Genomic DNA, 72,089 nt, shown 5'->3' on the forward strand with positions numbered 1-72,089 from the left:
AGTGTGTCTAAACACAAAACGTAACATATTAATGTTTATCAGCCTTTATATGTAGCCCTGGTTCTCCCTAGTATGACTTGTCATGCGATTTGACAGTTTCAAACCACATGACAAGTTGCACACTATTCCTGCACTACATTTTGCGATTTTAGTTGCAACTTGCATAAATATCTGTGCATGAAGTTGCACAGTTGTTTTCCAAATTGCACCTGAAGTTGCACTGACATGCGACTTTGAAATCACGTGACTTCAAGTGAAGTCACACGATTTCAAAATCGGACCCGGCGTGGACCCGGATGTAGTAGCTGCATTCATTTTATTTTTGGGGCTTTATTTTCACCTGGTGATCCTACCAGTAACACATTTTCTATTGTAGGATGACAATGCTCACTCAGCTCACTGTATCAGACAACAGAAACAAGAGATGATAGGGATGAACTTAACCTCCCTGGCGGTATGATTATTTCAGATTTTTGGTGCTGAAAGCGGTACCATTATTTTGCATGGAAATATGTAGTTTCTTTTTCCGGATATGATAAAACTTGAAACACGAAATCATAAATTATAATTTAATAAATAATCATAAAAAATAATAATATAATAATAAATTTAATTCAATAATATAATCAAACCAAAAACACTGAAATTTGAAATATAGCGCCAAGTTCGCACTTTGCTGAGCAAAGTCGCAAAATCGTTTTCAGTGTCTGATGACGAATTTCCCCACAAGTCATTATCACTCAATTCTGCAAGTGGTTCTGATTTACTATCGCTGTTCTCTAGCTGGTCTAAAACCGCTTTTGACCTAAAAGGACGCTTTTTGGACGCCAGGGACTTTTCTAAGTTTACAGGCAGAGAGAACAGTCAAAATGCAGGCAGTGCACAGGACAAAGCAGTAGGGACAAAATGTATGTGAAATGCTTTGAAACAGCAATGTTTTGCTATGTAATATTCATTTACAAAAAAATTACAGGTTTTAAAATTTTTAAATTTGCCGCCGGTTCCGTCCCCCGTACGTCCCGACGTCACAGGGACCGGAACACGGAAGCCGGATGCTGGCATCAGCCGGAGGAGACGCTGCAGGAGGGACATCGCGGGAATGAAGGACAAGGTAAGCGCTGCAGGGAATCCCTGAGTATTGCCGCATGGTAAGCCTGAGTGTAGCTCAGGGATACCGCTTTTGGTACTGAAATTTCACCCCAAGCTACACTCGGGAATACCACCAGGGAGGTTAAAGTGATTGTAGAGGTACAAATTTCTTCAATAGTAAACATGCCATACTTACCTGTTCTGTATGATGGTTTTGTACAGAGCAGGCACAGTCCTCTTCTTCTGGAGTCCTGCGCCAGCGCTCTGCACTTTCCTCTCTTCTGAATGCCCCCTTAGCAAGCCACTTGCTATGGGGACACTAGTGTGGACTAGATCCCAAGTTGGGATGTGTGTTTCTATTGACACATTTAGCGTGGCTCAGGCCCACCCCCTGCTCCCTCTTTACAGGATTTAATTGACTGCAGTAGGAATCAAAGGCTTCCCATGTCCAGTGAGGAGAAAGAGAGGGGAGAGAGATGCTGCTTTTAGTCACAGTGCTGGAGTGATATTGGGCTCATGAAGGTATTTGTGGGGGCCTGGGGGGGACCTGACCACAGAAGGTTTTTCACCTTAAAGCTGTAGTAAAGTCTTTTTTACTATATTAAATAATGGGTCCCCTGCAGGTTTAAGTCATAATGTACTATTATGCACTGAATACTACATTTTCACCTGGTTTGGGTTCGGAATCTTCAACCACTTGAAGGGCCGAGCAGCAGTAACATCACTTTCCCGCATGCACATGGGAGTCACATCAATGCAGCATGCAAAGCGGGCCATAAATGTGGTCTGAACTGCACATATGGGACTCAGATCACATTACCTGCTGACAGATTTTGTAGTGCATAAGTTTACCACTACTTTAATGCAGAGAATGCATTAAAATAAAAACCCTTCTGTATTTACAACCACGTCAGCGGGAGCTAAGCCTAATGTGTAATATTGGTATTACTACCGCTATTATACTTTACAACCAGTGATGCTACTGACCACATTAATTTACATGGCTGGGAATCCCCAGACATGTAAGCAAATGGTAGAGATGGTGGTAACCTCACTTACCAAATATAACTATATCCATGGAACAAATGGAAAAGGCTCTTGTCAGTATGGGGGCACCAACATTGAGGGCATGTGGCCTGGTATGATTCAGAAGGGGTGGCAGTGTGCTCAGATTAGGTATGGAATGGATGGGGGGCCCAAGCTGTTATTTTTTTTACTTAGGGTTCCCCCTAAAATCTATACCAGTTCCCAGGATACTGGTATTGATTTAGAGGGCAACCCTGTGCCATTTTTTTACATGTATAGAAAAAGAGCCGGTAATTTATTTTCCCTGAAAACCTTCTTTATTTTGTAAATAACTCAATGGGGGCCTCCAAAATACACACCATAATCCCATCCTCCTTGATGAAGGTTTAGAATATATTTTGGAGTTCCTGAGCACTGTCATGTGGGATCAGATAAAGATGTCTATCTCCCTGTAAGCTTTGATACTGAGCTTACATAGCGCTTCATATTCAGGGCTGCAGCAGGCTAACAGGGTGGAGGGTGCATTGGCCAAAAATAAGTATCAGGAGAAAGGGTAGATTATCAAGGGAATATGTCATTTTGATTAGCCAAAGTGAAATATTTCCTTTAAAACAAGTAAAGTTTTAATTACCAGTATAACATTTCTGAATTAGGCCCTAGGGGGCCATTCATATTGTGCATTTTTACACTTCTAAGAGAACATGGGTATGTTAAAAGGTACAGTGGGGGAATTTTCATCATTATTTCATTTTGATTTGCCACATCTTTTTTCCCCAACTTAGGTAAAAACTCTCAGCAAAGTTAGATGATGTTCACTGAACAAAGATACCCTGTAGCAGACGGCAGAAGGTTTAAACTTAACATGTCTAATCTACTCCTGGAAACGTTGATAGTGCATATGATGTGCTACAGGCAAATATTAGAATAGAAAAGGGCACTAAATCATAAAATAGAGAACAAAACTGCAGATTGGGACTAGTAGACAAAAATAATAAAAAAATAAGTCAAATATCAGGACAGGCAGGAAACAAATCAAAATCTGTTTAAGTCATAACAAGAGGATTCCAAGGATCAATGTAGATGACATGATTGGTCAGGCACCGACGGCTCAGTTTCTAACATGAGTATTGCTGATTGAGGCCAGGTGTGCTGACTATTGTACATTGAATGGCAGGGGGTTAACATCTGTTTTTAGCAGGTTTAAACACTTCAGGAAGACCACAGGAAGTACATAGTATTGGACAGATTGTCACACTAGCTTGCTTAGAGAATAGCACCTAATAAAGGTGTATAGTCCTTCTTCATTCGGTCATTGGCATAGCAAGGGGCAGGGAGATGCAAAGCCACCAGTGACTTTCAAAGTGGAATCCCTATTTGATCACATAGGATGACTAAAGGACGCTGAGGGAGTAGATTCCTTGAAGTTTTTCCTGTTTGTATATCAATGGGTGCTGCTTTGGCATGGTCTTTTTCCAGGACCATATATTTTGTACAGAAAACCTTGAGGGAAAGACCTAATTACATTGGATTGCTACATGGACTGTGTGCTCTGGGGAGTTATGCTGCTTTTCCAATTTACCACAAAACGATTCCGAAGGGGAAACATCAGTGGTTGATACTAAAGAGTAAATGTAAAAGGTCACGTCACAAGTCTAATTATTCAGGTTTAAATTGTTGCACATTCTCACTGATGTAAAAAAAATTATCTTAAGCTCATTCTGTGTCAAAATGATATGCCTTCTGCCACTTAACCTCCAAGCCTCTAGTTATTATACTTGGTCTAGATTAGCTGAGCGGGAGACTGTAGAAGGAAGAGCTCATTAATGAGTATAGTGGGACTGGATTCTGGCTAGGATGGCATTGTAGATCTTCACCAATATGGTTCCAGGAAAATTTGGAAATGTGATAGGAGTTGCCTTGGATACTGCGGGAGACAAAATTGTTTGGAAGATATATTTTCCATATCCAGCAGAGAAATTGAAAAAGGAGACAAGATATGGTTCTAGGACAGACTGACAAAAGTTGTCTTGGATAACGAGGCTACTGTAGGAGACAAAAAGGTCAAGACAGACTTTCTATAGCTAGAAGAGATTGTAGCCGTATTAGTGCATTTGCGACAAAAACAATTGAGTACTGTCCGTAATACTTTTTTTATTTGCACTAACATACAATTTTGAGGACAAGCTTTCGGGGTATGTCCCCTTTTTCAAAGTCCAAACAGTACTATTACAAATCACAAAGTTTAAGCAGATTGTTAGAAGGGATTGAGAAAAAAAAAGGCTACAGATAAGGAACATAAAGAAGTTGACCTCTGCACACCTGTAGGACACCATTTCACACAGCCAGGCCACAATATGGAAGACTTCAATGTTTTGGTTCTGAAAGGAAAATTCAAATCTATCCAGGAAAGAAAAACATTTGAACTAAGAATGATAATTCTATTTGACACAAAAGATAATGGCCTTAACTTTGGCATGGGATTCCTCAACCATTATCCGACAGCTTTATGACTATCTATTAGCTGAAGCTTGACCCCCTCTGTGTGAGTGTAGTATCCCCCCTCCCCCCCCCTCGCTTTTGATGTATCTTATCTGTAGCCTTTTTTTTTTTTCTCAATCCCTTCTAACATTCTGCTTAAACTTTGTGATTTGTAATAGTACTGTTTGGATTTTGAAGAAGGGGACATACCCCAAAAGCTTGTCCTCAAAATTGTATGTTAGTGCAAATAAAAAAAGTATCACGGACAGTACTCAATTGTTTCTATAGCTAGAAGAGAAACTGAAAAAGGAGAGCGAAGTTGAGCTGTAATTAAACATGTGTATGCTTACAAGAATATGAGCTATATCAATTGAGGAAGAGAAATGAGAGGATGAACTTTAACTTTTATTATTATGTTTATTATTACTACATATAACCTACTACTTATACCTGAACATACTGTATACTTTAACAGTGTTTGTCAGATAATTAACAGGAAGGTGAAAGACTGACTTATGAATAAATGAATGCTTGTGCCAGCCATCTTTACAGACATGGTAAAAAGAAAGAGAGCTGAGTGAGAAAACACCTTAGTGTATATGTTTCCTATTTTCCTTGCATATGATTGGGTATTTTCATCTCATTAACTTAGCTAATTTGGTAAAGTGAACAGCCTATTTGATTTTAGTAAATCAACCCCTATGTGTGCAAGGTCAGTTCTCAAAGTTCCAGTTGCTTGAATGGAAACATTTAAAATAGCATTTACCTTCAGCAAAAGTTATCTTGTATGAAAATTATGTGTGAAGTCCCTCATTTTTTTAAATGTCCTGTTTTGTTGTATGAATTTCTGGGGGGAAAAAATTTAGCAATATCAAGACTAGGCCAGGGTCAGTGTCAAAATAACCTTCCTAGGATTTTCTATTACAAATGGTAATTTCTGACTTGATTACCCTAACGATTTGTGTCAGGGTTGCCAACCACCTGTAAAAAAACACACATCTGTTAAAATCTCTGGATGGGAAAATGGGAAAAACTTCCTGAAAATGTACAGACCCCGCAGTTGCACACAGATGTGCATCACTACACCACAGAATAGTACCCCAGCAAGCTGAAACTCTGTATTTCAGCAGGTAGCTTTACCTCCTGAAGTCTCAGTTCAGCCTATAGTGACACTGTGGCTTTCAGAAGTTGTGGAAGACAGCAGGGGAGTGGACTAAGGGGGTAAGCTGCTGAGGTTGAGCACAACTTAAAAGGTTTCCACTCAGACTGACTGGACTTTAAGGCTGTAAATTAATTTTTCTGCTCAAAATGACCTTTGGATTCCATCAAAATGGCAATAAAAATAAAGCAGTTTTGTCTTCACTGTCTTTTACTCCTCACTGAAACACTCATTATAGCTTCTTTTAGATTTCAAGAAGAGAGTAAATAATTTTTGAGAGTGAAATAAAATAATCAAGATTATGTTGCTTTGATCTGCGATCTTACTAAAGTGTTCAGTTTATTGTTTTCTTGACAATTGTCATTAGTAAAAAGAACAATATGTATGTGCTAAGACAAATATGGTAACTATAAGCAAGAGAATTCCATTGTAATTTTCATGTAAATAATACAAAGAAGCCGTGTCTGCACAGCATGCTATGTGCGAGTTCTTAAAGGGTCTCTCTCTCTCTCTCCACTCTTGTCTGGACTGTTGCACTCTATAATCTGTGTTGTATGTTACTTACTTCTAACTGTCACAAGAGGGCTTCCCTTTAAACCTCATGTCCCATTTTCCATGGAGTTGATGACAGGTTATAACTTGGCAGAGAGTGGCACAGAAGCCTGATGGGGAGCCACTGTAGAAGGCAAAAAACTAAAGAATGTGCAGCAAGCAAACTGACAGTTGGCATTTGCAGGATGCCAGATGTATGATCAAGCAGGAAGAAGTCAGCAACAACCAGGCAGCAGAAGTACAAAATAAGTAAACAGGTGCAGAGTCAAGGGGTTTTTTTTAACAATTACTGATCCCCTGACTTTGAGGCAAATCCCTTTGAATTCTATAGAGGACAAATCTTATCTTTGAATTCTATAGAGGACAAATCTGGTTGCAAAATGTTAAATTTTGGCCATTTTTAGAACTAAAAGTCAAACTACTCTAAAAAATATGTTGAAAATAAACAAACTCCTGTAGTTGTCTCTTGCACAGTCCTTGTTTGCAGCAAATATTGGAATGAGCTATACCAGGCCACCTTATATAATGTCCCCTTTGAGCAAAGCTGACTCTACTAAAAGAGGGATAGCAGCAGCACACAGTCTCAGTGATCTCTCACACTGGTCTGTACTCACTAATGTCCTTGGATAATTGGATTTCTCCTTCCAATATCCTCCAGACACATTACCTTTGATCCGAGAGCATATCTTCAAAAGACAGCCCCTCAGTAAGCTCCAATGGATTTCAGTAGACTAGAACCCCCAGCCAGCATAGCTGGGACCTCGATCAGAAACAGACACGTGGTAGGCTTGCCTAGAAGGGCCTCCAGACTGGGATCTCCTCCTCTAGGGCAAGAACCCTTCTGTTCCAAGCCACAGTCTATTAGTCTGTGTTATACTATTAATTAGTCTATCTAGTTTTACATGGTGTAATGATTTTCACTGACAGTCCCAGCAATTGCAGACACTGGCAGTGCATATTCGGGTGTGAAACTGATTTGTTTCTTTCTCAATTATCTTGTCTTACATACAGCAGCAGCACCCAAACCGATTAATTTCAGTTTGGAAAAAAAAAACTTTTTCAGGCAATTTTAATGACGAGACATGGTTTTTCATCAAACTGTAATGGGCTTGCTTTGACCAGCAGACTGAAATTCACTGTGGCTTCACTGTGGCTTCTTGTGTTTTTATGGTTGCAAAATGTTCCTGCCTCCAAAAAATGTCTATCAAGATCTCATTAGGAATTAAGAAACTGTAGATGATACAGCATAAAAAATGTAATGAGGAAGATTTGCCTGAAATGTACTAGAGAAAAAGGTACAGGCAGGTGTTCTACAACATGAAACTGCAGAAAGAGCAGATTACCCAGCAATGTAAAATTTGCCAGCAGCAGGACAATTTTAAATAGCAAGAACAGGTCTAAATTTACCTAGAAACAAAGATCACAGATTAGGGCTTTGCTATAAGAATTACAAAGGATGTAGCAATGTAAATTGACCAGTAGTATGGCAGTATGAATCAGGGGTGATAGGGGTGAAAAAGAGTATAGGCAGGTGTTTTACTACATGAATTAAGAGAACAAATAATAATATAGTAAATTAAAGTTGTCCAGCAGCAGGACAATCTTAATGTGCAAGGTTAGGCCCAAACTTACTACAGACAATGAGCAGAGGCTGGAGTTTTTACCAAAAGAAGTACAATTATTGCAGAGGATATAGAAGTGCAAATTTGGCCAGAAGGAGGACAGTTTTAATTGGGGATAGTAGGCATAACTGGTGGATTTCTAGCTTTTATCTTATCTATGGGGATAAAGGGATTCAGTGAGTGTGGGTGATATAATGTGAGGTGATTTAGGTGCATACTATTCTTACACTTAGCTTTTTCTCAGATTATATAGCTGTGCTGTGAACATTAGCTCCAAAAACAGATGGTCAGTAATATGTGAGTGACCTTTATCAAAAGATCCTATTAGCATAAAGTAAAAATTCAAAAAACTAAATACCAGCATGATACAACTCCCAGGAAGCCATGCAGCACAAAAAAACAGTTTAACCCCTTGGTGCCGGTGCCTCCCGGCCCTTTAAGGGTTTCAGAAGGAGGCGGGGTGGGGTATAGGGTCATGTGACTGCCATAACACGCCATCACCGCAGTCACATGATCGGGAAAGGTCCCGATCGAAAGAGGAGATCGGGACCTTTCCGTGAGTACCGGATGTGTGCTGGGAGCGCGCAGCGTGCGCGCTCTCAGCACATATGTATTTTTTTAATAGAACGCAAATGTTCGGCGCTCGGCGTCTAGACCCAGGCACCAGGAGGCCACACATTTGCGTTCGGCCGACGTGAAGAGGTTAACCTAAGATAGTGACCCAACTGACAAAAAACACAAACATATCCCCTAAATAAAGAAAACCCCAAAATATCAACCCCTTAAATAGAAGCCTGTTTTTAGGGGGCAGACTTGCAGCAAAAAGGCCCCAAAAACAAAAAAAGGCGAAAGCTATCAGAGGTAAAGTACAACTTCCTAACTGACCCTAATCTCTCCCTATAGCATTTTTCAGCTTTCCCTGCACCTGCTTCCAATTCACTGACACTATGGGAGAAATTTACTAAAGCTGGTTCACTCAGAATCTGGTGCACTTGTGCATGGCAGCCAATCTCATCTCAGCTTGTTCAATTAAGCTTTGGCAATAAAACCTGGAAGCTGATTGGTTTCTATGCAGAAGTGAGCTTGATTTTGCACTCTCCAGCTTTAGTAAATAAACCTCTATGACAATATATAGTAAGGGGGAGTGATTTAACCAAAAGCCCAATTATTGACTCTTCTACACCTGCTCACCAAAATTCAAAGACCATGCAGTTCACTATAGGAAAACATTTCCCTATCAAATCTTCACATAAATTCAAGATTTTTGAATCTTCAGGACTCACCTAAAACCCATGGAAGCATTGAACCCGAGCCACATTTCACTTCCTGACCAGCTGAGATGCACAAGCAGCTTAGCAGATTCTATTTGATAGTAGCTTTTTAGAGGAAGGAGATTCACTAATGCTTTTAGTAGCTCTTAACTTTTAGATTATAATTCATAAATTAAGAAATATAATTTAAATAGATATGCTGTTTAGCTTTTGTTCCAAGCCACCGCTATGTACACCACAGTTCCTTCCAAGCAGACAGCAAAACTCCAGAGAATTGCAGTAAGTAAATGTATTCTACAGACAAAGACAATCAGCAGATTTGATTAAAAGCAATCTTAGTTCTTTTAATTGAAATGGACAGCTTTGATGTTGCTATCAAAGAAAATAACAATTCATCTCAAATAAAGCAGATTTAGCATTCGCTTTGTACAAGTGATAACATTTCTGTCCTGGTTTTCTTTTCATATTCACTTAATTTGATCAGTTCTCTGCATGTATTTGCTTATTGTTATTTTGGACCTGGATTTGTGGCAATGCAATAGTTTCCAAGATCAATATGTCAGATGCTAAGGATGAGTGAATGTGTCTGGGTTATGTTCATAAGGGGTTTGTTAAACCCTGTGCCTGTGCAAAATCCAAAAATTCTGGAATTAAAATTGAACCCCATTGATTTCAGGGGGAGGGGGCAAATTTCAATTCTAGACATTTTCAAACATAATAGTCACAAGATTGTTAAAAAAGGCATGGGAATTGTTTGCAATAATGTAAGAGTAATTGTAAAAAATACCATACAGAGGCAAGAGGGTCTTATTTTATTACATTTTATTACAACATTTAGGGCAACATGGAAAAACACCAGTCTTTTCAATTACATGCTTGAGAAATGCCTGTATGTGGTATTACAGAGCAGTACCATTGTCTTGGACAGTGCCAGTGACATTGTTTTCTGACATCACATATTTTGGATGTGTATTTGTAATTGATTTTTAGCTTTTACATGTAGCTTAGACTAAATACAGCAGTAGAACCCCAATCTGATTATTTCAATTTAAAAGAAAACATTTTGGCTGTAACACCTGATTTTTGATCATGAGGTAATACGTAGGCTTGAATTTAAAAGGTGGAAGTTATAGGAAAGTTTACTCTTACAAAAATAAAGCTAAATCCCTCACCCTTGTACAAATTGACCAGTGGCGCAACAATTTAATTATGTATAGTTTGTAAGCTTCTTTTTTTGCAGTACCACACTACATGGTCTTAAAAGTTTATTAAAATGTCAAAGTGAAGTGCACATCTCCATATTCTCAATTATTCCCAAAATATTTAAAATATAGACTTCAGGTATTTGTTTGGTAGTAATTGGCAAGCATCAGGACATTACGCAAATACTTGATTAGGCAACATTAAAAAAAAAGAGCACAGCAGTGGGTGTTTTTAAAGTATCTGATGTTGACAAGGCCATTGTGGTCTGCAGCCTCTGCCTGGAGTGTATAAGCCATGAAAAAAGTTCTAGTCATTTGGATACCATATGCATGAGAAACAATATAACTAATGAGCTTGGCAAGAGCAACAGCACACTGTTACCATTCGACAGCAAAAAGTACAAACTCCTCTTTCTTAGGGGTGCATAGCCACTTTCTTTTGATTGAAAAAAAATTCAAGGGATGCAGGCAGTGTACATTTAAAAACAGCACAGTTAACAAGCAGAAACAAAATAGAGACACTGAAGCAGATAAAGCAGAACAAGATCACCTGAAGAAAACTTAAAATACTACAATATACTGCAAGGTATTGGGGGGGGGTGATAATAGTTGTATTAAACATGCAAATATTGATGGCTGTCTGGGTCTGTTATTGATAGTTAGGCAGAAAGGTACATGAAGCTAGTTAGCCAGAATGAACTTAATTCCACTCTGAAGTGGCTCATTTAGGAGAAGAGGATTCATTGCTAATGGAAGTAGCAAGATCCAGAATATTTCAGTTTTTGAGGAGTTTGAGCCCCTTATCTAATGATGTGACAGATCTGCAAATAGAAATAGGTCTGTCAGATATGGAGGGATCTTGTCCCTAAAAGTTTCTCCTTTGTGTGATAAAATTGGATGCATACTAACATATCTCTTGGGAGTCTGTCAGGCAGTGGTTTTGGCAATCTGTTTATTTGATCTATAGTGAGCTCCTCAGCCAATGGCTCAGGCATTGAATCTGGAGCAGTCCTCTAAGTCCACCATTTTTGCTTTGATCCATGTGATGTCGTCTTTCCTATTCTTCTGTGCATCCACAAGATCATTGAATGTATTGGAAAACTTTACCGTTGTATTTTCTATGTGGCTAACTACCACCAACTTCTAATTCTGATCTAAACTGACCCATGCATGACATGATGTTCGAGTGGTTTGAGCCTCTCAGCAAGACTAACATATCCTTTAATGTGGTGTCTAAAACTGAATGGTTGGATGTAGAGAAAGCCAGAATGGAGTTAGCATACTCCATAGTAAGATCAGAGACCCTCATCTATGTGGCTGCAAGGTGTATGTGACAACTTCTGCTTGGATTTTTCAGGGCTGCTGGTGAGGGATGGCGTGTGTGAAGGAAAGCCATGAAAGAGTGGAAAGGAGTGCTGCATGAAGGAACTTACAAGCCATGGTTCTCTCGAATCAATTCCCCCTGATGAAGCCACGTGATTGGTGGCGTAATGCGTAGGGGAGGGGCTCTGACGTCATCACGCTTAATCGGCTTGTCACGGTGAGTACGAGATTTGTGCTGGGCACATACAAAATTTGATAAGGTGCTTTTTATTTGTGAAACATGTGAGTGGGATTACTGGCTATGTTAATAAAGGTGTTTAAAGGATAAGGCATTATCTTCTGCTTTTTTTTTGGTATCATGTATGTGGAGACTTGGAGGGGATACAAGGAGGAATAGACCCTTGGATGTGAGAAGCGGAAATCCATCCATCCATTCATCTTTATACCACCATAAGAAACCACACACTGGAGAGATATCAGGTGGATAATCAGCAAAATTGCAGTGTGGAACCATCTGGGAAGGAGTTCAGGAGTAGCAGTCTTTTTATCTGTTCTTATAGGACAAACAGCTATTTTCAGCCTATATTAAGTAGGCAAATAATGAGGTGAGCGCATAATAGAGGAACAATTATCCTGAAGCCGTCTTATGTGTTGGAACAGATCCTTATATTAACATTAAAGAACTATTTATTTGAATATTATTTTGGACACTGGTTGATGTGATATATTGTTTTTTGGTTATGGGTTTGGATGATTTTTTAAGTCACTAATATACTTGTTCATATTTAGGTTAATCATATAGAGCATTTGTGGATTTGTAATCACAAGTGTAGGATTTAGAAATTCAAAAATACTTTTTGGTACACTAATTTATATATAATTTTTAGTACATCATTTATTTAGTAAGGGAGCTCTGCACTATGGTTTGAATATTTAGAATTAATAACACTATTTATGAGTTAGTGTAGGGTGCTAGCTTACCTGTTTTTCACATATATATTAATTATTTTTATATATATAATTTATTTTTGGTAGTAGATTACACAATTTTTGATTTTCACCATAGTAGCTCACAAGTAATTTTGGCACTATGACAAAAAGGTAGCTTTTACCCACTTGACCTCCAGAAGGCTTTAGCACTGTGCTACTTTAACTGGCAATTGTTTGGACATACAACACTGTCCCAAATGAAAATATTATCACTTATTTTACACATGGTATTTAAAAGAGAAGTCAGAGATTGGCTTTTTTTTTTTTTTTTTGCTAAATCATACTTATCAAGGTGGATGCAGCATCGGCTCACTGAGAGGCCACTCCAAACTTTGGTGTGGATCCCAACTTTAAAGTCAGGATCTTTTCCCAGCCTGGACCCACTGAGTGATGTCTGCAGACAGCAGGATTCAGCCCACTGAAATCTCAATAGAGCTTTGGCTGTACCACTGGGCTTTTTATCTTATGCTATGTAAATGAAAAAATACAGAAATTACAAAAAAACATATTTTTCTTAGTTTATATTTTAAAATCTTGCAAATAAATAATCTTTTTTCATAGATTTAGGCCAAAATGTATTTTGCTAAAAAAAAAAGCTATTAGCTTTTTTTTTTTTTGAAAAAACGTTATGACTATTAGCTAGCTTGACTCCCTCTGTGTGAGTGTAGTATCCCCCCTCCCCCCTCGCTTTGGCTGTATCTTATCTCTAGCCTCTCTTTTTTTTTTTTCTTCATCTCTTCTAACATTCTACTGAAACTTTGTGATTTGTACAGTGCTGGTTGGACTTTGAAGAAGGGGACATACCCCGAAAGCTTGTCCTCAAAATTGTATGTTTGTGAGTCTACAAACGATGGTATAAATATTTGAAAATTGATCAATTCTGATGTACTGAAGACCTATCTTATTTCTTGAGGTCCTTAAAATACCAGGACAGTACAAATACCACCCACCCCCACCCAATGACCCCTTTTTGGAAAGTAGACAGTCCAAGGTATTTAGCAAGAGGCATGGAGAGTTTTTTGAAGTTGTAATTTTTTTTGTCAAATGTTTTTGGAAAGTGAAGAAATTTAATTAAATTTAGTTTTTCACAATTTGTTTTTACATATTGTCATCATTGCATTACAGCATCATCACATGACTGGTGTGGCATTGATCAGGGATACTGACTGATTGAAGTATGTAAAAAAAATAATAAATCATTTTTTTATTACTTTTTTAAAACTTTTTATTTTACTATTTTTTAAATTATTTCATCAGAGTAGTTCAATTTCACCACAGAGACACTTCTACTCTTGGGAAGGGGGGGGGGTGATCAGTTTGACATGTTGACATGCTGTGACTGGCTAGAGCTAATTACATGGTACAGGATGTAATTTCCACCTTTGTGGTCAAGTTTGAGAGCCCTCACTATATGTGGAGAATGCTAAGTAGGATTTTTCAGCAAGTAAAAACGTAGGCAGCATTTTTTAAAGTTATGCTATGTGAATGGGAACATACAATACATTTAAAGTAGGTGGTATCACAATTTGGCTGCAAAGTGGAAATACTGTACATTGTGCATGGAAAACAGCTTCTCTTATGGATGTAGCACCCTTCTAGTTAGGTGCTAGGATTAGGTAAATTTAGTTCTGAGCTCACTGTAATCAGCATGGCTGTGATTGTTTAGGTTTGTTCTGTGTTTCACAGGCTGCAGGTTTTATTGCTATAATTTTCTGGGTGCCTCTGGAACATAGGTGTGGAGTAAGGCAATTAAACAGCATGCATATTTATACTGGCCTACCCTTCCCTGTGGGAGAGTGCACCGATGGTTGCTGGGAAAGTGTATACATAGTTTGAAGCATGGAAAATAATTGTCTTGTCCCTGAGGAGGAGATCACAGCTTAGTGCAGCTGATTGCTCCCTAGGCCCACCTGTCATTTGTCCACTGTTTATTGTTATCCCAGCTGGATGGGCAACTTTTGCTGAAAGCTGACTGAGGAGCCTGTTGTCTATGGATCTAGTCTCAAAAAAATGCTAAAACATTAATATGGGTACAGTGTTGCATGACCGCGCAATTGTCATTCAAAGTGTGATAGCGCTGAAAGCTGAAAATTGCACTGGTCAGGAAGGGGGTAAAAGTGTCCGGACAGGAAGTGGTTAACATCCTCCATAATAGCGCCCCCCACCACCCTGGGCCCTGTAGCAGCCCACACAGCTACGCCGCTAATCATATTTATCTGCACCTTAAGCCACGTACACACTCTAAAATAATTATCATTCATCCCAGTGGGCTGAAAGCAAAAAAACCTGACAGATCACTGGACTAACACAAGCGGTGTTAGTACAGTGTTCTGCCCAGCTGTGCAATTGTGTTATGACAGGGGGACTGCCCCCCCTGCCAGAACACATCGGAAGTCAATCAACAGACTTTTTTTTTCAGACTTTTGCAAAAGCCAGATGAGTGTTTGGCTTCTGTCGGACTTGCTGCCGTACACACCGGCCGGTTTCTGTTGAACCTGCCAACACTGCCTGATATTCAGCCTGTGTGTATTTAGCTTAAGCTTAAATGGTACCTTTTGGGGCAGTATTTTCACAAACCTGTCTATCAGTAGACATTTATTTACAGTGTCCTATTTTCTTTCACTTTCAGCACTGTGCATCTTACATATACTGCTAGCGGACTTCACATCTATTCCGGGTGATGCACTAGTAGGTAGCCCGATACATTAGCACTAGCGCACCCCCTGGATAATGCAGTGGCACGATCCCTTGACCACTGTGTCCGGTGGCCACAGCAGATCACAGTTCCCTGTACTCTGCTGCTGTGAGCAGCCAGGGTATCATGTGATTGATATGATTGGTCATAGCAATTTATGTGATTACAATGTAAACAAAACAGTCATGAATGGTTTACATTCATGACTGCGTGCTTACTGTTTTAGGAACCTCACTGAATTTATTACCTGTGAGGGCCTGTTCCATTTCAATCATGTACCTTATGGATTAACTTTAGCACCCAGTTGTTTGCAATCTCAGTAACATCCCCGGTATACAGTGCTGTCTAGGTAACATAACTGTACATAGCCAAATACCTTAAAGTTGTTCTAGAGCACATGTATTCAGAAGGACTAAAACTGAACTTTTCTAAATGCTGCTTTGGACAAAGCATAGCTATCGTTTCTGTATTACATTATATCACTATTGACTATTGACTTTTCCTAAGCATGTGAGAGCTGTGATACAAGCACCTGGTCCATCTGACTTTTAGAAATGACATGCTTTCTTAGGTCTTACTTCATGGTATTCCAAATTAATTCCTGATTGTGCCTTAGTTGTAGAACTGCTGAGAGTGTTACTACATGGAAATGCAATCATGATCTGATCAGTGACCACCCAGAATAGCTTTGAAACAGTTAAAAAGCTCATTATAAACTGTACAGAAGTAGCATTCTTTGATCTTTCTCCACCCACTAATGTTGTTAAAGTTGCTTCAGATTATGGTCTTGGTAAGTTTCCTACACAGTGCCAAGCATACCAGCTAAAGAAAATGTTTTTTTTTGCATTCAAAGCCCTTCAAGAAGCAGAACAAAAGTATTCTGCTGTAGAAAAAGAAGCCCCAACATGTGTTTGGGCAACAGAAAATGAAAAACATACTCTTATGTTAACAGTTTACCTTGCAGACCCACCATAGTCCGTTAACCCCTTCACGCCTAAGGGTAAAACAAATCTTAACGCCTAAGCACAATTTTGCAATATTGACATGTTTTAGTAAAACAGTCCATATAATCACAACTACAGTACTTTGTACATCCCAGTGAATTATACCTTGTTTACTTCAGGACAAATTGGGATTTCATTTGGTGGTGAATGGTAAGGGATATCTCCTGATTTTGTTTTATAATCAAAGGAAAACTGGCCCAAAATTGTAAAAAAAACCAAAACATTTTTTTTTTAATTTAGCTGTGTGTTTCTTGTTACTACCATAATCTACCACCAAAGAACAACCCAAAATAAATTTTCAATCTCTTGACGATTGCAGCAATGCCATATACGTATATGATATTTGTTGTTTGTACCCGTAGTACAGCCCAGAAACAATAGTGCGCATTTTGTTTTTTGATTTTTTTTGTTTACCAAAAACACACTGACACTAACTGACACAGATACCAATTAAAAAAACATCCTGACCTTTGACCCTGACCTTGACCCACTTACCCTGGCACTGAACTAGATCAAACCTTGATCTAGGTATTTTTTCTTTATTTTATTTTTTAATATTTATTTATTGATTTATCTTGCTTTTTTTTTTAACACACTTTTTTCTCCCTCTATGCCAGGAGTTAGAGAGATACAATGTATCTCTCTCCTCCATTCATAGAGAGAAAAAAAAACAAGGGGGGCGGGCTATACATTGACTAATCACTGCGATAGCCAATCAGAGGTTATCACAGCGATCATGTGACCTGGAATTGGGAGTCCTGGGTCCCGATCGTTAGAAAAGGACCCGGGCATTCAGTGACACCCCCGTCTATGCGGCCCCACAGAAAAAAGCCCAGTTCTGTGAGGCCACATATTTATGTGACGTTGGTATAAAGGGGTTAACTACATTGCTTACCACAAAAGGACAAGCAGAAATGCAACATAACACAGGCACTGGAGTAGCACTTATTGTTAGTGTCTCTGGAGGGAGAGCAGACCTGTGCATATAGAAGAACCAACACTATTTTCCTCTGTGATAACACAGCCATGGGTCTCAGTGATCCTGGCAAATAAGTAGCTGAAGAAATCCAAGTACCTTGGGAAAGTGTGTGGTTTGAATGAGATATTGTCATTGGCTAGATGGTTTAAATAGCTTTTAGTCTTTGCTGATATTTGATACAACAAAATAAGTGAATTGCCACAAGTGCCCTGGAATTTCACTTTTTGGATTGAGTTAACTTTCAGGAATGTGTAAAATCAGATAGTCAGCAAGGCTACTCAATTTTAGTTACACAATACAACACAAATCCTGTATGAAAAATGTTACTGGTGATTGTTTGTCACAGTTACCATTATGCCCCTTTTACATCAGTAGACTCCGCCAGCGGATCAGCCTGCTCAACAGGGGATCTATCCATTGATCCCCACTGAGTAGGCAGATGACAGGTCCGTGTCTGCTCTACTTATGCAGACCACACAAGGACACAGCCCGCTGTCCTCTATGGGCGGTCAGATGTAAATGGACCACCTGTCCGTTTACATCCGACTCTCATCTGATCCAATCCGTTAGTCTGTTTATAGTGGATAGGATCAGATCGGATGTAGGTGGATGTAAATGGACACATGTCCATTTACATCTGCTGCTCCATAGAGAGCAATGGATTGTCTGATGAAGTCTGCCTGAGAAACGGACAGGCAAATTCGATCAGCCTACCCGTATGAAAGGGACCTACTGTACCAACAATTCATAGTATACAAAATGGGAATGATGACATTATTGCATCCTTTAGATTGTAAGCTCCACGAGCAGGGCCCTCACATTCCTTCTGTACTGAAATGTATTGTAATTGTACTGTCTCCCTTATATTGCAAAGTTCTTTGCAAACTGTTGGCGTTATATAAATCCTGTATTATAATAATAATAATAATTTACTGATATAGATTCAGATATGACATCTGAGTTCAATCAAGCTTGTCATGCATGTCCAGTAAAAGTACAATTATAGAACATTCTGCAAAGAAAGGACCAAACTCATAAAATACATTGAGCTTTGCTCTATGACCCTTTTACTGTATTAGACACGAACTGTTCTTAGTTGATATCTATATTGGCTGTGGATCTCATTGCTTACTAGTACCAAAGACCTTGAGAGAGTGCCTCATACAACTTTCAGGTGAGAGTCAATAAGGAATTGAAAGAATAAAGCAAAGACTATGTGAACTTTACTTGTGTCCCGACATGGATGCCCAAATACTAACTGCCATTCAATCTTATGTTACTTGTCAAAGTCATGACAAATCTGCTTTCATACACACTTTACCACTTCAGCCAGTGCTATTTCCTAATACTGCTTGCTATTGATATTGAAGGTCCTTTTACAGAGGCATCTGTGGACTGCCAAATTGCTATAACATTATTGTATTATTACAGTAAATGGACAGAAATTATGTTTGTCTCAAATATAACATCTGCTACTGTAATTACAATTTCCACAGTCTTCAGCAGGAAAGGTAGCTGAAAATAGAACTAGGGTCTGAAAATGGACCACAATTTGTTTCATCTGAGTTTGAATCTTTCCTGAGAGCTAGAAATATTGTGCATAGGAAATACTTGGTTTATTTTTTCCAAGGAAAGGGAGAGATTGAGAGATTCAATTAAAGCCTTAAAAAATTCTTCAAACTGCAAATTGTACATGGAAATGTTGAAAGGTTTGTACTACAGAATTCTTCAATGTCTACAGAATGTCTAGATATGCAATTGTAGGGGAGTGCAAGATGTTTTCTAATAAATACAGGTAATAACCCAATAGTAATGCCCCTGGGTTTCCACTAAATGTTAACATCATGGGAGCTAATGTCCTGCATAATGTCCCTAGGTGCCTGGAAATGGGATGCTCTCTATGGGTAGTGCCCTGAAGGACCAGGTCTAAAGAGATAGGTTGGTTTTGAAACAGGGTTGTTTGGCTCCTGTTTGGCTGCTCTGTGGTTCCCTGAAAAGGGTACACTATTCTATCAGATAAGCACTCTCCTTTAGGAAAGCTGTTTTAACTGTCCCTTTCTGGGCACAGGCCTCAGATCATCTATTGCTCTCACCTCATCTTTGCATGTAAAAAAAGTATTGCAAACTTGTTCAAGTCTTGTGCTACCATACCTGGTATGGTCATTGTATTCCTTTTGTATGGCAGTATATCTGCTTGCCCACATCTTCTATACAAGCAAGCAGACACACTCTGACAGAAAGAATCAATGAACTACCATGGCGCTCACAGAGCCGTGGTAGGTCATTGAGAACTACAAGCATGGAAACTTGTAGGTTTCTCATTCACAGAGGACTGTAAATGAGAAGAACCGCTGTTAGCTGTCATAACGGGGGAGCGGAGGGAGTGGAGTGGAGCAGGGGCCAGCCCTTTCATAACATGTTACATGTTACACCCTGAATATGTTTGAATGCTTTTAAATAATTTTGTCTATTCCTTGCTCTATGTAGTTAGTCCCGCCCTTCTTTATCACGCATAACCTCTATTCACCTCTTGTACTGTATTCTTCTGGAGCTAGACACTATGATTTTTTTAACTATCTGCTATTCATCTGTTATGATCTTCATGTTTTTGGATTAAAGCTTTCAACAATCTGCAGGATGTTATTTGGATCAAGTCACTGTCTGCCAAGCTACTAGGCTGTACACTATCTCATCACAACTGGATCAGGTATAGAGATCACACTTTCAGTGCTTAGATTGCTGAAGCAGAACAGAACCAGTAAGCTACAATGCATCAAGTTATATTCTAGGGTTTAGATGGATACACTTTAATGTTAGCCACAGAGTCTTTTGATATACTCAGTCCCCAATATCATACACATTATTCACCTCTTTCTAGAACAAAGCCCTAGCCTCACAAACCCCCTATATTGAATTAATATGACTGTAAATCTCTGACCTTTTATGAGCAAGTAAGTGTCTGCAGTTTTTGGTGGCTCTGTAGATTCCTGTTTGTTGTACTGTATATGGCCTCAACTATAACTGTCTCTACAGTAAAATCCTCTTATCCAAATGATACAAATCTAAACTATATGTAAAGTCTCCTGTTCTAGCCTAGTGGTAATTAAATATGATAGCAACAGTTCATCTCTCTGTCCATTGAAATAATGAAGTAAACTGTTGCCTCCATTCACTCTATTATAACATGCAGCTATAATAATCTCTCACTTTTATGCTTTAGCTCTTCAGTTCACAGAAATAATATGCAGTGCCTTGTAAAACTGTTGAAATCCTTGATTAATTTTCTTATTCTACGGAATAACAAATTCTACAGTGAAATTGTGTTTTCTGTGATACTGTTATCTCAGTGCACTGAAACTCTTTAACAGGAAAGAGCTGCTAATCATTTAGGGAATTATGCACCCATTTGACTCTTTGATTAAGTCAGACAAGTTGTTTGGGTTATTCAGATACATGCGCACCAAATCTATCATACACTAAAACAAACTCTTAATTGAATAAATATAAGGCCTTTATCAGGGCATTCTAAAAAATGCACTTTGTTGTTCTTGGACCATTCCAATATTACATTTGACTTATGTTTAGAATTATACTACTTGTCTAAGCATCACGTTTCTGTAGATTGAAACAGTCTCTGTTGTAATATTTCCCTGTACCAAGATGAACAGTTCTGATAGACAACAGACCCACAGCATAATACATCCACTAGATAGATACTAGAAGCATTATGGTTAGGAAGTAATCTGAAGTCAGCAACAGGTAATCAACAGGATCGTTGTCAGGAGGCAAAATGAGAATAGCAATGGGTAATCAGCAGGAGCTTGGTTAGGAAGCAAGCCAATGTCAACAATGATTAGACAAATAAGCCCAGGTCAGAATAAAGCTGGGTCACAACAGGAAGTCAGAGCAGAGAAGAATCCAGAGCCACGCCTGGACAGCAATAGGAAATCTGGAATAAAAGCAGATTTAGATCAAGGGGAACAGCTGATGATCATGCAGCAACCTCTTGTTTCCATTCATTGAATAGGCAACCTGGTGCCAAATCTGGAATCAGGCATGCATACCTGTGCACCTGTATGCATAGACATCAACACAGTGTGCCCATTCGCATTCATGTGCAAATAAGCATACCCTTGTAACCTGCTGGCAAAGATCTTTGTTCTGCATATTGGCACACATACACATCAACTCCTGAAGCTGTCCTGACAGCTGGCTTCTCTTTTAGCTTTTTGATAATCCATCCAAGAAAGGATATCCAGACATATTTGAATATTGTCTTCTATTCTCCTAAACTTTTGATCTCTTTATCACTATGGGCTTGTATGGCTAGCTTCTGATCTTGATTAGTACTATGAAATAAGAGAAATAAATCTTTCACCACACCATGGCCTCTTAATCTGTCTTTAGCAATAATATAAATGATAGTAATTATTCTTGGAAATGTCTTAAATAACAAAAACCTTCACCGTCCTGTTAATTTCTTTCACAAAATGTTTCTGCAGTCCATGTTTTATGTAAAGCAGGGACAAAAATGTATTTGTCCAGTCAACAAGTGGTTCATGTGCTTTTCTTTCCTGGAACAAATTATTTTGAAGTGGTCATTTCTTTTTTTATGATGAGACTCTCTTTCACAGCTTTCCCCTTTTAAAATGTAACAACAGTACTTGGTATATACAATCTGCATTCCAAGCAGCAGAGCTACTACTTTCAGATGTCCACGGATAATCCAGTTGTGCTTGGTGTAATGAATGTGCTTCAACAAAAGTTCTAAGTTTTTGCATGTTTATTTTATGTATGCAGCATAGCCAACAAGTATTGAAGGGTGTACATTGCCATTGTGTAACAAGACAGCCTTGAGGCTTAACACTGATTAATCAATATAGAGACACCATTCTAGTACATCATATTTACAACTCAGAGCTGTGGACAAACTGTCAATGACAGTGTAAAAATTGGGTTCGTCATCTTGGTGGCTTTGAAAGACAGACATTTTCATACCAGGTGACCGCAAACACCATTCTTGCAGTCTTGAACCTAGTAGTTCTGCCTTTTTAAAAAAAAATCTAATATCCCGACTGGGTTATTTAATTTTGACTGTGTTATGAGACAAGGCTCACCAGAGATACACAGTGTAAAATCATGATTACTGTCACTGTCCATGCCTGGTTGGTGCATTGCAGTATCTTCATCTATTTCTTCTAAACTCCATTTCTCTGGTGGCTTTGGTACTGTCAGATTGTTATCATGTGGCATTGGTCTCATGGCTGAAGGCAAATTGCAGTATTTAATCTCTTTCTTTTTTTAGTAGAGAAACCAGTGACATCAGTCAGAGAAAAATAACAGTCTATCATGTTATCATTCTGTTCTAGCCATATCATTGGGACAGCAAACATAGTCAAGATCTAGGTTCAAAAGCACATCTTGAACAACAAATGTGAGGAGCCTAGGCCTTGCCTTGATCACCAATCTTACAATTAAAGTACAGTTCATATATGTTCCTAACAAGTCCAGTCATGGTGTATCTTTAGGCTTAAGTTTATACTAGCCACAAATGTAGCAGAATATATCACAGCTGTTCTGGCATTGACGAGAAATGTCTGCTGTTACCAATCATCTTATAGCAAGTCTATAACTGGCTTAACTGGCTTTTTATTGAAATGACATGTACATAGTCAATCCTGTTTCTAAAAATACGTGGAAAGTGATATCAACAAAATAAGTAGCATGTGTGCATGAAAGCTGCTTTTATAGCCTTTCCAGGTAGCATCTATCCAGCCTAAGCATGCTTAGGCATGCCCAAACTGTACCGGTTCCACAAATGTTATGCAATATGCCCTGAGTGCATGCCTGGACATGCATAAGCTACACAAAGTATTTAATAACACAAGTGAAAATGAATAAATGTAAAATATAAATAGGTAGAAATTGCAAAAAAAGATTTCTAAAAAATGGCACAGGATAGGTTAACTTGCAGGTTATTTTCATGACTGACAGTCACAAAGTGTTCACACAAAAGTGTTCAGAAAGAAAAACCTTTGTGTTATGATAGCAATAAAAGACAATATGGGTATACTTTTTAATTTTATTGCACTTGTATTGATTGGTAAAACAAATTCTACAGTGCATCATTTCATCATTGCAACACTATTACTGGGAGTGGAAATGTAACAACTTGCAGGATTAAAAGGTAATAAAACCATGTTACAAAGAGAGTCAGAAAAGTAAAAACTGTTAATGAAGGTGACTGACTTGGGCTGATTTACTAAAGTGATCAGTCTTCAAAAATTGTGTGAATATTCACTTCAGTTATCCAGTCATGCAAAAAGCATGTGATCGGGTATTCATTGGGAGTGGCTGGATGTTTGAGTTCTCCTGCCACACCCCACAATGCACTGCGCTTTCAGAGTGCATTGTGATTGGCCAAAGCAATGCACCTGACCACAGGTCAGGTGCAATGCTTTGGCCAATCATAGCACAATTGGGCAGAGCTATCAGTGACCACACCACTAGCTCCACCCAGTTGTTTACATTTAACCTGCAAATGTCAGATTGCGGCGAGTGCTCAAGATGTGCACACAGGTCGGCGGGCTTTTTTTTATTTTGGTGAGTCGGTGTTGTCATGACAACACTGGACACTGTGATTGATGATGGATTACAATGATGGAACCATTTCTTTTGGCTTTTTTCTTTTAGTAAAGGACTTGTCAAAAACGTTTGTTTTGTTTTTCCAATAAACAAATTTTTTGAAAGACTGGTCTCTTTATTTTTTACTGAATTGAACCCTTTAGTGAATAGGTAGGGGTACAAGTACCCCTTACTCATTCACAAGGGATGGCAGTATCAGCGTGCCCCCTTATTTAAAGGGGTACCCTGATGCTAATAAGCTCCCCTGGCGCAGACCCCGACAACCACTAGGCCAGGGTTGTGAGGACAAGGTCCTTGTCCCCATCGGCCCTTGTCCCCATACCAAGGGCATGTGGCCTGGTAAGCTGCACGGGGGAGCGGATGCTAGTTGTCCCCCCCTTTTCCTGCCCTGCCAGGCCTGTACTCAATTTTGTAGGGTTGGGTTCCCTTTAAAATTCCTACCAGAGTTTAAAAAAAAAATAAAAATACTGTTGGGTCCCTTCTAACCTTCCTACCAGACCTAAGGGATCTGGTGAGGATTGAGGAGACCCACACTGTTTTTTTTCTTTATTAGTAAAAATGTAATTTCTTTAAAAGAATGTTCGACCACGAACCGAACACAGGGGCGTTCGGCCCATCACTAGTATTCAAGTGAGCAGGAATTTGCTTCTCTCATGATTGGCAATTTAACTGCTTTCTGCCCTCTTACAGGAAATCTACTGTGAGTGAGCAGCAGCTGCAGGCTAAGCAACATATATGTATGCCGCCGCTTGCCTCTGAGTTTTCAGGTGTGTGAAACAGAACAGCGATCAGGCTGTTTCTTCTCCCTGAAAAGCATGGAGAAAACACAGCCAGATCTGTGAGTAAAAGCAGCACACATTACACTTGTAAAGCACACAGTTACCCCTTGATTTCCCCTGGATATTAACCACTTCTCAGACAGTGTCATTAGTACAGTGTACAGTATTATCACTGATCACTTTATTAGTGACACTAGCAATGTCAGTGTCAGTTAATCAGTTACCGTCCCTCCCAGCCAGTGTCTGATAGCGCCAGAATGATCTCCACACTATCACAGACACGCTATAACAGTGGTTCTTAACCTGGGTTCGATCGAACCCCAGGGGTTCGGTGAGTCAGTCTCGTGGGTTCGGCGGAGGTGAAGACCCACACCCGACTCATATGATTCGTGATGACATGCCCCGCTTGTCCATCATTGGCTGCAGGTGGTCACGCAACATCGCTTAGCCCAATGGTCGGCAAGCCGCGTCTCGCGAGCCACATGCGGCTCTTTACACGCTTTAATGCGGCTCTTGTGTGCCGGGCGCCCGCTCCCCTCCCTCCTCTCGGGCGGCAGGGACTCTGCAGCGTGATCCAAAAAAAAAAAACAGCCAGGGCAGCGCGCTCAAATGCAATGATTGGCCAGTCTCGCTGCCACTCACATCCTGATAGCCAGTCATAAAACCAGCTGTATTGAAGATGGCGAATATCATGCTGGGAAAAGCGGCTGAAGTTAAGTTATCCCAAATTCCTCTTTCAAATGACACCATCAGCGACAGAATAGAGGACATGAGCAAGGACATCTTGGCTCAAGTAGTTGCAGATCTGATTTCAAGCCCGGCAAAATTTAGCCTTCAACTCGACGAGACCACAGACGTTTCCAATCTAAGCCAGCTTGCAGTATTCGTGCGCTATGTGAAAGACGACGTGATAAAGGAAGAATTTTTATTTTGTAAGCCTCTTACAACAACAACTAAGGCAGCCGATGTGAAGAAACTTGTGGATGACTTCAAGGACAACAATCTTTCGTGGGATATGGTTTCTGCAGTTTGTTCGGATGGAGCTCCAGCCATGCTGGGAAGAAAGTCTGGTTTTGGTGCGCTAGTGAAAGCCGATGCACCACACATCATTTTTACGATTGTATTCTGCACAGGCATGCGTTGGCAACAAAAACCTTGCCTCCGAAACTGGCAGAAGTATTAGAAATTGTAGTGGAATGCGTGAACTATGTGCGAAATAGTGCTCTGAGGCACCGCATCTTCAGGGAGCTGTGTAAAGAAATGGGATCTGAATTCGAGGTGCTTTTGTACCATTCTAACGTTCGGTGGTTATCCCGGGGACAGGTGCTGAATCGTGTTTTTGCCGTGCGTGTGGAATTAGCCCTGTTTTTGCAAGAGCACCAACATTGTCATGCAGATTGCTTCAAAAATTCTGAGTTCATTCTCATTTTAGCGTACATGACTGATATCTTCGCAGCTCTCAATCATCTCAATCAACAGATGCAGGGCGGTGGAGTCAACATCATCGAAGCGGAAGAAAACCTGAAGGCTTTTCAAAAAAAGCTACCGTTATGGAAACAACGAATAGAGAACGATAACTTTGCAAACTTTCCCCTGCTAGACGACTGTGTAAGTAAGATCGAAGATGTATCTGGAATCGGAGGCATTTCTGTACCCGCGGAACTGAAGCAAGCAATTGCCACGCACTTAGATGAGCTTGCAAAGTCTCTCGATGGATACTTCCCTACAAGAGAGTCATATCCAGCTGTCAGGGCTCCCGGGTATGACCAGAGGTGTGTGACTGACGCAGGGAAACGCAGACTTCAGATATGTTATAAACAATATAAATTTATTAACACTAACAATACAAACATAAACGCAGTGCAATACTAAAACATAACACAGTGCAAACAAACCAAACCAACCACCCACAGATGACAGTACATACAATACAAGCGTCGTCAGGCAGGCCGGGTCAATATCAATCGGGCAGGTAGGTACAGGGGGAGCAAGCGGAGAACGGTCGGGGTCACAAGCCAGGTTCAGCAGGTAGCGGGCAGCGTGGTACAGAGGGTCAGGCAGAGGAGAATTGTCAGACAAGCCAGGGATCAGGAGCAGGAGAATGGTCAGACAAAGCCAGGGATCAGAGCAGGGTCAGCAACGAATCAGACAGGAACAGGAACAGGGAGCAGGAACAGGATACAGGGCCCAGGGGAAACACACACCAAGGCAGAGTCTACAGGTCTGGCCATCCCTTAAATACACCAGTATAATCAGTTCCAGGTGTTTGACTGGCTGCAACGCTGAGTCTCTGATTGCTGGGAGCACCCGCTGGCCAGCCCTGGTACTGCAGCTCATAAGGCAGGTGAGTCCCACCATTGCTGGCCAGTCCATTCCTGACACCAGCATGGGTGAGACAGCCGTTCACGTTTAGTGTTGAGACAACAGATGTCAATGATGAATACCTCGATGAAATCATTGAACTTCAGCAGAGCCAGGTTCAACAGCAACTCTTCAGATCAACAACGCTCTCAACGTTTTGGTATCAACAAATGGTGAGGTACCCTGTTATTGCTAAGAAAGCTCTGGAGATTTTCATACCGTTTGTTACAACATATCTTTGCGAGCAATCCTTTTCGAGGATGCTGGACATAAAGACGAAGAAAAGGAACAGACTTTGTTGCGAAAATGACATGAGAGTGGCACTTGCCAAGGTAATGCCGCGCATTTCTGAACTGGCCTCTGAGGGGGGGGGGATCACTGATGTAAGGGGGAGTGAATACAGTAAGGTAAGGGGAGGCACTGATATAAAGGTTCCCTCTCTCATATCAGTAACCCCCCTTACATTAGTGTATTCACTCGGTGGAAGGTAGTCTGTGGTCACCAGAGCCCCCCCCCCACATCAGAGTTCTCAGCATTCCCCCTTAAATCAGTGTCCTCAAAGTTCCCCTTCACATCAGAGTCTGCAGTGGGGAACTCTGCGGACCCTGATGTAAAGGGGAACTCTGATGTAAAGGGGAATGCTGTGGACTGATGTAAGGGGGGCTCTGGTGACCAGAGATCACTTTATATCAGTTTCCCTTTACACCAAAGTCTGCAGCATTCCCCTTACATCATGATCAGCAGTGTTCCCCTTTATATAAGAGTTCCCCTTGCACTGTAAGGGGGAGTCCTGCAGAGAAACATGTTTTTTTACTTTTGTTAAAATTTAAACACATTGCTAATAGCACTAGCTACACAATTGTAGCTTAATTATTGATATTTGCATTGTTTTGCACTTACAACTGCCATTTTATGTACATTTTTGAAGTGTCAGTAAAAAATGTGGGTATCAGTAAATTTCACGATTTCTGTCAGTTAAAAATTGGTGCTGTTTATAAATTTTGGGGGTTCTGACAGTAAATTTCACTTCAGAGGGTTGGCAATACTGGACTGTACTAGAGAGCACTTCCACTACTTGTAAGAAAGGAAAAATAGGGACTGTTTCAGCAGGATTGAAAGAAAAAGATCATCAGCAATGTCTATCCATGTCTGACTTGAACTACACTTTTACTGATTTAAAGCACATGTCCAAAGACGAAGAAGAGGGTGTCCTGAAACTGGTCAGAGACTAACATCATACAAGTTAATCTGTTGTCTGCTGGGAACTGTTGTGCTTTCTTCAAGGGCCCTAACTTTGTTGGCTAACTTTTTTATCATCAATCACTGGCAACCTCAAAGGAAGTCGTAATGACAAAATGCATCAAGGCATGGCTATACAGCAACAGGAAGTGACATAATACTCTGGACCAGAAGTGGCGTAGACTGGAGTGACGCAGTGAGCTAGCATGGTGAGACACAGTGATCACCAGCCACATGATCTTAGAGATATTGATGGAAATCTTTATATTGATGGGCATTGTTTTTAATTTGCTTGTGAGTGTGTTTTTTTAAGTGGGAATGAATTTAATAAAGAGCTTGAAACAGGATTACTCTATGTTGGCCAATCTTTTTTTTCTAGCCCTAGTATAACTATGGGAGACAGTGCGGAGCTCATGGAGGTGTATTGTAGGAGGAGCCACTCTTAAGGAACCTGATGAGAGGGTTTTTTTGCCAATCAGTAAAATGACAGATAAATGCAATTTGCGAGTGTGGTGTCTTATGGGGAGTGGAAATCACATGGAGCACAGTGGTGAAAGTAATTTGAAGACGAAGACTAGTTTTTGGATTGGAGCCCTTGAAGTTTGTTTTAGATCAATGCACAGGACATTATTTATTAACTTTTAGTAGACATCACTGTGGTGGACATTTGTTGTACACATTTAGCATTGGGTGACTAGTGCTTGGAAGATTAACTTCAATTTTTGGATAGTGAAGCGCTACTAAGGGGTGAATTTTGTTTCACTCTTTTATGTTTATTCACTGGCAAGTGAGATAAAACTGGAACAGATTCATAAAGTGCAGATGAAGTAAATAAACAGAGATTTACTTTTCACGTGATTGGATAATTGAAGTTAATCCTCACATATTTATTTGTGTGCACATTGTCAAATCCTTTATTAAATCAACCTCTGTTTGCTATTACACCTCTTTTAGTGATTGGAAACACTCATTATCACCACTTGCTGAAGATCTACATGGCCCCCATTGTGCCCATTTTCATAATAGATACTTGAATTTTAGATTACATTATTAGAGTTATCCCTGCTACCTGGTATATGGGAGATGATGAAACACAAATGCATAAAAATACCTAAGCACTTCATGCATAAGAGAAATCTGCCTTCTCAGCCACTGACAAGACAGAGATTGTATCACATGATCAGAAGTTTAAACCTCTGTTTGCCATACCATGGGTGAACAGATGTTGTATTAAGAATCCTTCAGTTTTATCACTGATTTGGCAGACCTGATGGATAACACGCCTTATATGATAAAAACTTTGGCGGTATTGCTAATGAATTAAAAATGATTAAAAAGGAAGTACTCCAACACCGGCTAGTGTTGGACTACCTCACTGCTAGTCAAGGTGAAATGTGTGCCATTGTGGAATCTGCTTGCTGCAATTACATTGGAAATGATACAAAGGCTGTGGATGCCAACATTTCACATGCAGAGTACAGCAGTTAAAACTGGTTTTCCATAAAGAGCATCTGAGACTGCTTGGGTTGGAGGAAGCTGGGAGAGCTGGCTCTCGTGGCTTAATCCCCTCAACTGGTTCTCTGGCATTGGAGGTTGGTTCTCTGGCATATTCCATGGTATTCTATACATTATCAGATTTATTGTTGCTATAATCCTTATAGTCAAATGTGTACCAATTCTTTTTAAATGTTGCATGAAGACAGTTACAAATGCGTGTACTAATACGGGTTCCTTTGAGCTCCAAAGGTCCCGTGTGATGACTGCCTATGAGATGGTGTCTCGCATTCCTGAAATTCGTTCTAAAGATACAGAGGACATCTAATATCAAAGAATTCGAACAACAGGAGGGACTGTTAAGATGAGCAAACAAAATGGAGTCAGATCACTATCATCTATATACGCATATATCTATATATTCAAAGATATATTCCATGTTCCTCTTGTATAACTTTTCTCTAAGTATTTTGTAACGTGTTTTTCTCTGTTCTGAGTTCTTTTTGATATTATATAACCTTTGTACCATATTTTGTTGTTGTTGTTGGGACAGCTGTGGTTTCTATTTTCCAAGAAATGGTTTGGCTGGACATTCATAATTATTACCCAGAAATACTGATCATAATCATTTCTCAAGGAATCACTATCGTTTTGAAAAGTCCCTTGGCCTACTTTTGCGTAATTGTAGTTTGAATTATTAAATGTTATTATGACAAGCAACCTTTATCTTGTCCAAGAGGCCAACGTGTTCCAAGTTTGTGTTGAGACAATCAGTTAGGAATTTCTCGTGATTTGGTATTGTGCCCGTCATAGGAAATCATTGTGTAAGAATGGTATAAATAGGCTTGTCCATGAAATTATTTTCATCACATTGTGTTCTGTATACAATGCTGATCCAATGTACATTGTAACATCTATCAGTAAACTTATCTCAGATGAATGCAATCCGATTGGAGTCAATGTCCTTCACTGAAACGGCATACTTAACAATTAACTTTTCTTAAAAATGTTGGGCTTGTATGGCTACCAAGTGATATGCCAGTAAAGTAAATTATTGTATTACTGTGAAAAGATGAATATACTCAAGCCTGATTAGTAAATATTGTGTTCTGCTACCAATTGTTGTAAAGTGAGGGAAATATGAAACAATTTAAAAAGCCCTAGTCTGAATAATAACCAATATATGGACAGCCATGAAGCAGCTGTTGAGACCTGTTAACCTCACTATGTACTAATTCTTTTTGTTTTTCTAATTCGGGGGGGGGGGGGGGGGGGGTGATAATGTGCAAGTACAAGCTCTGCAGCCACTGATACGCACTACATAAGTGATTTGTAATTGCAGAATTTTACAAAATAAAGTAAGGTGAGATAACAGAATGCTATTGCAAGACATTCTGCTGCAAATGCTGAAGGTTGAAATCATGAGATTAATCCAGCAAGGACATACTGGGATGAGTGCTTTTCAGCCATTCAGAGGGTGCCTCATATTTTTATCAATGAATACAAGGTTTCCTCTGATAGACAGAGGTGGAAATCATGATGTCAGTCATTAAAGAGCCTTATACTGTAATCATTAAAGAAAAAAACAAAAAGGCTTCCTCTGAATGGCTGAGAAACACTCAAACCAACTAGATTTTGTTCCTACAGCAGAAAGGAGGTCACCCTACATGCTACCAGAACACAGATCTGCATACTGTATGTAGTTGATGATAGAGTACTGGCAGAAGGACTTAGCTATAGAAAGTAGACATGTGTACGCCATACATTTTAGCTTTATTTTGTTTTGGATGTATGGGGCTGTACAACACCACAAACATCCACCCTGATTCCACCCCACCATGCCCCACCATACCTCTCCAATCAGTCATGATAGTAAAGAAACCCATGAAATTGAAGTGTGGAAAATACGGCTATGGCCCATTTATTTAGGTTTTAAAACAAATATGATAACCTTTGCTGTACCATACATTTACATTAACACATTACATTACATTACATTACATTGAGTTTATATAGCGCCAAAGGGTTTGCTCAGCGCTGTACAATAGAGGGGGGGACAATACATGAAACATTACAGCAGCTACGAACAGCACACGAGGGGTAAGAGGGCCCTACTCTTTCGAGCTTACAATCTGGGAGGGAGGGGGTAGTGGTACAGGAGGAAGTGGCTGTGGGGGATGGAGTGGTAGGAGGAATGAAGGAGAGCAGCAGTTAGGTGAGGGTGGGGTAGGCTTCCCTGAAGAGGTGGGTTTTCAGGGAGCGCCTGAAGGTGAGGAGGGAAGGTGACAGTCTGATGGATTGGGGTAGTGAGTTCCAGAGGATGGGGGAGGACCTGGAGAAGTCTTGCAGACGTGCGTGTGAGGAGGAGACCAGGGAGCAAGATAGAAGGAGGTCCTGTGAAGAGCGAAGGGTACGGGTAGGGTGGTACTTGGGAATCAGGTCGGTGAGGTAGTTAGGGGCAGTGTTGTGAATGGCTTTGTAGGTCAGAGTGAGTAGTTTGAATTTGATGCGTTGGGCGATAGGGAGCCAGTGGAGGGAGAGGCAGAGGGGGGTGGCAGAGGTGGAGCGGCTGGTGAGGTGGATGAGTCTGGCAGCTGAGTTCAGGATGGTCTGAAGCGGGGAGAGTTTGCACTGGGGTAGGCCGGTGAGGAGGGAGTTGCAGTAGTCAAGGCGTGAGATAATCAGGGAGTGCACAAGTAGTTTAGCGGTGTCTGGGGTAAGGAAGGTGCGTATTTTGGCGATATTGCGGAGGTGGAGCCTGCATGTGTTTGTCAGTGATTTGACATGAGGTTGGAAGGAGAGGTTAGAGTCCAGAATGACCCCAAGGACTTTGGCTTGCGGGGCGGGATTGATGGTGGTGATGTTAGTAGTGATGGATAGGATGGGGGGGGGGGCGCGGGCAGGAGGGAAGACGAGAAGCTCGGTTTTGGAGAGGTTGAGTTTGAGGAAATGGAGCGACATCCAGTCAGAGATGTCGTTTAGGAGGTGAGTGATGCGGGCGGAGAAAGTGGAGGTGAGGTGAGGGGTGGAGAGGTAAATTTGAGTGTCATCAGCATAGAGATGGTAGTTGAAGCCGTGGGAGTGTATGAGTTTGCCAAGGGAGGAGGTGTAGATGGAGAAGAGAAGGGGTCCAAGGACAGAGCCCTGGGGGACCCCAACAGAGAGGGGGAGGGAAGGGGAGGTGGCACCATTGTAGGAAACGCTGAAGGAGCGTCGGGATAGGTAAGAGGAGAACCAGGAGAGAGCGGTGTCTCTGACGCCAAGGGAGAATAGTTTATTAAGGAGGAGGGGGTGGTCAACTGTGTCGAAGGCCGCGGAGAGGTCCAGGAGGAGGAGGATAGAGTAGTCGCCTTTGGCTTTGGCAGTAAGTAGGTCGTTGGTGATTTTGAGGAGGGCGGTTTCGGTGGAGTGTAGGGGACGGAAGCCGGACTGTAGTGGATCAAGGAGGTTGTTGTCAGTTAGGTGGGCGCTTAGGCGGTTGTAGACTAAGCGCTCCAGGAGTTTGGAAGTGAGTGGCAGCAGGGAGATGGGTCTGAGGTTGTTTGGGTCAGAGGGGTCCAGGGAGGGCTTTTTGAGTATGGGGGTGATGTGCGCATGCTTTAGGGGGGAGGGGAATACGCCGGTAGAGAGGGAGAGATTGAAGATGTGGGTGAGGGAGCAGATGAGGGAAGAGGGGGGTGACTGGAGGAGTCGAGAGGGGATAGGGTCTAGGGGGCAGGTAGTGAGGCGGGCTTCAGAGAAGACCCTGGTGACTTCCTCAGTGGTAGCGGGGCTGAAGGAGTGCAGAGCTGGTGGGGTTACGGTAAGCGGGGTCTTGGGTGTGGAGGGGGGCAGTGCGGTTGCGAGGTCAGAGGAGGGAAGAGATGAGGGGGAGATAGGGGGGGGGAGGCTAGGTGGGGAGGTAGATTGCGAGTTGACTATGTCCTGACGGATAGCATCAATTTTATTGTGGAAATGAGTGGCAATCTCGTGGGTGGTGAGTGAGGTACTGAGTGGAGGAGGGGGGGGAGAGAGCAGGGAGTTGAAGGTGGAGAAGAGTCGGCGAGGGCAGGAGGAGAGGGTGTTAATCAGGTTTACGAAGTAAGCCTGCTTGGCGGCGTGGAGGGAGGAGGTGTAAGTGAGGAAGGCAGATTTGTAGAGGGAGAATGAACGGGGGGACCTGGTTTTGCGCCATAGTCTCTCCAGCGCACGACTGCGACGTTTGAGGCATTTAGTGTGGTCGTTCTGCCATGGTTGGAGCGGTCTGGGTTTGATGTAGCGTGTGGTTAGGGGTGCCAGAGAGTCTAGGGTAGCTGATAGTGAGTCGTTGTACGTGTTAGTGGCTAGGTCAGGACAAGACAGTGGAAGGATTCTGTCGTGTAGGCGGTCGGCAGCTGAGTGGAGGGGGCCGGGTTCAGGTTGCGAAGGTTGCGGCTGGTGATGGTTTGGCGCTCTGGGGGGGGGGAGTTAGGGGAAGGGGAGATGGAGAACGTGAGGAGGTGGTGGTCGGAGAGAGGGAAGGGGGTGTTAGAGAACTGGTTGAGGGTACAGAGGTGGGAGAAGACGAGGTCCAGGGAGTTCCCAATGATGTGGGTGGAGGATTGAGTGTGCTGTGTGAGCGCGAAGGAGGAGGTTAGGTGGAGGAATTGGGAAGTAGCCGGGCTGTTGTCATTGATGGGGATATTGAAGTCCCCGAGGATGATGGTTGGTAGCTCAGAGGAGAGGAAGAAGGGAAGCCAGGCAGCGAAGTCATCCAGGAAGCGGGGTATGGATCCGGGAGGCCTGTAGATCACTGCGATCCTTAGGGGGGTGGGTGAGAAGAGCCGGATGCAGTGAGCCTCGAAGGAGGAGAAAGTTAGGGAGGGAGGATTAGGGAGGACCTGGAAGGTGCTCAGCGGTGATAGGAGCAGGCCGACCCCACCACCTTTGTGACCGCTCAGTCTTGGTGAATGGGACCAGACGAGACCTCCATAGGAGAGTGCCGCAGGGGAGGTGGAGTCAGTGGCCTGTACCCAGGTTTCGGTGATGGCTAGGAGGTTAAGGGAGCGGGAGATAAAGAGGTCATGGATGGCAGTAAGTTTGTTGCAGACCGAGCGGGCGTTCAGGAGTGCAACCGAGAGAGGGGGGATGGATGCGGGGAGAAGGGGCACAGATATGAGGTTGAGGGGGTTACGGCAGCTGGCGGGAGCAGGGGGGTCCCTAGAGGAGGGGTGAGGTGGCGAGGGGCCAGGGTTCGGGGAGATGTCCCCAGCAGATAGGAGAAGGAGAAGGGTGAGGAAGGTGGCATGGGAATGGGAAGTGTAGGAGCGTGTGGGTCTGATAGTGGTGGCACGTGGGTCGACGGGGGAGTGGAGTAGCAGGAGGAGGTGGTGAGTGCCGTAGTGGGGAGAGGGGAGTAGTGAAGGGGCAATGTAGAGCTGTTTTGGGGGGGTAGGCGGGTAGAGGGAGGCGATTTTTGGGATGGTGGAGAGGAAAATGAGGAGGAGGAGTGCAGGAGGCATGTTGGGGTGGGTGCGGTGACAGTTGGGTCAGGGGAGGTGAAGGGATACAGGTCAGGGCAAGGTGTGTGGGGAATCTGTGTTACCATGGGAGAGTCATTTGAGTCCTTCTGTAGGGGTAGAGTGAGGGTGGAGGGCGGCAGCTGGTTGGCAGCAGTCTGTGGGTGCAGTAAGCTGGCGACCATGGGTGCTGTGGCATGTCTTCAGTGGGTACGGTGGTTCGGCTAGTGGAGGGGTCGTAGGGTGCGATGGCTGGGGGTGATGGTAGGCACGGCGACTGGTGATGCTGGCGGCTCGGTGACTGGGGTTGTTGAGGCCAGGCGTCGGGTGCTGAGGGCTCGGCGTCGTGAGGCGCTGAAGGTGTTGAAGGATCGTCATCAGAGTCGAGCGGGGCGTTGCGATAGCGATCGTCGGCCCTGCGTGGTTTGTGCTCAACCGTGATCTGTTGCGGCCGGTAGGAGAGACCGCAGCTTCAAGGGTCGTGGTGGGCCATTAGTCGCCGGGGCGTCGCCAGAGGGAATAGCGTGCCGGAAATCAGGGTGCTGGGCGAGCGTTCCCTGGTGTGGTGGCTGGCTGGTAATCCCAGGTGGGGTGGTGGGCAGGGGATCCCCGGTGGGATGGTGGCCGTGCTATCCCTGGTGGGGTAGTAGCGATCCCTGGAGGGATAGTGGCTTAGGGTCCCTGGTGGTTTGGGGTTTCAGGTGGATGGTGGGATCCCTGAGTGAGTGAGTCCCTGGAGGCTGGCGGTGTGATGGTGGTAGGGCTCCCTGGTGGGTAGTGGGCGCCCCTGGTGAAGTACCTGGTGTCCTGGAGCGTCGGTGGATCCCTCCTGGGTTAGCAGGACCGTTGGTGGTGGTGGTAGCTTCCCGGAGCAGCGGAGGCGTCCCGCCGCGGCCGCAATTCCCGCCGCGATTCCAGCCACGGCTGGCAGGAAACACCGCGGCTTCGGGTGCCGCGGTAGGCCTCAGGCTGCTGCGAACCGCCGGAGCTCCGCTGGAGGGACGGAGTGACTGTGGGTGTTGGTGGGGACCTCGGCAGCAGACACAGGGGCCCGGATGGGCCCTGATGGCAGAGGTAGGGGCGCAGGGGTGATCCCCTGATCGGCGGGGACCGAGGAGCGGAGTGGCAGTAGTCCGGGCTGATGTCCGGCGATCCTGGTCGGCCGCGCCAGAAATCGAGGCCGCGGCTTCAGGTGCCGGGTAGGCCGCAAGTCCCGGAGCTCCGGGAGAAAGGTCCAGTGGCCTTCCCTGGCTGGCGAACAGGGACCGGAGGGTCGTGGGGCCCCCGTCAGGGTCCGCTGCCGCCCAGATGGCAGCGGATTGGGGCCGGGGGAGCAGGAGCTCGCCGAGACACGTCCGTCTCGCCGGACGTCCGGATGTAACACACATACCAATACCACTTTAACCACCAATACAAACCACCTGCTCAGTCTTTCAGGACTTGAGCACACAGACACATTTACCAACCAACAGGTACCAGCATAAACACTGTCCACCCACACATGTGGGGCGACATTACCCAGTTCAGTCTTTTAGGACTACCAAATAACTGGTCCAACCGCCAGATACCAACGTAAACAGTGTCTGCCAACATCTTTGGGGTAACATTACCCCATAAAGTTAGAGCTGCGACAAAGGAAGGTAGGGGAGATGACAGCGTAATTGAATATTCACACTGTCGTACCTGACCACAGATGTTGACACTAATAAAGGAACACACTTCATCCCTATTGGTTGACTTTCAAATTTTGTTTCTAAGCATTTTTTTAAACTGCCCAGTATCAAAGCAGTGATTATCTTCTAGCAATAAGGCTAGGTTCACACATGTGTGGCCGTGCAGGCTGTGATTTGCACGGGCACAAGATCCCATTCATTTGAATGGACTCTCATGCCCCGGAACATGTAGGGAAGAACTCCCTGCACTTCTTTGGAAATTACAGCCCGCACGGGAACCGAGGTTCCCAGTACATTTGCGATTTCCAGTGCAGGCAGTGTGCCATTAGAATGAATGGCACCCGCTCATGGGTCCCACATTCCTCTGTGTGGGTGGTGCGGCTGCAGGTATTTGTGCGGGTCCCATAGCGGAGCCACCCACACAGATGTGAACCAAGCCTAGCTGTCTTCTTTGCCTTCGTATCAGTGACCATGATGTGAGGTAGGGGGGAGAGTCTCAGGAGCTGAAAAAATAAACAGAGAAAGCCAGCAGAAAGATTCTGTACCTTTTATTGTGCTAATTCAATTAAAGCTGTAAACCATGGAAGACCAGACTGGAAGAAAAGGAGGGGCTGGTTGTAGGGGGTGACAAGTCCCATGGGGACATTTGGTTAGCCCCATGTCCCTAGCATTCGTTCATTGCAGAATTTAGTTCCCAACTTTATTGAGACTAGATAAATCATTCCAAAACCTTCCATGCTCCAACAATAAAAAATAGAAAAGTTTTTTTTACTAAACTATATAGTTTATAAAGATATTTTTAAATGATAGAAGATTCTGGATATGGCTGGTTGTCACTGTGGAGGGATGGGAGTTCTGAAGGAGGTTGGGGACTCTGCAGCTGATTTGTTGGCTCTGTAAAGGATTATGAAGTTAGCTGGGGACATCTGTGGAGAATGAGGTCTGTGGAGCAAGCTTTGGCTCTTTCCAGGAGTCCGGGGACTTTCCTAGGGCACTGTAATAGGCTGGGGTGCACTGCAGAGACCAGCTCTGTGGGACACTGTTTGCCATTAGGGCACTATGGGACTAGGGAGCATTGTGGGGGCTGAGGACTCTCAGGGGGTGTGAGGCTGAAGGGTATGGTGGTCCTATATGGGAAGTTGGGTGCTGCTCTGGGAGGCTACAGGATCTGCAGGTTACTGCAAGCCTGGGATATTTTTTTACTTTCAGCTATAAAAAATACATAGTAAACTCAAAGTTAGTTATAAATTTAGGCCAAAATGTATTCTGCTACATGTTTTTGGTAAAAAAAATCCCAATAAGTGTATATTGATTGCTTTGTGTGAAAGTTATAGCGTCTACAAACTATGGTATAGTTTAATGGACAATTGCACGGTCATGCAAAACGGTACATAAATGAAATTTACATCCTTTTTTTTCCCACAAATATAGCTTTCTTTTGGTGGTATTTGATCGCCTGTGCGGTTTTTATTTTTTGCGTTAAAAAAAAAAAAGGCTGACAATTTTGAGGAAAAAAAACAATATTTGGGACTTTTTGCTATAAAACATGTCCAGTAAAAAAAAAATTAAAAATCAAATTTAGTCATAAATTTCTGCCAAAATGCATTCCGCGACATGTATTTGCTAAAATAAAAACCCAATACGTGTAAATTAATTGGTTTACGTAAAAGTTATAGCGTTTAAAAATGGCGGGAAAGACACTGGGATTTTTAGGTTTTTGTTATACTAATAATGGCGGCGATCAGCGACTTATGGCGGCGATCAGTGACCTATGGCAGCAATCAGTGACTTATGGCGGGACTGCGGGACTGCGGCGGACATTCTGACATTGGGGGGTACTGACTTGGGGTCACTGACATCCCCAGTGTCACCAATACAGTGATCAGTGCAAAAAAAAACACTGACACTGTACTAATGGCACTGGGGAGGAAGAGGAGGAAGGGGTTAAATTTATTATTCAGGGAAAGGGTTAACTGTGTGAGGGGAGTGTTTTACTAGGGGGCGGGGGTCTGTACTGCAGGGAACACTGCTGATCGGGAGAGAGAAACTCTTCTGTCCCGATCAGCGTGTCCTGGAGCTGTCAGGGAACTGACAGAAAGCACAGCTACTGCAGCTGTGCTCTCTGTCAGTGATTTCCGCCGATCGCCGGGACATAGCCGGTAACGACCGGCTGTGACCCGGCAAATGACATCCGCGGCTGGGATCGGCGGGACAGGTAGGGCGGCGGCACGCCTGGCGCGTGCCCCCTACCTGTTTTAAAAACACACATTTTAAAACATGGTTTTGCCCAGCCGTGCCGCCCTGCCGCCGTATTTCTACAGTGGCTGGGCGGCATGTGGTTAATCAAGAGATTGCTAATTCAAAGAAAATTGAAGGAGCCTAATGTGAAATTGTCAGATAAAGAGCAGTTTCATCCAATCAGATGTAGCCACTGTTCCGGTATTTCAACAGCTGCTGGTGCGGGTTATCAGAATGCAAAAGCCACAGTAGGAAGATTCATCCATCTGTGTAATCTTTTCTTTTTGTTCAGCCCACAGGCTGAATGAAAAAAAATGAAAAAAATAAAACTGTGTATGGCCAGCTAAAAATACATAGATACACAAACAAAGCATTATTAATAACACAGCTGATTGGTTTAAAACACCTACATAGCCACATCATGACTATGCTTGCAAGCTTGTAAAATAAGCTGGTGTTTTAGGAAATGCTGCAGAGATATCTTGCTTTATATTATTAAAAACAAATGTGATGTACAGCTAAGTGGCCATAAGATACATGAATATTCTGGCTGAAAACTATGTTTACCCTAAAGTTGAGCATTCATTACCATAGCCGTAACTACAGGTTTTTATAGGTACATCTTTCTCGTCATAATTGCAGACAAGAAAGGTTTTTTTCAAGTAAATAAAATCTACAAAGATGTAGCTATGAGCTAATTATTACTAGCACACTATCCCCAAATGTTTTTACCCAAAGAACTCTACACTGGGGAATGGAGGTAAGTGAAATTTACATAACTGTACCTCGCCCGCATCTAATTTTTTATTTTATTTTTTTCAAATTTTAAGTTCTTCTTAAAAAATATTACTTTCTGCCAACATGAAATTTGTGTTGTGTAATGCTGCCATTTGACATACTAATAGTGCTTATAAGAAGTCTTTAATTAGAGTTGTGTAGCAACAGTATATGTAAAGAAAAGCATTGTAATGTGCACTAAAGTATATGTAAGCCTTATCATTAAAACCTCATTTAAGCTTTAGGCTAGGGCTATACTGGTGATTAAATCTTATTGCTACTGAGAGATTTAACTACTTTTAGCCTATTATCTTTTTAGCAGCACATTGAAGTGTGGTGCAGATGGGGATACTGCCAACAAGTAGTTAAATCTCTCAACAGCAAAGAAATTTTAATCACCAGTGCAGCCATGCAATTAACATGTTAATGTAATTTTAAAACTCATTTTCAATATTAATAAATTGTGTTTTTCATTAAGATCATTTTTTGTTGATCCTTTCATCAAGGTTTTTCTCAGATACTTCCTGGTATAGGATGATGAAACTTTGTGCCTTTTTCCAAACTGTGCTCCTGCATTAACATCCTGGCCAACTTAACACATATTGCAGTGATACAGTCCACTGTTTTCACTATCAGGAAACCTACTTTGAGGAATGATGTAGCAATTGTTGAAGTGTGTGCATGTAGAGAGCCAGTAGTTGCAAAAAGGCTGCAAGATATCTGAAGCACTGAGATGTTTAAAAGGATATACCTGTATGCAGTAGTTTTCAATAATATTTAATTTAAATAATTTTTTTCATGATACACAGTGCTTTAGCTTGCTGTATGTCATTCACTTATGGTTTACTTTAAAACCCATCTCTAGTGCTCAACTTCTCCCTCCCCTTCTCATTATTTCACCACCAGATATTTAAATGATAAATACCTTCTTAAACCTTTAACACACTCATCTACCTCCCTCAAAAGTGCCTCTTCCAGGAGTAACAATTGCAGTCTGTGACCACAATAACTGTGTGTAGGCAAGAACAGTCTGCTTCCTCCACTCTAGGTGGTGTTCTACTGGAGCAGTACTGCAACTGGAGAGGAAGTCAAGAGAAACCTGGTTTCTCTGTGGCTTCCTTCGGCCCCCGAAGCAGCGTTTTGGTTCACTATGCTGCATCAAGGTGACCCCTAGTGGCCATTTGGGGTCAAGGAGAGTCTTTTTTAGTCCCTGTCCCCAAGTTTTGGTGCACATTTGTGAAGTGGCTAGTGCAGGGAGAGTTCACCCATCTGTCAGGGACAGCACTAGCAGTAGGAAAAGGTTCCACAGGAGTAGAGAAAAAGCAAGGCCTACGCTGCACTTGTTCTGCAAGTCCACACATGTTCACCTGTCACATACCGTGGTTGAAGGCCGAGTTGACGAGAGGGCTTCCCTTATAGTTCTGGTCTGAGTACCCCTGAATGTGGAGACAGAGGTACAAGGCTCAAAGAACCACAGGTGCTGATAGCTTGATAGCAGGTGATTGCCACAGTCAAGGATGTAGTCAAGGTGAATCAGGGTCATGCACAATGAGACAGCAGCGTGGTAAGGAGGCAGGCCAGGGTCAGTACCAGGTTAGCAAGCAGAGCGAGGTCCAGTAGCAAGCCAAGGTCAGCACCAGGGGATCAGGCAGAGAGTAATCTAAGGCAAGCTGAGGTCAGAATCTGGAATCCACAGAGCAAGGTCAAAAGCAAGCCAGGTCAGCAACGCAAGATCAGTCAGTACAAGCAGGAACACCGGTCACAGGAAGCTAAAGAACATCCAGTGATCAGTACACAGATGAGTTTCCTTTAAATAGGCAGCTTGGCGCCAATGTGGGAAGACGTGCACACAGATCCAAAATGGTGCATAGAAATGCGCCTACATGTCAATACATGCTGGATATTAGCCTGGGCTTGTCTGTGTGCTGGTACACATGAACGAGCATTAACTGCATGGGAATTAGCATTAGCTGCATGGGAATTAGCATGAGCTGAAGAAGGATTAGCATTAGCTGCACTAGTTTCCTGACATCACCTCTTCGTAACACCATCATGTCACTGCTGTCTTCCGTATGCTGTAACCAGATGCTGCACCCAAAACTATGAGGTGTCCATGGCACCAGACATGTCCTTTGCAGGTAAAAAGATACATAGACTTGGAATCCAGTGATTCATATTGCCACAGATTTAAGCTTGTAGTTTGGGTGTTTAGCTTATTTTTTTTTTAAACAAACCAAAACCCAGCATTTAGTTGGGGGAAGCTCTGCCTATATTTCAGCTTTAAGCATTTATTTTACATTCAGCGTCTCCAGTGAGCTCTCAAAGATTTGTACCTGCAAAGGACTTACTAAGGGCAGAGCTCTTGACATGTTGCCCTTATGGCCTGGAATTTTAAAATTAATGTTTCTGTTCAGTTTATATCTGCAGTAAGATGCATGCACCACTCACCTCTTATTATTCATATTTTTGCCTTGCACTGGAAGCAATTAGCTTTTGCAACTGTAAAAAAAAAAATTAAATTAAAAATATTGGTCCCAATATTAGTTAGAATTAGCTTATGTGTTGCAAAATTATATACATCCTGGTGTTTTGTAGGGTAGATATGTATACCGTGCAAACAAAACCAAGCAGAGTTAAACATGTATATAAAGTCAGGGATCTGATAACATGGATCTAAAAGGTTAGCCACACACAGCAGGGTCAATCAGGCCATAAAGTGACTTAATTTGGGCCAATTCCTGATAAATCTGCCAACATTTGTTGTGTTGGTGGCTCTGTTGGCACCGTCATATTCCAATAAAAGAGAACAGTTTAATCAGAGGAGCCAGGTGTGAAATTTTTGGCATATCAGTGCCTCTATCAGATGTAGGCACAATTAGGGTATTCTGACATCTGAGGGTACCAGCTATCAGAGTACAATAGCCATCACTGCAGATTTATTCATCTACACTGTTTAGCACGGATGAGGGAATCATGAGAAATGGTAACGTGTATGGCCATTTTTAGACAGGCATACAGTATAAAGTCATAGATATAATAACATAGATAAAAACATACAAAAATGGTAGCCAGAGAGAACTGCAATTTTCCATAACTGTGTTCCTCTCCAACACTCAGAGAATCAAAAATATCTTAGATGGAAAGGAACATGAAGCTTCTGTTCGTTGCTGCCTTTATTGTTAGCTCTGTTTTCTTTCTGCTCTTCCCTAGTACGTCCCAAGTTAATGAGAAGAAGAAGCGACCCATGGTTACCATCAAGCATTAACAATGCTGGTGTGGAGATTCCTGGCCCCCGTTTTCCATAAAGAAGTGGAACTTCATGTCTAACTAAGCCTTTGTTGACCCACTATTCTCTTATGGTCAATAGTCTTTGGTGAGTCTCTACCAATACTGGGTACATGGAATGATAACACTGTTTACTGTAATTTTGCACTATAACACAGAGTTCACTCCTGTTTTGGAACACAGCAGTGTGTGGACTTGGAGCACTGTATATCATCTATGGACACAAGTATTGTAGCACTCTAACAGGGAGTTGTAAATAATATTGTATTTGGATGATTCACTGAGTGTGTTGTTAGTATACATATGATGTAATGTCCAAGTATTTGTGATATATGTGGACATTTATGATTAGATATAGTGGATATAGTTTAAAGTTTTTTCTTTGTTTTTGATAATAGCACTGCCAATCATATTTGTTATATATTTATCTTTTGCTGCACTGAGATCTTTTGAGATATGATAATAACTGAAAAAATACAAGCCAATGTATTTCTATAATCATGTTTATTATTATACTGTATTGATCTTCTGTTCGCCTGAAAGCAACATTAATGTGTTATGTGCTATGATTTTAATCAAAAAATCTTTTTGAATTTCCCTTTAGACTGGCTCATTTAATTATAATGGCTTTTCAAAATAACCTAATTTTAAATGGTTTGTCTTTTTGCTGCAAAGTTTATTTAATAAACATTTTGAGAAATGTTTTATTTTTATATAACACGTCTACATGCATTCTATAGCTGTATCTATAGACTACCCATTGACTCACCATGCAGTTATCTTTATTTGATAATTATAGTGATTGTAAAGTTTATTTATTTTGTATGACAAACATTTTATACTTACCTGTTCTTTGCAATAGATACAGAACTCCTCTTCTGAGGTCCCCTGCTGGAGCATTTGGCTCCTCCTCTTCTTGGTGTGCGACCATAGGAAGCCACTTACTATGGTGGCACACCTGCAGGCTCGATCCCAAGATCCTCCGCCTGTGTACATAGACAAACACCATTTGACTCAGTCCCATGCCCCTTTCCATGTGACTCAGTCCCATCCCATGCCCCTCTCCCTCACCACAGGATTTGACTAACGGTAGCGGAAGCCATTGGCCTCATCAAGACATGTGGAGAAAGAGACAATGCTCAAACAGATTTCCTAAGGAGGTGAGCAAACAGTGTACTGGCTTATGGTGTCTTTCTAACGCCTGGAGACAACACAAAGGAAAGAGATGGGAAGCCAGCAACTAGCCTTGATTAAGGCTAGCAGCCGAAATGCTTTGGCCTCTGTATTTTCTCTACTCCTCCTACAGAAATAACATTTCTACATTTGGAAGAACGATTTGCTGGCTTGCCATTTCCCTAGTTCATATTGGCCTCAGCAAGGCCTGTGTGAGTGGGGAAAGCTGCTACAGATTAGCACAGTGCTGCATGGAGTGAGAGCTTAGGTAAGTATAAAGGGGGTGAGCGTGGTGAGGGTGATATTACTACCTAAACATTTTTTACTTTAAAGTGATTGTAAACACTTACCTTGCAAAACAACCCATTCAGGTTAAAATAGAAATGAAAGGCAAAATATTTGTGTATAGATATAAAAAACATAAATAGCTGGGGGTGTATAAAAAGCAGCACACTGATCTTCACAATGAATGGATGCGCAGGGAGGGGCATGTCAGGACAACTCCACTCATTGAAGGAGAGCACACTGAGTTCAAAGCATGGCTAGAAAACTGACTGACAGTGTGTTAGTGACTTAGTGTGGTCAGTTTTTAGTAGAAAAGCAGAGGGACTGATAGGAACACCAAGGATTTCACACAAAGGAGAACAGGATACTTTTTCATACAAGTACATCGTACAGCAGGCATATATCAGGAATATGAAATGTTGGGTTTACATGTTCTGTAATGCAGGGAATGTATACATAAGTTTTAATTCTGGATTCTGCTGTTGATCTTCGTTCATGGCTTAACCTTTGTTATCCAATTCTAAACTGTTGCTGCTGCTTACAACTCAATTAATGTTACTTGTCTGTAGTCTGATCTAGCTATGTGTCTATTTTTTAAATTTCCACCACCTGTATCAAACTGTGGCTTCTATTTTTGACTCTACATTACAGTCATGCACTCTTCTTGGTCCTGTGAAGCAACCTGTGATTTGGTGTGTAATAATGTTCATCCTCATGATGTGAGGTTCTCTTGAAAAGACGCTATTCCTCAAAGTCCGAATCTTCATGAGAGTCTACATTATCTGCTTGTGAAAAAGAATACCCACCATTACCACCACAGTTACACTCCATGGACCCACCAAAGGGCTCAGTGGACCCTGTCAAAGCAAATAGCAGCCCTTAAAGCTCTACTCAAGATGGGGATAAAAATACCTCTTAGTGAGTGAAATAAAGTATTGTGTCTCTGCGCTACCCAGTGATAGTGCAAATGATTAACACAAAAAAAAAAACGGATTGCAGCCAGCACTGACGTGTTCCTGCACCAGTGATAATATTATTTCTTGAAAAAGTGCAGTGCAATCACAATATAATCAAAAGAAATTCACTATAGTGACATGCGTTAATGTGCAAATCCAACTTCAATGCAATAGAAAGGGTTAGTTTGAAATGATAAGAATTCATATGCAAACAAATGAATTTGCGTTAACGTGTATCAAAAATCATATTAACTATAATTACCACAATGTAAGGTGCATATATAAACATGACTAAAATATAATATGTACTAAAGTCCAATCCACAGTTTAGTTGATATACTCCAAAGGTGCTCAGTGTCCAAAAAGCAAACTTTAGTGGTAATGGTTCAAGATAGATTATCATGTACACCCGCTGTAATCCACCACCAAGTACACGCAATCGTGTATATACAAGCGCCTTGCCTTTTTACTGAGCTGCAATAGCTCTCCAGATTTACTCAGGAACTCTATCACCACAAGGGATCTCCACACTCTCCAGAAAGCAATTAACAATACATCCAGTGAAATGGTTCTAAAAAAAATGAAGAATCCTAATTGCACAGTATGTAAAACACCATACATTTATTAAGACATTTAAAAATCCAGAGGAAATATACTCAAATCTTCCAGTGCTCAGATCCTGTGCACTGAAACAATTGCCTCTTTAAAACAATGTTGCCCTCTTAAGGAACAATGCCAGCATTGATTTCACATACAAGGGTGCTTCCATCCTGATTAACATACTGACGTCATCAAGCTATGACCTGGATTGTTTTTTGGACACTGAGCACCTTTAGAGTCTACCATCTAAACCAGGGCTTAAAATTTCAAGTCCTTAGCTACTAGCCAGGCTTTAAGAGTTACTCGCCACCAGTTGCACCACCCAACCCCTACCCTTCCCCGCTCCCCTAATTTCACCCCTAAACATGCCCTCATAAATTATCTCATGAAATGACTCTGTGAAATGTTTTATGTGGAATAAATATTAACAACAACATATTTAATAAATTAATAAAGCAATGTAAACACCTCCTCCATCCCATGTCTTTCTCCTTCTCCAGTACCATCTCCCCCATCCCATGTCCTCCTCTACCAGTCCCCCTTTACCATCAGTGTCCCCCTGTACCATCAGCGTCCCCCTGTACCATCAGAGTCACCATTTGCCATTAGAGTCCCCCTGTACCATCAGAGTTCACTTTTTCCAACAGAGTCCCCCCCATACCATCACAGTTCCCCTTCACCATCAAAGACCCCCCTGTACCATCAGAGTTCCCATGTAACATCAAAGTCCCCCTTTACCATCATATTTCCCATGTGCTACCAGAGCCCCCCTTTACCATCAGAGTCCCCCTGTACCATCAAGGTCCCCCTGAACCATCAGAGTCCCCCTTTACCATCAGAGCCCCCATTTACCATCAGAGTCCCCCTGAACCATCATAGTTTCCTTTTACCATCAGAGCTCCCCCTGTACCATCACAGTTCCCCTTCACCATCAAAGCTCCCCTGTACCGTTAGAGTTCCCATGTAACATCAGAGCCCTCCTTTATCATCAGAGTCTCCCTGTACCATCAAAGTCCCCCTGTACCATCAGAGTCCCCCTTTACCGTCAGACTCCCCCTCTACCATCAGAGTCCCCCTTTACCATCAAAGCCCTCTTTACCATCAGAGCCCCCCTTTACCATCAGAGTCCCCCTTTACCATGAGAGTCCCCACATACAGAAAGAGCCCTCCAGATGTGCTGGAGCCGTGCATGGCGAGGAAGGAGAAGAGGAAAGCAGAGAACAGGTGTGGCTTGACCGAGAAGGCAGAGAGGAGTAAAAAAGGAGACTGAAGCAGAATAGAACATCTACTCTGGAGAGGAGGGAAGAGATTGTCAGGGAAGAAAGTGCAGCTGCAGCTAGAGCAAAGAGATCTAACCTGTCAGATGAGAACCAGCCGCATCTGGCCCCAGGGCACAGTTTGGAGACCCCTGATCTAAACTGTGGATCGGACTCTTGTACATACTATATTTTATTTAGGTTTACATATGCACTTTACATTGTGGTATTTTTAGTCAGTTTTATTTTTGATACATGTTAACATATGTCATTTGTTTGCACATGAATTCAGATAATTTCACTCTAAACTGTTAGGTCATATTGCATTGAAGTTGGAAATTAGTAGTGTGTTTCTTTTGATTATATTGTGATTACACTGCACTTTATCGAGGGATAACACTTCTTAGTGAGTGCGCAAGGTCATCATCCATCATGGCTTCAAGCAAGCTTTTAATTTGCAAGTTACCGAGGTGGCCACAATTTTCCTGATCTTAAAGAAGAAGAACAACCAAAGCTCTTTTGGCTGTAATTCTCTGTGGATCACAGGAAAGCAGTTCATTCTGCACTACTGTGACCCATTTTCATCTGACAGCAGGCTGAAGCTTGCTGTCAGCTGACGTCACCCAGCTGGTTCAGACTGGGGAAAGATCCCGACTTTAAAAACGGGATCCATCCTAGAGTCTGGAGTGGCACCTGGCTCAGCCTTTCAGTGATCTGCTGAAAGCCTGAGCCAGCCGCTCCCTCCCCCTCCACAGCCCAGCGTTCCAGTGAGCACGCGGGAAGAGGGAACAGTAGACAACGGTGACTGACATTCACCCAATCTCTGCTCAGAATGGCAGGGAGAACTGCATCAGACCAATGCTCCATCCACCTAGTTAAGTATAATTTAGAGAAAACAATCAAACCCATACTTCTCTTTTAAGCATATACAAGGTTGTATAAAGTCTCTATGTGTGTGTATATAAATTGTATGGTGTCCTATGACTGTGTGAGAAAGGTTAATTGTGACCCAGAGTTCTCATTACAGCAGGTTGAGGGGCCCCAGGGCATGTGTGCCATACAATGGAAACTAGATTTTAAGTTTCCTCAGCAAATAGTAAAACCTTGTCGGGGTCTGGAGTCTAGAGGCTAAATAGAGACTTGGGAGGAAGGAAGTCTTTAATCCTAGGTTTGCAGATAGCCAGCACACTGATTGTGCAGTTGTGTGTAGGGCTTTTCTTAGAGATATGATTGGTTCAGCGCTCTTCGCTTCCCTGGAGCCTGTGGGTCTGCAATAGAACAGCCAGAGGTGTGCACACTACAGGTAACGACTGTGCCAGAACAGACAGAGGCCCTAAGCCTGAGGGCCAGAAACAGCAGTGCTGCAAGTAAGCCATGAGACTGAATGATGTTTTGGTGTTGTTTTGTAGCATTAAAGGAAGAATGTTGAAAACCACTGCAAGGGTAACCTTTTTTGTTCCAGAACTCAATTTTCTTTAAGTGGGCTAGAAAGACCCTAAATAGAGGATAAGGTAAGTGGGTGTGTCTTCAGAAGTGCTTCACTTGAGCTGAACCCCACAATATATCTATATATTGATTACAATTAATTTAGATTTTGTACCATTACTTTTCCAAAGTCCTGCAAGTGCCTTTTCATATCTGTCTGGATAATTTAGAACTTGGGTGCACCCAGGTGCCTGAAGAAGACTGTGCAGGTAACGTCTATGACTAATCTCTGGCAATGAGTCAGTTAAATTTTGTTAACCAGTTGAACATTACTAATAATCAATTTATTATCTGACAGATAAGCATGGTAGGGCTTTATCGAAAGCTGATCGAGGCACTTTGCTCAGGTTATTGAATTTTCATGAATCGTTAAGAAATAAACAAAAAGTGGCGGCTGACAGGATAGATGATTTTATGAATGTACCTCATCCTTTTTATCCCTGAATTATTAATGCTTTTACTAAGTAGGAAACATTAGAACATACTTTAAAACTCAGACATGATTTAAAATTCATACTTCCGAAGAACCATTTTTGTACGGCAAATACAGGGGATTAATATAGCCCTAATTGCTTCAGAGGGATGTTATGCTGTTTTTACAAAGGCATCGCAAATCGTTTTACTTCTGGACAATTCAAATATTATCAGGTGAAGTAATGGTTAATAGAATCTGTGGATATTTCTTTTTATACCTATCAGTTTTATAACCAGAAATTCAATTTATGAAGGTCAGCTTGCAGGATTGTTTCATACTTGACTTCTATTAACCTTTTTTTCCTTTATCTGTCTGTCTGTCTATCTACCTGCTTGTTTGTCATTTATCGGGACTATGGCAACAAAATGTGAAGTCTCTAAGCATTAAAATTAGCCTTAGTCTTTCTTCTTTGGTTAAACTACAGTTACAGTTCAGTTATACAAAATGTATATAATAATGCTTAAAGTGTTATTAAACCCACAACAGTAAAATCAGTCTGTATATGCAGTAAAGCATGCTTGATATACTCACTGTGGAACCTAAGGGGTTAATCCTCTGCATTGTGCAAAAACGCTGTTTGATTCTGACTTCTCTGATCCTCCCCTTCTTCCAGTGTCCTCCTCTTATCTCCTGATAAGACATATCGTGTGGAGTCACTCTACACATGATCAGTTTGGTGTGTATAGAGGTTGATTGGCACAGGGCCAATCAGCACTGTTCAGACAGAGATCAGGGGTTCTGCAACCTCCTAGAGTAAAATTAAATTCCTCCTAAAAGCTTTAACATGTGCTCTGCTGGACACTGATACAAAGTTACAAGACTGCTCTAACTGCTGATGAGAAAAGGTATTTAGCAGTTTATATTTACTAAAATAAACTGCTCAAAAAAGTAAAGGAACACTTTTTTTAATCAGAGTATAGCATCAAGTCAGTTAAACTCCTGGGATATTGATCTGGTCAGTTAAGTAGTAGAGGGGGTTGTTAATCAGTTTATGAAATTAACAACATGTGCACTAGATGGGCAACAATGAGACAACCCCCAAAGCAGGAATGGTTTTACAGGTGGAGGCCACTGACATTTTTTCCCTACTCATATTTTCTGACTATTTTTCACTAGTTTTGCATTCGGCTAGGTTCAGTGTCACTACTGGTAGCATGAGGTGATATCTGGACCCTACAGAGGTTGCACAGGCAGTCTAACTCCTCCAGGATGGCACATCAATACGTGCCATTGCCAGAAGGTTTTCTGTGTCTCCCAGCACAGTCTCAAGAGCATGGAGGAGATTCCAGGAGACAGGCAGTTACTCTAGAAGAGCTGGATAGGGCCGTAGAAAGTCCTTAACCCACCAGCAGGACCAGTATCTGCTCCTTTGTGCAAGGAGGAACAGGATGAGCACTGCCAGAACCCTAGAAAATGACCTCCAGCAGTCCACTGGTGTGAATGTCTCTGACCAAACAATCATAAACAGACCTCATGAGGGTGGCCTGAGGCCCTAACATCCTCTAAGGGGACCGGTGTTCACTGCCCAGCACCATAGAGCTCGATTGGCATTTGCCATTGAACACCAGAATTGGCAGGTCCACCACTGGCACTCTGTGCTTTTCACAGATGAGAGCAGATTCACCATGAGCACATGTGACAGACGTGAAAGGGTCTGGAGAAGCCATGGAGAATGTTACGCTGCCTGTAACATCATTCAGCATGATTGTTTTGGTGGTGGGTCAGTGATGGTCTGGGGAGGCATATCCATGGAGGGACGTACATACCTCTACATGCTAGACAATAGCACCCTGACTGCCATTAAATATTATAATAAAATCCTTGGACTCATTGTCAGACCCTACAATGGTGCAGTGGGTCCTGGGTTCCTCCTAGTTCACGACAATGCCCAGCCTCATGTGGCAAAAGTATACAGGCCATTCCTGGAGGATGAAGGAATTGATATCAATGAATGGCCCCCGCACTCGCCTGACCTAAATCCAATAGAACACCTCTGGGATATCATATTTTGGTCCATCCGAGCTGCCAGGCTGCACTTCAGACTGTCCAGGAGCTCAGTGATGCCCTGGTCCAGATCTGGGAGGAAATACCCCAGGACACCATCCGTCGTCTCATTAGGAGCATGCCACAATGTTGTCAGGCATGCATACAAGCACGTGGAGGTCATACAAACTACTAAGTACCATTTGGAGTTGATGCAATGGAATTTCAGCAAGGTGGACTAGCCTGCTGCATCATTTTGTTTCTTTGATTTTCGGGGTGTATTTGAATTCAGTCCTCTGTAGGTTAATCATTTTAATTGCCATCAAACGATGGGGCATCCTTACATTCCTAACACAGTACCCAGTCCATATCAGTATAGGTATCCAGCATGATATTTTTCCCCATTGAGATCTGATGAGTTTACAAAGTGTTCCTTTAATTTTTTTGAGCAGTATAATTGCACTTCCATGTTCTGTGTACTGTGGGAGACCAGATATAGTGAATGCAGGGTCCTGGGTTTAGTAACACTTTAATAAAACTGGGTAGAAAAACTATGGCTATGATGCCTTCATGAGGCCTGGGGAAAGGGGTTTAGATTTCCTTTCTTTGCTTCTGGTTACAAGTCCTTCCTGTGTACCAAACAAGCTGATCTTGTGGAATAGTGTGTATTAAATGTACCACCACCCCCGAAGGAGCCTCTTGGAAATTTTGGGTTCCCTGTTCTGCGCCTCAACTCCAAGAACAACCTCAGCCCCTCTGACACACCTGGTTGAATAAAATCACTGCAAGTACAAGTGACAACACCAGTGTAAAATACCTTTTGCCTGGCTGTGGGGTATTGCCAATAAATAACCACACACCCGTTTAGTGATGAACTTGCTACATCTATTAATACAGATTAGCATAAATGGCAGTTTAAAAGAACTGAACACACAGCAGGCAAGTTAGGATACAAGGTAAAAAAAACTATACACAAGTAAAAAATAAAGAAGTACAATTCTATATAATTTGCCAGAATCAATATCTCAATTAGCAAGTCAGCAATTAACATTTATATGAAATCTAAATGCATTTAGAATGATATCAGTTCTATACTGGTTTTGCGTTCACTCAAATGAATGGACAAGAGTATGGTTCCACTTTAACAATCAAAAGGGCTAGAGCCTTGGTGCAGTTACGGCTAGGGGCAATCTTCAGTCTTAGGTCTTCACCGGCTAAACTTTGGAGCTCATTGGCGCACATGGCATCCGTCAATAAGGCCTGCAGGCAGTATTAGGGCTATAAGATAGCAGGCTAGGCAGTTCTTAATAGTTCAGTCTATAGCAGTGGTAGCAAGTAATGAGTGCAAGGCACTCTCACCAGACCCCTCAATACAGCAGCAGTAGTCTCTCAGATCGATACCGGCTCACTCTGGGTTGCTCGTGGTGACTCTGGCAGACAGCACAGCAAAGACTGTGTTCCAGCAGTGGCTCTGTCTCTCTCCATTCAGGTAATCGTTCTGCTTCCCCTGGCTTCTCCATGCTGTAGTGACTCCAGTGCTGCAAATGCCTAAAACCAAGATCTTTTTCATTTATTTAATGCACCTATGCAATGAAATTACCCACATACATTAATTTTACAGGAATCCGCTGTTCTTCCTTATATGAATTTGGAAACAAACAGCACTGCCAGAGAGAGAGGAAGACCTGGGGGGGAGCATGGTTCCCTCTCCATTCTCGCTGATGACACTGGGCAGTGTGGTTCTCTCTCCTCTGTCCCAGGTAACACTTGACGACTCATTCCCAGGCTCCAGGTTTTCTCCTCCCTGTCTGTTGGCCCAGATCCTAGGGTTTGTAGTCCATGCTTCCTTTAATGTCAATAGGCAATCTGCCCCTGAGACTACCCTCCCTCAGCACAGTTCCAGTCCCTGCTGTCACTGCCATGTGGGGGGGGGGGAGCAGAGAAGGAAACAGATGTGGTGGGCAGCACCCGCTACATACTGTAAATATTCTGTCATCCATCATTTCCCAATTAAAATATGTAATGAGTCTGTCCATAGCAGACCTATAAAAGTTCCCATGCATCTGGGAAAGTGCTGCAAATGCCTAAAACCAAGATCTTTTTTCTTTATTTGATGCACCTATGCAATGAAATTACCCACATACATTAATTTTACAGGAATCCGCTGTTCTTCCTTATATGAATTTGGAAACAGAAGAGCCAAGGGGAAAGGAGGACAATTTTAGGTGATAGGAATAGAAGTGTGTGCAGGTTTTCCAATCTGACATTGAAACCATGAGGGAAACTAATCTTTGCTTTCATTAGTTGAATTCATTATTACATTATAGTGTTATTTTAGTAAATATAAACTGCTAAATACCTTTTCTCGTCAGCAGTTAAAGCAGTCTTGTGACTTCAGCAGAGCACTGGTTAAAGTTTGTAGGAGGAGTTTTCTTTCTGCTCTAAGAGGATGCAAAACCCCTGACCTCTGTCTGGAGAGTGCTGATTGGCCCTGTGCTGATCACATGCACCCTCCCAAGAAAAAAAAACCTCTCTAGCAATACACACAAAATTGAGCACGTGTATGTGACTACAGATTCAGTCTGTATCAGGTGGTCATTTCAAAAAGAAGAGGGACAGAGAAGAAAGGATCAAACAGCCTTTTTACACAATGCAGAGGATTAACCCCTTAGGTTCCACAGTGAGTATACCAAGCCTGCCTTACTGCATAGACAGACTGATTTTACTGTTGTGGGTTTAGTAACGCTGTAATATTTTTCACAACAGTGAAATAGGAATAAATAGTGTAAAGCTTGCATTGAGCCTTATAAATCCTAAATGTTGTATTATTGTTTTTTCTAATAAAGATGATACTGTATGTACTTTAATGGGACTCATAGCCATCTACTAGGTACTAAAACTACCAGCATAAATCAATGTATATTTACCAGGTAAAAATCTATGGGGAAAAAAAGGCAAATGGCTGTCCACTTTGAAAGGGAATTTTCACTTTGAGAGGAAACTTTCCTTTAGCTTAGTGAATGAGGTAAAGCTCTACTGACTTCCACCATCCAATCATAAGCAAGAAAAAATATTGTTTTTATTTTCCCTGAGTGCAATAGGGTATTTTTGTAAAGTGAATTTTCACCACATTCACAAATTCCTTTTGAAAAGTGAAAATTCCCTTACAAAGAGAACAGCCTATTTGTCTTTAGTAAATGAACATTTTTATCTCTGTATGATACTTAGGAGCATATTTTAAAAGCAGTAAATGTGATTTTCATCAAATATTCAGTGGTGGTGAATCAATCACTGTCATTTAATACACATGCAACTCAAAGTTTCACCTAAATATTTAGTAAATTTCAGGTTCAATACTTTATAAATATGCTTGTTATTAATGAAGTTATTTGTATTAGCTTTATCACAAAGTGCTGCCTGTGCTCATGTTCAAAATTCAACAATTAAAATATTGTATTTTCTGGACAGCTTTTGGGATGTTATTTTGCTTGCAGGCAGATCACAATTTTGTTTCAATAATTTAGATATGAAATGGCATAGGAGAAAGTAAACATAATAAAGGGGATAAGACTTCCATTACCTTGGACTAGCAATTTTAGTATTGCATCCTTTGGATTATTTTGAATAAATTGGTTAATGCTTGTTTATCCAGTAAGAAATGCACATGAGTCATTCATGAGTTATTAACTCAGTATGCCTCAATATGCAATATACTATAACTATATTTTCTATCAGAATTATCTAAAGGTATTTTTTTTTAAATAACAAACACGTCATACTTACCTGCTCTGCACCATGGTTTTGCACAGAGAAGACCTGATCCCCCACTGGAGCTCTGGTCTCCTCTTCTTCTCCTTGTGCCACCATAGGAAGCCGCTTCCTATGGTGGTACATATGCAGACTTGTTCCTGAGCTGTGCTCTGTTTGCCCCTTGACACACACACAGTGCAGTTTGGCCCTGCCCCCTACTCCCTTCTCATTGAATTTACCGTATTTTTCGCTCCATAAGACGCACTTTTTTCCCCCCAAAAAAGGGGGGGAAATGTCAGTGCATCTTATGGAGCGAATATGGAGCGGCCGGTCCGGTATTTCCACCGCCGCCATGTCAGAATACCGGAGCGCTGTCTTCTTGGCTTCTGTAATGTGGGCGCTCGGCTTGACAGCCGGGTGCCAAGTGCGCATGCGCAAGAAGCGCTGCGCTTTGTGAATGGTAAGGCGGCACCTGGGACACATGACAGGTCCCAGAAGCCGCCGGACCAATCACAAAGCTCAGCGCTTCTCGCTCATGCGCACTGGGCACCCGGCTGTCAAGCCAAGTGCCCACACTACAGAAGCTGGGAAGACAAGTGCGCCGCTAGATAGAGGAACAGGTAAGGTCCCGCTGCAGAGCAGACACTAACCAAAGAACAACTCCGCGGAAGTAAGAGCAGGTACCTGTCAAATTCAGGTACCCGCTCCTCCCCCCTCCCCAAAGGTCAGCAGTCATCTCCTGTCCTGTCCACAGTCTCTGGTCATCTCCTGTACTATGTCTGCAGTCTCTGGTCATCCCTGTACTGTCCACAGTCTCTGGTCATCTCCTGTACTATGTCTGCAGTCTCTGGTCATCTCCTGTACTGTGCCCGCAGTCTCTGATCATCTCCTGTACTATGTCTGCAGTCCATTGGTTCAGAATATTTTTTTCCTGTTTACTGCCTCTAAAACCTAGGTGCGTCCTATGGTCAGGTGCGTCTCATGGAGCGAAAAATACGATAATTGACAGCAGTAGGAGCCAATGGCCCCCACTGCTCTCACTGAGTCCTGTGAGGAGGGAGACAGAGTGCAGTGCTGCTGCTCTAAGACACCACGCTGGATTGAGATTGGGCTTAGGTAAGTATTTGTGAAGGATCTGACAATAGAAGGTTATTTACTTTAATGCAGAAAATGCATTAAGGTAAACAAAAAAACAACTTTCAGCTTTTACAGCCTCCTTAAATAATGACAGAGAATCCCATAGTATTTCAGCATGCACTGGTTTTCATTTAGCTCTTTATATAGTCAAAATGGTGTGCCTGAACATGAACTGATAAATTGAGACTAAATGTTTTTTGGCCTTTAAGTGACTCATAAAATGTTGCATGCATAAGCATTGGCAGGCAATCTTAGATGAACACATATTTTATAAAGTGTATTACCTTACTAAAAATGATCAAGGAACAGCACATGCTCTCGCCAGCTAAAAGGTAACTTTCCACATATTCTCACATCTTTCCAATACAAACAAGCAATTCCTATTCTTTTTCTCAGCATATATACACTCAGCGGCCTCTTTGTTAGGTGCACCTATTCAATTGCTTGGTAACACAAATTGCTAATCAACCAATCAGCCAATCAAATGGCAGAAACTCAATGCATTTAAGCATCTAGACGTAGTGAAAATGACTTGCTGAAGTTCAAGTCAAATATCAGAATGGGGAAGAAAGTGGGTTTAAGTGACTTTGAACGTGACATGGTTGTTGGTGGCAACAGGCTGTTCTGAGTATTTAAAAAACTGCCAATCTACTGGAAATTTCATGCACAATCTTCTCTAGGGTTTACAGAGAATTGTCCAAAAAAGAGAAAATATCCAGTAAGTGGCAGTTGTATGGATGTTCGAGATGATAGAAAGGCCACAGTAACTCAAATAACCACTTGTTACAACCAAGGTATACAAAATACCATCTCTGAATGCACAACACATCAAACCTTGAAGCAGATGGGCTACAGCAGCTGAAGACCACACCATGTGCCACTCCTGTCAGTAAAGAACAAGAAATGAAGGCTACATTTCCCCCAGGCTCACAAAAATTGGACAATAGAAGATCGGGAAAACATTGCCTGGTCTGATGAGTCTCGATTTCAGCTGTGGCATTCAGATGGTAGGGTAAGAATGTGATGTAAACAACATGAAAGCATGGATCCATCCTTCCTTGTATCAATGGTTCAGGCTGGTGGTGTAATGGTGTGGAGGATATTTTCTTGACACACTTTGAGCCCCTTAGTACCAGCATTGTTTAAATGCCACATGCTACCTGAGTATTGTTGCTGACCATGTCCATCCTTTTATGACTACAGCGTACCCATCTTCTGATGGCTACTTTCAGCAAGATAATGCACCATGTCACAAAGCTCAAATCATCTCAAACTGCTTTCTTGAACATGTCAATGAGTTCACTACTCCAGTGGCCTCCACAGTCACCAAATTTAAATCCAATAGAGCACCTTTGAGATGTGGTGGAATGGGAGATTTGCATCATGGATGTGCAGCCGACAAATCTACAGCGACTACGTGGTACTATCTTGTCAATATGAACCTAAATCTCTGAGAAATGTTTCCAGCGTCTTGTTGAATCTATGCCATAAAGTATTAAGGCAGTTCAGAAGGCAAATGGGGGTCCTAGCAAGGTGTACCTAATAAAATGGCCAGTGAGTGTACACTTATGTTTACCTTCTGCTTTCTATAGTTTTGATCCTTGAATACTGATGCATGTTTACAAGAATTTAAGTATATATAGACATATACAGTATATACAAAATAAGCAATCAAATATGAATAACAGTCATCATCTGTTTAATTACTTCAAGAATGGACTGTTTGACTCCCTTCCTGCCCAGGCAATTTTTCATATTCCAGCACTGTCATACTTTGAATGACAATTACTTGGTCATGCAACACTGTACCCAAATACATTTTATATTAATTATTTGAAACAGAAGACCAGAAAAAAAGACCAAAAATTTTGAAAAAAATAAGTCTTTGTTTTAGTCATACATTTTTGCCAATAATAAATATTTCTTCATTAATATAGGCAAAATTTTATTTTGCTACTTTTCTTTGGTAAAAATCATCCATATCATTGTATACCATTTAGTCTGTGTGAACGTTATGGAGTCCACAATGGTGTATATATATATATATATATATATATATATATATATATATATATTTGAAAATGTATCAGTCCTGATGTACTGACTGCCTGTCTCATTTCTTAAGGCCTTAAAATTCCAGGACAGTACAAATACCCCTCAAATGACTTTTTGGAAAGTAGACAGTCCAAGGTATTTAGTAAGAGGTATGGTGAGTTTTTTGAAGTTGTAATTTTTTTGTTACAATTTTATGAAGAAATTAAATAAGTGTGTTGTTTTCACAAAGTTGTCATTTTGGCAAGTCATTTCTCACACACAGCACAGACATACTTATAATTACACCCCAGAAAACATTTTGCTACACCTTCTGATTATGGGGATACAACATACAGTATCTGAGACTTTTTCACAGCCTAGATACATAGAGGGGCTCAAGGTATCTAATTTCCTGACTACTTATCATATTTTTTGAGTCCCTGAGGTGCCAGGACAGGAGAAACACCTACAAATGACCCCATTTTGGAAAGAAAACTGCAAGGTATTTTATGAAAGACATGGTGAGTCTTTTGAAAAAAAAATTTTGCCACAAGTTTTTGAAAAATGCAGAAAATAAATGGATTTTTGTACACAACGTTGTCACTTAATAAGTTAATTTTATGATGCATCATAGGCATACTTAGAATTATACCCCAAAATACTTTCTGCCACTCCTTCTGAGTATGGTAATACCATAAGACTTTTTCACTGCCTAGCTACATAATCCAGGGAGTGCCTTCAGGATTTCAGGGGCATAAATTACACATATATTATCCTGACTACCTATCACATTTTTGGAGGCCCTGAAGTGCCTGGACAGTGCAAATACCCACAAAATGACCACGTTTTGGAAACCGAACACCCCATGGTATTTTCTAAGAGGCACAATGAGTCTTTTGAAGATTTACTTTTTTGCCACAGTTATATAATAATGCTTTACTGGACTGGTGACAATATGTAAAAATATAATTTAATAATTTAATTTCTAAATTTTCCAAAAAATTGTAACAAAAAATTACAACCTCCAAAAAGCTCACCATGCATCTTACTAAATACATTTAACTGTCTATTTTCCAAAAATGGGTGATTTGGGGGTATTTGTACTATCCTGGGGTTTTCGGCCCTCTAGAAATGAGATGGGCCATCAGTACATCTGGAGCGATCAATTGTCAGATATATATACACCTTGGTTTTTGGACTCTATAACTTTCCTACAGACTAAATAATATACACTAATTTGGAGTATTTTCACAAAAGAAATGAAACAGAATACATCTTCACCTAAATTTATGAAGAAATGTTATTTATTTGAAAAAGTTTATAACAGAAACAAAGAAAAATGCGTTTTTTTTCAAAAGTTTCAGGATTTTTTTTTTTATTTAGCAAAAAATAAAAAACTCAGTGGTGATTAAATACCACCAAAATAAATCTCTATTTGTGCGAAACAAATTATAAAAAGTTCATATGGGTACAGTGTTGCATGACCGTGCAATTGGCATTCAAAATGTGACAGCGCTGAAAGCTGAAAATTGGCCTGGGCAGGAAGGAGGTAAAAGTGCCCAGTATTGAAGTGGTTAAGCTCCCTTCCTTATCCTCTGATCAGTTACTCGCCCTTAATGCCCCATTTACTGTAGTTGAAGTGACCAAAGCGATTAATTCCTTACCACTCTGCAAATCACCAGGCCCAGATGGCCTGACTGGAGAATATTATAAACAATTTAGGGATATTCAGGCCCTACACCTTTGTCAATTATACAACGCTGCCTCCTCCTCTTCATTTCATATAGAATTGTTAAGCACACTTGTCATAACCTTACCAAAGCCAGGGAAGGTTCCTTCCACCCCTTAAAATTTCAGACCCATTTCTCTAAACATAGACTTGCCTCGAGATTAATATTTATTTTGTCGTCTCTTATTCATCGAGACCAGGCGGGCTTTACCAAAGGGAGACAGACCTTGGATGCCACTAGGCATTTGATAAATATTATTCATTTTGCAGAGAGAACACGAACACCTTCTCTGCTTCTTTCCCTGGATGCAGAGAAGGTGTTCAGTAGGGTTCATTGGACTTATCTCAATGCTGTCTTGGTTTCCAAGATAGAATGTTATCAGCCATAATGGCCCTCTACTCCCCTGCTTCAGCTAAAGTATATGTAGATGAAATGCTGTCCAAACTTTTTTTAATCTCAAACGGCAACAGACAAGGCTGCCCACTGCCTCCTTTGATTTTCAATTTAGTTATTGAGCCCCTAGCAGAACATGTCCGCTCAAACAGCTCTATATCTGGTTTTCTAATAGGAGGCATAGAACACAAAATCGGTTTATTTGCCAATGATGTCATCCTAATGCTTACCAACCCACAAATTTCCCTGGTGGTGGTACAAGCAACCCTTCAGTGGTATAGTGAATTTTCCTACTACACGGTTAATGCATCTAAATCCCATATATTTGACCAATACCTAGTTGACACTACACAGAATTTACTAAGCCACTCACACCCATATCTTTGGGGAGATTCAGGCATTTCTTATTTAGGGTCTACATTAACCAGAATGACTAATGGGTTGTTTAAAGGAAATTTTCTCCCTTTTTGACAGAAGTTCACTCAAGTACTACAGAAATAAGCTAAATATGAATTTTCCCGGGCTGGGCATTTAGCTGCCTTTAAAACAAACATTTTACCCCAACTTTTATATTTAAACAGAACCCTTTCCATCCTTCTCCCCAAATCATACTTATCCTCCATACAAAATTGTTGGGTTAACCCTTTGAGGAGCGTAGGATTTTGGAACGCCAAAAGAATCAATTTTTTTGTTTTTAAAGTTCGTACACTTCAGTTGCTGTAACTAAGCCATTTCATGAAATAATTGGCAAAAAGCTAGATCCATTTGTTGTTTGTTGATAAGAACTAATATTTTGACTCAAACAAAAAAAAAAAAGAGTTTTAAGTTCTTAATCAGATGATACACGCAATTAAAAACATGGGACAAATACGTCCCTTGGTCCTCAAAGGGTTAATATATCTGGTAAGGGAAAAAAACCTACAGTGCTGATAAAACTCTCATCAAACATAGGTATGTGGGAGGGTCTGGTTATGTAGATTTAACAGATTACTACTGACAAGTTGAATAAAGATGTCATATTTAAGATTATATTATTTTACAATATTTGTATTGCATGTTACTTGTTCAGGGTTTCTTCTGTATGTTTAAGAGGCTATTTTATCACAGATGAAAGAATGGTTCTTTCCATCCACCACTACGCTATGAGGAGAACTAGAGAGGTCCATGATTCCAAACTAAAATCTGGACTTATGGCTATACAGCTCCCGTCGACAGGAGATAGTCCCCTCTCATTTTTCACCCACTATTAAGGCTTCAAAAAAAGTGTGATTGCGGCTGGTAGCCTCTGCTTGGACAGAGACACCTATCACCACTGTGTGAATTCCGGCCAAAATATTACAGCTTCTGATTCCAGATGTTCATTTAACTAAGTGGCTCAAAAATTACCTTCTATATCTCAACAACTTGCAAGCTCATGGGTCTATCAAGCCATTTGAACAATTTAAAAGGGAACTCATTTTTAAATTACCAATATTTATAAATTTCCCTTTGCCTTATGCGTAACCCTCATCTGCAAATTTCAATCCCCCTGACAAGCCTGGTTATACACTGCTCCAAAAAATTAAAGGAACACTTTTTAATCAGAGTATAGTATCAAGTTAGTTAAACTCCTTGGATATTGATCTGGTCAGTTAAGTATTAGAGGGGGTTGTTAATCAGTTTTAGCTGCTTTGGTGTTAATGAAAATAATAACAAGTGCACTAGATGGGCAACAATGTGACAACCCTCAAAACAGGAATGGTTTTGCAGGTGGAGGCCACTGACATTTTTTTCACTACTCATCTTTTTTGACTGTTTTTCACTAGTTTTGCGTTTGGCTAGGGTCAGTGTCACTACTGGTAGCATGAGGCGATACCTGGACCCTACAGAGGTTGCACAGGCAGTCTAACTCCTCCAGGATAGCACATCAATACATGCCATTGCCAGAAGGTTTGCTGTGTCTCCCAGCACAGTCTCAAGAGCATGGAAGAGATTCCAGGAGACAGGTAGTTACTCTAGAAGAGCTGCACAGGGCCGTAGAAAGTCCTAAACCCATCAGCAGGACTGGTATCTGCTCCTTTGTGTAAGGAGGAACAAGATGAGCACTGCCAGAGCCCTACAAAATGACCTCCAGTGGGCCAGTGGTGTGAATGTAACTGACCAACCAATCAGAAACAGACTTCATGAGAGTAGTCTGAGGGCCCGACTTCCTCTAGTGGGCCCTGTGCTCACTGCCCAGCACCATAGAGCTCTATTGGCATTTGCCACTGAACACCAGAATTGGCACATCCACCACTGGCACCCTGTGCTTTTCACAGATGAGAGCAGGTTCATCCTGAGCACATGTGACAGACATGAAAGGGTCTGGATAAGCCATGGAGAATGTTATGCTACCTGTAACATCGTTCAGCATGACCGTGTTGGTGGTGGGTCAGTGATGGTCTGGGGAGGCATATCCATGGAGGGACGTACAGACCTCTACAGGCTAGAAAAGGGCACGCTGACTGCCATTAGGTATCTGGATGAAATCCTTGGACCCATTGTCAGACCCTACACTGGTGCATTGGGTCCTGGGCTCCTCCTGGTGCACAACAATGCTCAGCCTCATGTGGCTAGAGTATGCAGGCAATTCCTGGAGGATGAGGGAATTGATAATAAATGGCCCCCACGCTCGCCTGACCTAAATCCAATAGAACACCTCTGGAATACCATGTTTCGGTCCATCCGATGCCACCAGGTTGCACATCAGACTGTTCAGGAGCTCAGTGATGCCTTGGTCCAGATCTAGGAGGAAATACCCCAGGACACCATCCATCACCTCATTAGGATGCCTTGACATTGTCAGCCATACATACAAGCATGTGGGGGCCATACAAACTAATTAGTACCATTTTGAGTTGCTGCAATGAAATTTCAGCAAAATGGACTAGCCTGCTGCATTTTTCACTTTGATTTTCGGGTGTCTTTGAATTCAATCCTCTGTAGGTAGATAATTTTAATTTCCATCAAACGATGGGGCATCCTTACATTCCTAACACATTACCCATTCCATATCAGTATAGATATCCATCATGATATTTTTCCTCATTTAGATCCGATGTGTTTTCAAAGTGTTCCGTTAATATTTTTGAGCAGTGTATTTTACATTACATACTCCAGGGATAAAAGGTATTTCCCTATTCTACTCTATGCTTCAGGGGAAAGCGACTTTTGCTAAGTCTCCCTCAATCAATCTCTGGAAAGAGACTTAGGCACCCAATACTCAACCCAACAGTGGAAATGGGCGCGTTCCTCAGTTTATTGGGCCACCTGCTATACCTCACCCAGGAACTGACACAATGATGGTTCCTAACTCCCCTGAAAATATCTAAATTTAAAGTTAAATCTTCTCCAAATTTTTGAAGTGGGTGAGATCGGTTTACTGACCCATGTACTATAGGAATGTACTATCATAACTAATTATTGATCTGTAGTGTTCTCCTTACTCTCAGAAATCAATAGGTTTCCTATGTCTACTTCACCTGAGCTAGCATTATAACATCTGATCATAGACTTAGTTCCCCATAAGCTACAGAAAGTAGTCACCCACATTCTTCTGGCAGCCAGAATAAACATCACTAGACTCTGGAAATCGCTCACCCCCAACACTTCTGGATACTATCCAATTGGTTCAGATGCACCATATTTATGAATTGTTAATAACACCTGATAGACATGCTCTTTTTGTCATCTATGTATCTGCTATCATACTTACTTGTTATGGGTTTTGTTATATGGCTGTCTAAAATCAATAAAAAAAAGTCTTGAACTGAATACAATGTACAGCAATGGACACCTCTGTATGAGTGGTCAGAGAATATAACTTGTAACATCACCTATAGTAGTCCCCATTCCTATAGGCCAAGCAAGCCTAGCCTTCTGGTATGCGGCTGCCCCAGGAGATATGGTCATCAAGCAGGCAAAGGACCAGTCCAGGCAGAAACACGGTCAATAAAAAGGCCAGGGTTGGTACAGGTGGCAGGCAGAGTAGTATTGATCAGGGACGCTGTTGTCAGATGCACTGGTCTGGTGATACTGGAACTTCTGTTGTGACAATCAGGAACACTGTTACTGTCTTACACTAGTCTGGTGACACTTGGGACTAGTGTGGCAGCAATTAGGAACAGTGTTGCTGACTAACACTGATCTGGTTACACTGGGACTAGTGTGGCAACAATCAGGGACACCACTGATTACACTGGTGTGGCGACATTGTGACTGGTGTGGCAGTGATAAGGAACACTGTTGCTGGCATACACTGGTCTGTGCCACTGGGACTGATGTGGTGGTGATCAAGAAAACTGTTGATGGCTGCACTGGTCTGGTGTGGAGGCATTCAGAAACACTGATTCTGGCTGCACTGGTCTGGCAACACTGTGACTGGTGTGGTGGTTATCAGAAACACTGTGACTACCTGCACTGTTAGGGCTCATTCACACATGAATTGGAGGGCAGTAAAATCTTGTGGTTAAGCCACAGTTTTACCTCTCCTCAACCACTATCCCCTTTAGCTGGCAGCAGCTGGGGGTGTACACATGCTGCAGCTGTGATGCTTTGTTTCATTAATTATACTGGAATGGCAGGAATTATACCCACCAATCGTGACTCATTCAAGTGAATAAAGGCGCTTGTGAAGATACAACACCTTCCTCACTGCCTGTCATATGCTCTCTGAAGTTAACTCACAAGTAACACCCCCCCCCCCCCCGCAGGAGCTGCTAGTTTGGAAGCTTAACTTATTTTACTGAGCTTATGTGGACGGGTACCTTTACTACTCTGACACACTTTTATGACAAAATATACCACACTGAGTAAAACTATCCCAGAGTGTATTGTGAATTCAAATTTGGTCAGTAAAAACATAAATGTACAGACTTGCAGTAATTAACTTATAACACAGTGGCGTTACTAGGGTTGGTGTCATCAGAGCGCGGTAAAACATGGTGTCACCCCCCCTCCACCAAGTATAGTCCCCCCCAGTACAGCGTCCCCTCCCTCAGTACAAACCACCCTCTCCACAAAGTATAGACCCCCCTCCCTCAGTACAGACCCATGTCTCCACTAAGTATAGACCCCCAGTATAGTCCCCCTCTCCCTCTGTACAGACCCCCCTTGCACAGTACAAACCCCTCTCTACACTAAGCATAGACTCCCCTCCCTCAGTACAGACCACCCTCCACTAAGTACAGACCCCCTCCCTCATGATAGACCCCCCCTTCCCAGTACAGACATCCCTCTCTCCACTTGTGCTAGTAAGGAGATAGAGGGGTCGGATATGTGCTGGGGGGCACTTTGGGAGGGGAGAGGGCTTGTGCTGTTATGGGGGAGAGGTCGGCTTTCAAAACCAACCCCCACTTGTAGCATAGGTCTTCTCCCCTCCCAAAGTCCCCCCATCACAGATCCTCTTAACTTTCCACCCCCCCCCCCCCCCCCACAATCGCTCCTCTATCTTTTTTATAATACTTTTAGTAAAACTGACCTCAGATAAATGCAAGACATGCTCAACAGTATTCCTCCCCCCCCCTCCTTCTCCTCTGTACATATAAAGAGCCAAGGAATAGGCGACTGGTTGGTAATGATCAGGGACACTGACTGGTTCGGGAGTAATTAGGGACACTGTGATTGGTGTGGCAGTGATTATAGACACAGTGGTGACTGGCAGCACTGATCTGGTAACATTGTACTGCTGTGGCAGTGATCAAAGACAATAGTTGGTAGCACAGGGATGCATTGATACCAGAGCAGCCAGTTGTACATGAGCACCACCACAGCAGTACAATGTCACCAAAGTAACACTGCACTTACTCTGGTGATGGTATGTAAAAAAAACCATTTTTTTTTACAATTTTTTTAATTATTTTCTTTTTAACATACTGTCACCAGAGCAGAGAACCATAGGGACACTGTTCTTCTTGGGGTGTGGGGGGAGTATGGGTGTAGGTATCATATTATTATTATTTATGTATTTATTTTTAATGCTGTGATTGCTTATACCAAGGGTGTCAAACTGGTGGCCCTCCAGCTGTTGTGAAACTACAAGTCCCATCATGCATCTGCCTTTGGGAGTCATGCTTGTAACCAGGGGCGGACTGACCATTTGGAAACTCGGGCACCGCCCGAGGGCCCGGGGTCAGTAGGGGGCCCCATGAGATGCTCCTGGTACGTTTTTCATAGGCTTTTTTGAGTTTGGGCAAGGACACAGGGGCCCCATGATCCCCTATTGCCCGGGGGCCCCATGAGTTGTCAGTCCGCCCCTGCTTGTAACTGTCAATCTTGCAATGCTTCATGGGACTTGTAGTTTGGCAACAGTTGGAGGGCCGCCAGTTTGACACCCGTGGCTTATACAATCAAGTGTAAAGTTATGCAGATGATAATAGACTAAGGAATGAAAGAGAAGGCATTAGGGTTTGACATTGAACAGGTGAGAGAGGAGACTAAACATGATCTGACTACAGAACATTGAAAGAATAGGTACAGAGGGTCTGAGCATATTTTGAGGGCAGAGTAAGAAGATGATTTTTTATGGAAGGGGAACAGAATGGGAACTGAATGTGGACAAGGAAGAGGAGTTAGAGAGAGAGCAAGTGTTGCTGAGGGTAGGGAAGAGGTGAAGTTAATTGTATTCACTGGTAAAGATGGAGAGAAGGACCTGGCTATTGATTGCAGGATGCAGAGAGAGAAAATAGTAAGGAATCTGCTAATATATAGCACACAGCCTGTTATTTCCTCCTTCTGAAGGATAAACTGCAACTCTTATTCTATATACAGATGTTTAAGATGGCCATGCAGTTGTTAACACAAGCTATAAAATATATTAAATTAAATAAGGGGTGGACTCCAGCGCTGCAAAATATAGTATCAGGGAATGAAATAGCTGCTAACACCTGATAAAGATGAGATGAAAAACATTTTTTATAAAGAATGGTGTAGCGCTGTATGTGCTAAAATTAAATTAAATATTGTCAAATCATATTATTGGGAATAAATGATATAACACTTTGTATCCTCATTAACTTAATTATAAAGTGCAGTATAATCCAAAATTTACAATCAAAGTGACCAAATACTACACCGTGACATATATGAATTACAAAAAGTCCCAAGTGAAAAAAATATATTAAATTGCACAAGAAAAATTATAAAAAATGAATAAAAATAAAAAATAAAATATCCAGATTTTTCAATTCTTCAACTTTATATTCCAACTTTATATTGTGTGCTCATATATATGGTGCCAATCTATCCATCACCTTCTGGTGTGTGCACTCACCTCACAGATTCAACCCTCAAGGAGTCATCAATATCCCCGAATGATCCCAGGCTGGATGGATCTCTTCCTTTAAATGGGCACAGGAACAGCTCCCATCGAAATCAAACAAACAGTCAAACACGTCTTTAAGGGGTCTTCAAATGGCTCAAAAAGCAGTCAAAGATAGAACTTCCATAGTGTAGTATTTAGATATTTATTGGTTAAAAAAAAAATTCAATGCCAAAGGGCTACTCACATTAAAATCAAGGGTCACAGACCCATCAAGCATGTACTGTGTAACCCACAGTCAGGTGTGCATATAAGGAGTCCCAAGATGGCGATTGCCATCCAAATGTAATGACGTCACCACACTCTATTCCTACACATATCGTCACGCTATCATGTGTCTTCTTCAGGGCCTTCAGGTGGCATTAAATATCTGCTTGGGAGTTTGTATCCACTATGGCAGCCTAACGATAGTATGACCAGTATGTAGAGACAACATACTGTAGAAAACTTTGCTTTGTGCATTGTGCAGAATGCGGTGCGGAGGGCAGAATGTCAGAGATCCTACAACACAAAAACAGTCACAAGGCAGCAGAGATAAGGCTTTAAAATGTTACTAAACCCATGACCCTGTATTCACTATACCTGGTCTCCCATAGTACACAGACCATGGAAGTGCAATTATTTTAGTAAATACAAACTGCTAAATACCTTTTCTCTGCAGCAGTTAGAGCAGTCTTGTGACTTCTATTAGTGTCCAGCCGAGCACATGTTTAAAGTTTGTAGGAGGAGTTTTTGTTTTGCTCTAAGAGGATGCAGAACCCCTGATTTCTGTCTGGACAGTGCTGATTTGCCCTGTGCTGATCACAAACTGATCATGTGCAGAGTGTCTCCACAAGATATGTCTTATCAGGAAATAAGAGGGGGACACTGAAAGAAGAGGATCAGAGGACACTGAGAGGAGAGGATCAGAGAAGTTAGAATCAAACAGTGTTTTTACACAATGCAGAGGATTAACTCCTTAGGTTCCACAGTGAGTATAACAAGCATGCTTTACTTCATATACAGACTGATTTTACTGTTGTGGGTTTAGTAACACTTTAAGGTTGATGCACTGAACAAAGCAGAAGAACTTTTTTTTTTTTTTTTTTTACCAAAAAAAAAACGTTTATTGAGAAAGTGCATAATAATACAAAAGAAATGCGAATGATAGTCATATACAACATTAGGCAGTGCATACCGGGAAATAGTAGAAATATTCTTACAAAGAACCACATATGAAACATGGTTGTGCCAGTCCACGACGGGGAAGTCTGAAATACTCAGGCAGTATAGTAGTGTGCATGGGAATGTTATCGCGTTGGACCTCCTTAGTATGTAATTCTCATTGGAGCGTCGCAGAAGGAGGCAGTGTAGATGCAGCACAACCGTTAAGGACGAAGCTAGTTGTTTTACTAGAGTGAAGGTGCCTGTAAGTAAGCTTAGATCGTCGTGAGGGTCGCTGATGTAAATAGGATAAGTATGACAATGGCATGCCTAAAGTTCTCTAAAGAGGAACCCAGTGGTTGACTGGGCGTGTAACAGGAAGATAAGACGAAAGAAAAGGAGAACAAGAAAAGAGAGAGATAGAAGAGAAAAAAAAAAAAAAAGGGGGGGGGAGGGAGAAGGGGGGGGGGGGGGCGAACTGGGTTCGTATTATCGTCAACACCAAGGGTCTTCTATGGGTGGATTCGAGCATAAGTCTATTAACCGGAGCAGGTAGGTGGGGATAAAGCCCTGAAGGTGAGGAAGTCGCCTACCGAATGAGCTAAAGTGTGGAGTAACATACAATGGAGGTTAGTATTCAATCAGGCGTGTTGGTTGGATGGTCCATAAAGGACCGGTATGTAGGAGTGGTTTTAAAGTGAGTCCAGCAGGCCCAAGTATGGGAGAATTTAGTGGGGGAATCGAGTGCAGTCGCAATCAGTTCTTCCATTTCCGCAATTTTACCCACACGGAGCAGCCAATCGCGTATGGAGGGAGGGCGGGTGGAGCCCCAAAAAGTGGGAAGACAGAGTCTGGCTGCGTTGACCATATGCATGGCTAAAGATTTGAGATATTGTCCCCTGGGCAGGGAGGAGTGATGGAGAAGAAACTGCTCAGGAGAGAAAGCCAGGGACAAGGTGGTCACAGACACTACAAGCCTGTGGACCTCCTGCCAAAATGGTTGGATACTGGAACAAGACCACCAAATGTGGAGAAAGGACCCATCCGAAGTTCCACATCTCCAACAGCTGTTGGGGACGGAAGGGTTGAAACGAGAGATTCTCGACGGGGTTCGGTACCATCTTGAAGCCAGTTTATAACCGTTTTCCTGAGTCGAAACATTGAGGGAGCATTTATGAGTATGCATGAATATTAGGTCCCAATCGGCGTCCGCCAAGCTGTTTCCCAGGTCTCTGTTCCAAGCACGGCAGGCGGGTAAAGAATCATAATCCCTACTCTCAACAAGGAGAGGGTAAATCTCCGAGATCAAATGTTTGCGCGGTTCAGCTCTAGAGCATAGGGATTCAAAAGGAGTGAGGGGACGAGTCCAGTTATGGAACAGTTTGTGTGAGAGCAAGAAGTGTCTTATCTGCAGATAGGCCCAGAAAGGAAAATCTCGGCTATCTAGGCTATCAAGCAGTTCGCGGAATGATTTTACTTTGCCATCGCGGATAAAGTGTTTAACCAAAATCTGGTCATGAGGCCAATGCTCAGATAGGAATGACTTGTGCATGCCTGGGGGGAAGTCAGGATTGAGACGAATGGAGGTTAAGGAGTTCGGTGACTCAGAGATAGATGCCGTTTTACAGTTCAAGCGGAGAATATTTAAACTGGGCCCCACTAAAGGGTGGGTGAGGAGCTCTTGAGGTGTATGCTTTGGCAGGAACCATGGAATCGATGCCAGGGGTGAGGGTGAGAAGGCATTTTCTAGGCGGACCCAATCCTTAGAGGTAGAATGAACATGCCAGTCCACTATGCGTGTAAGGTGGCATGCCCAGTAGTACCGGTGAAGATCAGGGAGCCCAATCCCACCTCTAAGTTTAGGGAGAGTCAGTTGGGAAAAAGCAATACGCGGACGCTTATGGTTCCATAGGAATTGTGAGCAGATTGTTTTACAAGATGTAAAAAAAGCAACAGGTACGTGGATTGGCAGCGTTTGAAAAAGATAGAGGAGGCGTGGGAGTATGTTCATTTTGATTATTGCTGCCCTTCCAAACCAAGAGAAACAAGGACGATGCCATTTATGGAGGTCCTCTTGGAGAGAACGGAGAGCGGGAAGGAAGTTTTTTGCATAGAGGTCATCGAGGTTGCGGGTAAGTTGTACACCGAGATATGAAAGGGAATCCTTTTCCCAACGAAACGGGAAACGAGATTCACAGAAAGAGACGAATTCTGGGGGCAGGGATATGTTAAGGGCGAAAGATTTGGAGAAGTTGATTTTAAAGTTAGACAAGAATCGAAAGAGGGCAAAATCTTTTAGCAAATTAGGCAAAGTGGTGTGCGGATCAGCAAGGAAGAGAAGGATGTCGTCCGCGTAAGCAGCGAGCTTGTATTCCCTGTCCAATACCCTGACCCCTTTGATGTCGGAGTTCGAGCGGATTTTGCGTAATAGGGGCTCAAGGGATAGGACAAACAAGAGTGGGGAAAGGGGGCAACCCTGACGTGTTCCGTTTCCTAAGGAAAAAGAGTTTGACAGATGTCCATTGACCCTGACTCGAGCGGTGGGGCCTGTGTACAGGGTCATGATGAAGTTGAGCATCTTCTCCCCCAGACCCAGGGACACCAGAGACGCTTGCAAATAGTCCCATGCAATTCTATCAAAGGCCTTCTCTGCATCCAGGGAAAGGAAAAAACCAGAAGTGTTAGATTTGCACATCCAATGGTGAAGGTTAAGGGCCTTAATGGTATTGTCTCTTGCTTCCCTTCCCGGTATGAATCCAACCTGATCCAAATTGATCAAGGAGGGAAGCAGGGGGAGAAGTCTATTAGCCAGGATCTTCGCAAATAACTTAACGTCCACGTTCAGCAGGGAGATGGGTCTGTAGTTGGATACCTGCGTGTTATCTTTATCACCCTTGGGGATAACCGTTATGTGGGCCTCCAAAAGACGATGTTGAGGTAGGGGGGATTTGGAGAAAGTATTAAACGCCAAAAGAAAGGGGGTGCCTAAGATATC

The 72,089-nt window shown here is 42.1% G+C and overlaps 1 protein-coding gene across 1 annotated transcript; it reads left to right on the forward strand.

Annotated features, from left to right (window-relative positions):
- The first annotated feature begins 25,493 nt into the window (after nucleotides 1–25,493).
- On the forward strand, nucleotides 25,494–43,338 carry LOC149455154 (protein ZBED8-like). Its single transcript, XM_089686563.1, has 3 exons — nucleotides 25,494–25,879; nucleotides 25,948–26,574; nucleotides 43,284–43,338. The coding sequence occupies exons 1-3, from the start codon at nucleotides 25,494–25,496 to the stop codon at nucleotides 43,336–43,338; spliced, it is 1,068 nt and encodes a 355-aa protein (XP_089542689.1).
- The last annotated feature ends 28,751 nt before the right edge of the window (nucleotides 43,339–72,089 follow it).

This window comes from Staurois parvus, unplaced genomic scaffold (assembly GCF_062004578.1).
Source record: "Staurois parvus isolate SC_StPar_1 unplaced genomic scaffold, SC_StPar_1.0 ptg000402l, whole genome shotgun sequence".
Taxonomy (NCBI): Eukaryota; Metazoa; Chordata; class Amphibia; order Anura; family Ranidae; genus Staurois; species Staurois parvus.

What these genes read in the sequence shown, in the direction of transcription:
- LOC149455154 (XM_089686563.1), top strand. Translation starts at nt 25,494, where the DNA reads ATGGCGAATATCATGCTGGGAAAAGCGGCTGAAGTTAAGTTATCCCAA. An exon ending in CCAGCCATGCTGGGAAGAAA is followed by an intron (nt 25,880 to 25,947) that starts GTCTGGTTTTGG and finishes TATTCTGCACAG; the next exon opens with GCATGCGTTGGCAACAAAAA. An exon ending in CCAGCTGTCAGGGCTCCCGG is followed by an intron (nt 26,575 to 43,283) that starts GTATGACCAGAG and finishes GCTCTTCCCTAG; the next exon opens with TACGTCCCAAGTTAATGAGA.